The sequence below is a fragment of the Oncorhynchus gorbuscha genome, linkage group LG05 (assembly GCF_021184085.1).
Source record: "Oncorhynchus gorbuscha isolate QuinsamMale2020 ecotype Even-year linkage group LG05, OgorEven_v1.0, whole genome shotgun sequence".
NCBI classification, from domain to species: Eukaryota; Metazoa; Chordata; class Actinopteri; order Salmoniformes; family Salmonidae; genus Oncorhynchus; species Oncorhynchus gorbuscha.
Genome location: NC_060177.1, coordinates 16,262,204 through 16,334,292, shown reverse-complemented (window position 1 = coordinate 16,334,292; position 72,089 = coordinate 16,262,204). Strand labels below are relative to the sequence as shown.

Below are 72,089 nucleotides of genomic sequence, written 5' to 3'. Positions count from 1 at the left end.
GTAGGATTGGGAAGAGAGACTTATCAGATTATAATGGAGTTTACCTAACTCTACACCTTGATAGCAAACCAAGAAATACTATAAGCAGACTGAATGATCCAGCATTCATGGAATCAATAAAGACATAATTGAACATCTATCTGGAGAATAATGATAATGGGGAAGTATCTCCTGCTATATTGTGGGATGCAGCTAAGGCGGTTATTAGAGGGAAGATCATAGCCACATCATCTCTCAAGAAAAAGATTAAAGCACAAAACTGCTGAAATTACAGGAAACCCTTTTTTTATTTTACCTTTATTTAACCAGGCAAGTCAGTTAAGAACATATTCCTATTTTCAATGACGGCCTGGGAACAGTGGGTTAACTGCCTGTTCAGGGGCAGAACGACAGATTTGTACCTTGTCAGCTCGGGGGTTTGAACTCGCAACCTTCCGGTTACTAGTCCAACGCTCTAACTACTAGGCTATGCTGCCGCCCCTAAGAAACTTAGAACTATCTCATAGTCAATACAAAGACCCTCTAATATTATGAGAGATTCAAAAGGTAAAACAGGAAATTGACCAGATTTATAGAGAAGAAGTAGAGAAAAAGCTTAGGTTCCTGAAACAACGATATTATGAAGCAGGCTCAAAGGCAACCAAATTACTAGCATGGTGACTCAGGAAACAACAAGCACAGAATACCATTTTCAAAATAAAAGACCCAAAAACAAAAAAGATCACATGCAAATTCTTAACACAGATTATAAACTATATGCATCAATAATAGCCAAAAGAATGGAGAACATAATCCCAGAATTGATTGACGGAGATCAAATGGTTTCATACAAAATAGGCAGACACCGGACAATATAAGGAGAAGACTACATGTCATGGACCACATTACTCAGAATAAGATAATTGCAATATTAATCAGCCTAGATGCAGAAAAAGCATTTGATTCAGTGGGATGGGATTACCTATTCCAAGTTATGGAAAGATTTGGTTTCAACAAAGAAGTGATACAGTGCATAAAAACACTGTATTCATGTCTGACCGCTAGAATAAAGATAAATGGACATTTGACACGAACGATAAAAATTAGAGCGAGGGGCAAGACAAGGCTGTAATCCTTCACCCACGCTCTTCTCCTTGTACCTAGAACCATTAGCACAGGCAATAAGACAGGATCCAACCTTAGAGGGAATAATAATAAGAGGCAGTGATATATGCATGTATGCTGATGACGTTCTGTTATTCCTTAAAGACCCAGGCTCAAGTGTACCTAGATTGATGGATGTTTTACAAACATTTGGAACATATTCAGGGTATGTGCTTATCGTACACAAGACCCAAGCCCTAGTTTATAATTATACCCCACAGGAAGAGCTGAAGAGTAGGTATAACTTCACCTGGACCTCTTCATTCATTAAATATCTGGGAGTAAATTTACCAAAAGATACATCCAAACTTTATTGCATGAATTACGATCACATTAACAAGAAAATATATGATGATCTAGACAAGTGGAATTCACTTCCCTTAGATCTTAGTAGTAGAATTGAAACAATCAAAATGAACATCCTGCCAAGGTTACTGTATTTGTTCCAATCACTGCCTATAGAAATCCCGCCTAAACAGTTTACGGAATGGGATAAACGGATATCAAGGTTCATCTGGAACAGTAAGAGACCAAGAACTAGATATACAACATTACAGTTACCACAACACTGTGGGGGTATGGCCTTACCAAACCTAAAAGATGATTATGTGTCAGCCCAATTGAGACCTCAGGGTGTGTTGGTGCAATTCAGAATACGAATCCAAATGGAAAGACATGGAGACTACTTTGACAGAGATACACATACAGTCAGTATTGGGAAATAAAGACATGGAGACTACTTTGACAGAGGTACCCATACAGTCAGTACTGGGAAATAAAGACATGGAGACTACTTTGACAGAGATACACATACAGTCAGTACTGGGAAATAAAGACATGGAGACTACTTTGACAGAGATACACATACAGTCAGTACTGGGAAATAAAGACATGGAGACTACTTTGACAGAGATACACATACAGTCAGTACTGGGAAATAAAGACATGGAGACTACTTTGACAGAGATACCCATACAGTCAGTACTGGGAAATAAAGACATGGAGACTACTTTGACAGAGATACACATACAGTCAGTTTTGGGAAATAAGGACATGGTAAAATAAATATACAATAGACAAAATCAGTGGATTAATTTCTCTCTGAAGACATAAGCAAAATAATTTAGACAGAGAGATCAAACTGCTGAGTTGGCCCGCATACAGCCCCAGCTTCATCCCTGCAACTCAGGACAGCAGGTTTAAACAATGGACGCAGAAAGGCATCACATCATTCAGTACAATTATAAGGTATGGGAACCTAGATAACTTCCAGGACCTAAGTAAAAAACATGGCTTGGATAAACAAGATTTTTACAGATACCTACAAGTTCGACACTATTTCTTAAGGGAGATAAAAGTGACTGACCCTCGAGCACCTGTATTCACTAACGCATACAACTTGGGGAGTAACAAAAAAACTATTTCAAATCTCTACTTGGGTATTCAATCCTCAAAGAAACATTCTACAAACTATATTAAAAAGAAATGGGAGGAGGACTGATGAAACATGGTTGAACATATTAGAGAATAGAGGATGACCAATTAATCGGATTGGCCGATTAATTAGGGAGGATTTCAGGTTTTCATAACGATCGGAAATTGGTATTTTTGGGCGCCGATTTGCCAATTTTTTTATTTTTATATATACCTTTATTTAACTAGGCAAGTCAGTTAAGAACACATTATTATTTTCAATGATGGCCTAGGAACGGTGGGTTAACTGCCTCGTTCAGATTTACAGATTTTCACCTTGTCAGCTCAGGGGATCCAATCTTGCAACCTTACAGTTAACTAGTCCAACGCAATAATGACCTGCCTCTCTCTCATTGCATTCCACAAGGAGACTGCCTGTTACACGAATACAGTAAGCCAAGGTAAATTGCTAGCGAGCATTAAACTTATCTTATAAAAACAATCAATCATAATCACTAGTTAACTACACATGGTTGATGATATTACTAGATATTATCTAGCGTGTCCTGCATTGCATATAATCTGACTGAGCATACAAACATACAAGTATCTAAGTATCTGACTGAGCGGTGGTAGGCAGAATGAACATTCATTCTTTGCCCGTTAAGCATTGCGCTGTTTATAACTTCAAGCCTATCTTAAGCATTGCGCTGTTTATGACTTCAAGCCTATCAACTCCCGAGGTGAGGCTGGTGTAACCGAAGTGAAATGGCTAGCTAGTTAGCGCGCGCTAATAGCGTTTCAAACATCACTCACTCTGAGCCTTGGGGTGGTTGTTTCCCTTGCTCTGCATGGGTAACGCTGCTTCGATGGTGGCTGTTGTCGTTGTGTTGCTGGTTCGAGCCCAGGGAGGAGCGAGGAGAGGGACGGAAGCTATACTGTTACACTGGCAATACTAAAGTGCCTATAAGAACATCCAATAGTCAAAGGTTAATTAAATACAAATGGCGCCGACTGAGATGGCCGCCTCGCTTTCGCGTTCCTAGGAAACTATGCAGTTTTTTGTTTTTTTACGTGTTATTTCTTACATTAGTACCCCAGGTCATCTTAGGTTTCATTACATACAGTCGAGAAGAACTACTGAATATAAGATCAGCGTCAACTCACCATCAGTACGACCAAGAATATGTTTTCCGCGACGCGGATCCTGTGTTCTGCCTTACAAACAGGACAACGGAATGGATCGCATGCAGCGACCCAATGAAACGACTCCGAAAAAGAGGGAAACGCGGCGTTGTTCTGGTCGAAAAAGGGCACATCGCGCACCACTTCCCAGTATTCTTCTTGCCAATGTCCAGTCTCTCGACAACAAGGTTGATGAAATCCGAGCAAGGGTGGCATTCCAGAGGATATCAGAGACTGCAACGTTCTCTGCTTTACGGAGACATGGCTTACTGGGAAAACGCTATCCAGGGCGGTACAGCCAACGGGTTTCTCCACGCATCGCGCCGACAGAAACAAACATCTCTCTGGTAAGAAGAGTGGAGGGGCGTATGCCTCATGACTAACGGGACATGGTGTGATGAAGGAAACATACAGGAACTCAAATCCTTCTGTTCACCTGATTTAGAATTCCTCACAATCAAATGTAGACCGCATTATCTTCCAAGAGAATTCTCTTCGATTATAATCACAGCCGTATATATCCCCCCCAAGCAGACACATCGATGGCTCTGAACGAACTTTATTTAACTCTTTGCAAACTGGAAAACATTTATCCGGAGGCTGCATTCATTGTAGCTGGGGATTTTAACAAAGCCAATCTGAAAACAAGACTCCCTAAATTTTATCAGCATATCGATTGCGCAACCAGGGGTGGTAAAACCTTGGATCACTGTTACTCTAACTTCCGGACGCATATAAGGCCCTGCCCCGCCCCCTTTCGGAAAAGCTGACCACGACTCCATTTTGCTGATCCCTGCCTACAGGCAGAAATTAAAACAAGAGGCTCCCACGCTGAGGTCTGTCCAACGCTGGTCAGACCAAGCTGACTCTACACTCCAAGACTGCTTCCATCACGTGGACTGGGACATGTTTCGTATTGCGTCAGATGGGAATATTGACGAATACGCTGATTCGGTGTGCGAGTTCATTAGAACGTGCGTCGAAGATGTCGTTCCCATAGCAACGATAAAAACATTCCCTAACCAGAAACCGTGGATTGATGGCAGCATTCGCGTGAAACTGAAAGCGCGAACCACTGCTTTTAATCAGGGCAAGGTGTCTGGCAACATGACTGAATACAAACAGTGCAGCTATTCCCTCCGTAAGGCTATCAAACAAGCTAAGCGTCAGTACAGAGACAAAGTGGAATCTCAATTCAATGGCTCAGACACAAGAAGCATGTGGCAGGGTCTACAGTCAATCACGGACTACAAGATGAAATCCAGCCCAGTCACGGACCAGGATGTCTTGCTCCCAGGCAGACTAAATAACTTTTTTGCCCGCTTTGAGGACAATACAGTGCCACTGACACGGCCTGCAACGGAAACATGCAGTCTCTCCTTCACTGCAGCCGAGGTGATTAAGACATTTAAACGTGTTAACCCTCGCAAGGCTGCAGGCCCAGACGGCATCCCCAGCCGCGCCCTCCGAGCATGCGCAGACCAGCTGGCCGGTGTGTTTACGGACATATTCAATCAATCCCTATACCAGTCTGCTGTTCCCACATGCTTCAAGAGGGCCACCATTGTTCCTGTTCCCAAGAAAGCTAAGGTAACTGAGCTAAACGACTACCGCCCCGTAGCACTCACTTCCGTCATCATGAAGTGCTTTGAGAGACTAGTCAAGGACCATATCACCTCCACCCTACCTGACACCCTAGACCCACTCCAATTTGCTTACCGCCCAAATAGGTCCACAGACGATGCAATCTCAACCACACTGCACACTGCCCTAACCCACCTGGACAAGAGGAATACCTATGTGAGAATGCTGTTCATCGACTACAGCTCGGCATTCAATACCATAGTACCCTCCAATCATCAAGCTCGAGACCCTGGGTCTCGACCCCGCCCTGTGCAACTGGGTACTGGACTTCCTGACGGGCCGCCCCCAGGTGGTGAGGGTAGGCAACAACATCTCCTCCCCGCTGATCCTCAACACGGGGCCCCACAAGGGTGCGTTCTGAGCCCTCTCCTGTACTCCCTGTTCACCCAACTGCGTGGCCACGCACGCCTCCAACTCAATCATCAAGTTTGCGGACGACACAACAGTGGTAGGCTTGATTACCAACAACGACGAGACGGCCTACAGGGAGGAGGTGAGGGCCCTTGGAGTGTGGTGTCAGGAAAATAACCTCACACTCAACGTCAACAAAACTAAGGAGATGATTGTGGACTTCAGGAAACAGCAGAGGGAACACCCCCTATCCACATCGATGGAACAGTAGTGGAGAGGGTAGCTAGTTTTAAGTTCCTTGCATACACATCACAGACAAACTGAATTGGTCCACTCACACTGACAGCGTCGTGAAGAAGCGCAGCAGCGCCTATTCAACCTCAGGAGGCTGAAGAAATTCGGCTTGTCACCAAAAGCACTCACAAACTTCTACAGATGCACAATCGAGAGCATCCTGGCGGGCTGTATCACCGCCTGGTACGGCAACTGCTCCGCCCTCAACCGTAAGGCTCTCCAGAGGGTAGTGAGGACTGCACAACGCATCACCGGGGGCAAACTACCTGCCCTCCAGGACACCTACACCACCCGTTGTTACAGGAAGGCCATAAAGATCATCAAGGACATCAACCACTGAACCACTGCCTGTTCACCCCGCTATCATCCAGAAGGCGAGGTCAGTACAGGTGCATCAAAGCTGGGACCGAGAGACTGAAAAACAGCTTCTATCTCAAGGCCATCAGACTGTTAAATAGCCACCACTAACATTGAGTGGCTGCTGCCAACACACTGTCATTGACACTGACCCAACTCCAGCCATTTTAATAATGGGAATTGATGGGAAATGATGTAAATATATCACTAGCCACTTTAAACAATGCTACCTTATATAATGTTACTTACCCTACATTATTCATCTCATATACATATGTATATACTGTACTCTACAACATCGACTGCATCCTTATGTAACACATGTATCACTAGCCACTTTAACTATGCCACTTTGTTTACTTTGTCTACACACTCATCTCATATGTATATACTGTACTCGATACCATCTACTGTATGCTGCTCTGTACCATCACTCATTCATATATCCTTATGTACATGTTCCTTATCCCCTTACACTGTGTATAAGACTGTAGTTTTGGAATTGTTAGTTAGATTACTTGTTGGTTATCACTGCATTGTCGGAACTAGAAGCACAAGCATTTCGCTACACTCGCATTAACATCTGCTAACCATGTGTATGTGACAAATAAAATTTGATTTGAAATTTGATTTGATTTGATTTAAAGAGGGAAATAGTCCTATAATTCCTAGATTCCAAGAACACAGGATGAGATGTTACTATCCTTTGTGCAAGCACTTTCAAGAGTTAATGAACAGTGAGCGTGGTGAAATTTGGGGAGCGCATCGTCAGCAGTGTACCTTTGGTTCCTAGGGTGTTTCGGCCTTTCACACTATACACCCTTCCCAAAGGCGGCCAGCGACAGGGTGATCAATCCTACGCTTGCGTCCCATTCCCAATTAGTCATAGGAGTTGCTTTGTTGTTGATAGCCAACATCCCATGGGACTATGCATGGCAGGGGCGTCCTCCTCCCTGAGTCAAGCATTGTTGACCGCATACCTCCTGGCTCTCTCACTTCGGGGCCCAGCTGGGGTCTTTCCTCTTCATCCAGAGCCACTGACTGCTGCCTTCTGCTGCCTCCGATACTGCTTTGATTGCTGAACGCTGGCTCTGGCCCTTAATTCCCAGGTCTCTAAGCAGTCTGGTTGTAGATGTTGCCACAAAATCTCTGCAGCCCACCTCTACTGGTCGGACTTCTGTGTTCCAGCCATGATGCCGTGTTTCCGCAGCTAGATCAGCATAACTACAACCTAAAACTTCGTACCTTGGAATTTTGACGACTCATGTTAAAAGGAACCACCAGCTTTCATATGTTCTCATATTCTGAGCAAGGAACTGAAACGTTAGCTTTCTTACATAGCACATATTCCACTTTTACTTTCTTCTCCAACACTTTGTTTTTGCATTATTTAAACCAAATTGAACATGTTTTATTATTTACTTGAGGATAAATTGATTTTATTGATGTATTATATGAAGTTAAAATAAGTGTTCATTCAGTATTGTTGTAATTGTCATTATTACAAATAAATAAATACAAATCGGTATCGGCGTTGAAAAATCATAATCGTTCGACCTCTATTAGAGACTCAACAAAGCTCCACCAACTCAAGGTCATGGAGAGAATTCTGTTGGAAGAATGTTATACGTTTCTTCATAACACCTGAACTGGAATCAAAACAGACTGGCTCACTACACCCTTGTTGGAGAGAATACGGCCTATTGAGGGTGGACCACTCTCATATCTTTTGGACGTGCCCCGCAATCGAAACTTACTGGGGAGAAATAAGACCTAACATTGGAAAAATGATGGGATTTGACATAGAACAAACATTAATTTCTTTCTACATGGGTGAAATACCTGATAACAATAGAGAAAAGTACCTCTTGAAGGCAGCCAGTAAAAAGGCTATCACTAGGAAATGGCTTCAAAAAGACCCCCCCGCAGTGACACAATGGATAGACATTGTAGAAGAAATACACCACATGGAGCGTATGACCTTTGCTTTAAGAACTCAACAAGAGAGAGGTCAAGAATACTGGGAAAAATGGGTTTCGTACGTGGAAAAGGTCTAATTCAAAGATGTCAATGTAACTAATATGATGATATGATGATGAAGGTATGAAGTGCACTGTAACTGACAGATCTTTTTTTGTTGTTCTTTTATTTGACTTTATTTGTACTTTCTTTGTGTTCCTACAATAAAAACAAAGTATAACAACAACAAAAAAGAAGTGTGGGGTGACCGAGGAAGATATCTGCATGGGGTTCCTCATCCGTAGTAAAGACCTCTCCTCCTCCACTAACTGCAACCAATTCGAGTTCCTGCACATTACCATGCAGTGCTTCTTTGCTGCTCTCTACATTGTCCTGAACAATAACTCGGACCGCTCCACCATCCCTAAGCTCTTTCAGCCCCAGGACAGGCAGCAACAGCCTGGCTTTCACAGAGTGTGTTTGGGGCACTGCTTGACCCAACAAGAATGGGCTTTGAAGGAGGCCAATATGGCAGCAGAGACCCCAAACCTCCAAATAACAACTACTTTTGTGTCTGGGCTCTTGTCTCAGCACCACCATAGCCTGCTGCTCATCTCCTGCCCTGGGCCCACTCTGGACAGTCTCTAATCCAAAGACTGTAAATTAGAGTTAAGTGAATAATTGTTTTCTTTCTAGGTTGAGAGGTAATGAGCTCAGCCCAGAAGAGGTGGAGGAGATGACACAGCGGTAACCCAGGCTTACATTCTGATGATGCCAAGTCCGGGCAGCTTGTTTTATCCATTCACAATAAGTAGCAACCTCTGACCTGCTCTGCTACTACAGGCAGCTTGTTTTATCCATTCACAATAAGTAGCAACCTCTGACCTGCTCTGCTACTACAGGCAGCTTGTTTTATCCATTCACAATAAGTAGCAACCTCTGACCTGCTCTGCTACTACAGGCAGCTTGTTTTATCCATTCACAATAAGTAGCAACCTCTGACCTGCTCTGCTACTACAGGCAGCTTGTTTTATCCATTCACAATAAGTAGCAACCTCTGACCTGCTCTGCTACTACAGGCAGCTTGTTTTATCCATTCACAATAAGTAGCAACCTCTGACCTGCTCTGCTACTACAGGCAGCTTGTGTTTGGTAGCATTCTTTTCATATTAGTCATTGTGATAAGTGACACCATGCTGTATGCTAAGGAACTGGTCTGACACTTGTTTTATGTAAGCACCATTGTGTGTGACCCTATTTTTTTTCTGGCTAATTATCAAATAACAGTCAGGTATTTGAACTGGTACATCAGCATTCTTATGTACCCTACCCTATTGTACACTGACTGACTGGAAGTGCCAGTATGTTTGATAACATGGGTTGATTCAGTGGCAAAATGCCTACAGAGAAATGTTAATGTAGTCTATTACATTATAAAGATGCACTATGCAGATATCTCTCTGCCATTTGCTGGTTGCTAAAATTCTAATAGTTTGCTTAATTTCAGTTTATGTGGCAACAAGCAAGTATAATGTAAATAATCCCAAAAAGTTACACATTGCAGCTTTAATTTGAAGTAAAACAGCAATTCAGTGTGCAATTAATTAAATATAATTTCCCCAAAATATAATATGAAGAATTCACATGCTGCTTTTATCAATATATGCACATCCTTCTGCATTCATAACAAGTCATTTGCATGTCAACACACACACATGCCTGGTTTGAATGACATTAATCTGTGTACACTGTACAGGTCACAGTATAGTGGATCCCAGACCTGTCAACAGCACTGTTAATGTGGGAGGCAATCAATTATGAATATAAACCCTGGACTGCTGATGGTTTGTATTGGCCATTGCATTGGCTTTGAAGCCACTGGTCGGCCATATTGGCACTCCCCAGTAGGAGCAGTCCTCCATAGGAATATGGAATTCTACAGTATTTCAATTAAACTTTTCAAGGACAAAATTGCATATATTTAAGTATTTTGTTGTTGTAGTGGTGACAGTATTATTAGTCATCTCTAAGGTGATACTTTAACGAAAATGTTTTTATATTTTTATTTATTTTTGTGTTTAGCTCACAATATAATTTAAACCTATGTATGAAGGTGATTGTAATAGAATACATTTGGCAAAAATGTAGATCCCAATTGCGGGGGAGTACCAAGATGTTTTTTTGTTGTTGCTTGCATATAAACCAGTATACATACAAGAAGCATACAAACAGACAATGATAACATATGCTAGGGGGTACAACAAATGACAGATTATACAAAGACCTTAAAAGATGCACACATATTGATTGTTTTAACAGCTTTTTTATTAGAAGAATGTAGAATGATCTTAATGTACTGCTCGAATTCCTTATAGAAAACATGGAAGAGTGTTTTTTATTGGTGAATTTACATTTATGAATATGACATTTTGCCGTTAGCACAATTAGATATATGAGATAAAATTGTTTTTCATTATCCTTATTATAGTTAAGGAAACTGAGCAGCATATTCTCCCATAAAAAACAACATCATCAAGAATATTAACAGTTATAAAACTATGAATAACTTTCCATCATTTATTTACATATAGACAATGCCAAAATAAATGCAAAACTGTTTCTGGATGCTCAACACAAAAAGTACAGTTAATGTTAATAATGTATTTTTTGAGTCTCTTCAGGTAATGATTCAAAGTGTAATACTTATGGATTATTCTGAAAGAGACCTCTTTGACCTTGTTAACAAGCAGGTATTTGTGTGGTAATAACCAGACTTTTTCCCAACAGATATGATTGACAAATGTATTCCAGTAAATTGTGCCAAGGAATGGATACAATATCCCTTTGAAATAAAGCACGTATAGATCTGTTGTTCCGAGGGAGTAAGCAGAAACAAATGTTTCCTATTGGAGAGTCAACTGGATTAAGTGAGGGTAGGTCAAGAAGGTGAGGTCTGGTTACACCTCTAAACAACATGATAGTTCCAGATGGAATAGCATCAAAGACTATGGCGAACTCTAGGTGTAACAGGGATATTGTAACAAGATAAAAATTGAGTAACAATCCTGCATCAAAAAGTTGACTCACCAGCAGGATATGATTATTAAACCAGTTCTAAAAGAATGAAGACTTGTTTCTATACAAAATATCCTTATCGTTCCAAATTGAATACCTATGAGGGGAAGAAATGTGTTAATATAATAACGACCACGCTAAGAATACTTGTCCATGAAAAGCAGATCATTTTGTAGCAATCTTATCAATGTTCTACTTACAAGGTAACTTCAAATTGAGGCCACCAAAACGGGAAAAGTTATAATGAGGGATGAAATTTCAAATTAAAATTGGATTCTTTAAGAAATGTTTAGCACAATGTATCTTAAAAAGTATTATTCAAAGTAGGAAAATCACCATATTCTTATGTGTTCATAACGACAGATTTCCTAATATAATGTGTATGATTTTTACAGCGGAAGTTGAAAAGCATATGGTCAACAGCTTTAACTATTTTGTTGTCAACATGTAGAGGCTGGGCTGCATAAGTAAGTCTGGAGATACATTCAGCTTTAGAAAGCAATACTCAACCTATCAGGGATAAATCCCTCTGCAACCAATGGTTCAATTTATTTTTGTTTTTTTCAATAATAGGTATGAAATTTAATAAGCATCTTTCCTGTTGATGGTTATATATAGTACTCCCAAGGTATGTTACTTTTTTCTTGACTGGAATATTGCATATTGAGGGTATCACTTTAAAATCAGGCCAAGATGGAGGCACAGTGGCTTCAACACAGCGCCCCCTATCAGTAATCTAGTGTACAGGGTCTGCCAGGGCTATCACTAGTTCCCACAGCCACAACGTCAAATGGGCAATTTCGTAAAAATTCACGAAAACAAAAATGTGCCTTTTGGTTTTACTTTTCGGTTAGGCATACGGTTAGTAGTATGATTAAGGTTATGGCTAGGTTAATATTCACTTTATAAGAAGATACATTGTAGGAATATGTGGGCTTTAAGACTTTGTGGCTGTGGTAACTAGGGAAGACCGTCTGCCAGAGAGACGAGTAGCACGGTTTTGAAAATGCTATAGTAGAGAACCCCTCATTCGCAGATTCTTCAATACCCGTCAACCAAACTCGTGGGAAAACCCCGGGGGGTGGGACTTAATGACTAACCTGAAGCCCAGCCAATTGGCACTTGTGATGGATGCAGATTGACCAATGGGTTTTTTAAATTGACATATTTCAGGCGACAAACATTTCGGTGTCTATTGGTTCTGTAAATAATATTTATTCCTCTCGCTATAAGGCCTGATTTCGTTTTTGTCGGTCAGTATTTAATAGTATAGTCAAAGAGTCGTTCAGAAAAATAGTTATCTACATTAAATGCCGTAGATAACAGGCTCTGTGTTGCATGGGGACAGCTAGCTAGCCAATCTAGCTATTTTGGCTAGCTAATTTCGAGGCTGTCATATCAGTTTTCAGCTGGTTTGCTATCAACAAACTAGCCAGTTAATTGTACAAACGTATCACAACCTCAGCTACGAAAGGACAACATTGGAATGAGCAGGTGACATCTCACTCCAGCACCGAACTGACGTTTGAATAAGGTAAGAAAACGAGCTAGCCAACGACGTTATGTCATAATGATAGCAATATTTCGTCTGCTACCCTCGTCATACGTCAGATTATGATATGGATGCACCTGATCAAATATCGCATGGTTTGCTATACTGGCTAGCTAGCCCTACAGCAAACATGTCCTAGTATATGTGCAGTTTTACACTAATTGACATGTTCCATGGGTGTTTTCTCAATGAGTGTCCTTCCTCAGCCATGATTTAGCAAGGCCTGGCAGTGACACATTCTTCCTTCTTCTCTCACGCGTCATCATCACTCGCTGCTGCTGACTGGCTTTATTCAGTGATGTCACTGATGGAACTGGCAAGACAACTGCAATAATGATACAATTACTCTGCTGTTAATATCTTATTTAATCTGTTGGGGCTTTTGCATGTTGTGATTGAAAATGGAAGCATGATGGTGTGTTTAGATAATCAGTGTTGCATCCCAGTCATTTTATATTCAGGATGTCCGCACAATCAGTACGTGGCTACATTGTACATCACACATTCACACTGTTAATTTAGAAGGCAAAGCTAACGGGACCAGTGGGCTACTTTCAGAAGTAGTTGTCATGTCAGATAATGCCCAAGTAAGCAGTGCTTCTTACTTGAGCATTATCTGACATGCAGTAGGGTTGGTATAATTTGTGGAACGTTCCAACAGGAATCTCTTCCAATAACGTTGTTAAGTACAAGGTTGTCAACAAACAACGCATACAAAGTAGCATGATCACGTAGCTAGCGAACTAGCTGCCGAATAGACATCAACTCACGACGTAGCTTATTCTTAATGTTTGTCCATAAGCTACCAGAGTGAGGAAAGACTTTTTCGGAATAAACGTGGTGAGTGAAAAACCTTATGAAATAGCCCACTCCCTACTCGGTATCTTATTCTGCCGCTATACAACTTTATATGCGTTGTTTGTTGGCAACCTTGAAATTTACGAAGTTTTTGGAACAGATTCCAGTTGGAACGTTGCAGAAATTATACCCACCCTATGCAGTAGTGCATGTTGTTGACCAAGGGTCATTCAATTATGTCTATTTTGAAAGGGCAATAGGCCTTTTGCCCTCACTCCTTCCTTATGGTAGACTGCTAGAATAACATCACAACATAGTAAATGTCTGTCACGTTCTTTTGCTCACCCCATGCTCCTTCCTTAAGCTCAAATAGGGGCATGGTCAACATTGCATGATAAACAACAAGTCCTCTATGTGATAATTGATGTTAAGCACAGATGCACAGCCTAAGAGGAGTTGCAATGCAAACCAAGGCTAACCACGTGGCACCCTGTCATTGATTTTTTAATTTTTAAATGATGTTTTATTTAACCTTTTTAACTAGGCAAGTCAGTTAAGAACTAATTCTTATTTACAATGACTACCCCAGCCAAACTTTAACCTGGAAGACACTGGGCCAATTGTGCGCAGCCCTATGAGACTCCCAATCATGGCTGGTTGTGATACAGCCTGCAATCGAACCAGGGTCTGTAGTCAAGCCTCTAGCACTGAGATGCAGTGCCTTAGACCGCTGCGCCGCTCCGCGCGAGAGCCTCAAGTTGCTTGATTGATGCACAGACATGAGGTGTGAATAGCCTTGATGTGAGAGTGGCCAGAGAACCATAAAGAGGGGTCATGTCAGAGGTGCTTGGATCCCCCCTTCATATTGGGTTGGTCAAACAGGTCGACCCTGTATTACAGTGGTGGTGACTCTATTGTTTGTCAGGAAGAGGCGTTTGACTGCTTTAGTCTGTGAATTCCCCCTCACAGCTCCCTTAACACACAGCTAGGGGAAATCCAAAATGGGTTTTGAGTAATATGTTTATAACAGTGTGTGACTAACGCTTGGCTTAGAATCCATTTGTGTTAATATTGACAGTAGGACCAAGGCCTGTGCGGCATCACCCATTTCTCATTTTAAGAGGAGAGTATCAACAGGTTTTGAGCATATTGTCTGCATGCTTCAAAATTGCCTTCACGGTAAAGCCATTTGAATTCAATCAGTTTTTGGACAGCATCCCTGTCAACTTTCTATGCATGTTTGCCCATGGAAGAAGTGTTAAGAAAGTTACTTTTTGTACCTGAATGCCAAAACATTCAGGAGATTAAACTGCTCAAAGTTGACCCATTTCGCATACCCCACGACACCATGAGACATCTGTGTCATCATCACTGGAAAAGATAAGTGGTTCAGCTTGATATCATTTAAAAGCTTGTCAAACTATTTTATTATTTCTTGAAAAGAAGCGTAATATAATTGCCATTTTCTTTTTCCAAAAACTATTAAATAGTTTGACAACCCTGTTTGTAAGCTTTTAAATTATAACAATCCCAAACTCTTTCTTTTTCAGTGATGAAGACATTGATGTTTCATGGTATGGTGGAGTTGCAAAATAAGTCAACTTTGAGAACCTTTTATCTCCTGAATGTTTTGGAATTCAGCTACAAAGTCACTTCCTGAGCACTTCTACAATGGGCAAATATGTATGGAAGGTTTCGTTCAAATCAGAAGGGAGCTGTCAAAAAGTGATTGAATTCAAATTGATTTGACCCTTATGTCAAAATAGGTACATCAGAATACAGGTAGTATGTTTTATTTTTTTGCCTATTTGGTAGCAAGATACCGGTAGTACACAAGGTTAGGCCTAATCATGTTTGTGCTCAACTGGTTTTCGCTGTCAGTTTTATGAGGTACAGTAGCAGCCTGTAGCTAATGGTGCAATCAGACAGATATTAGGCCTAATGAGACTACATCCTGTTTGTTTAGATACCAATTTTAATCTTTGAATGCCATTTATTCAGAGTTTATCCCAGATTTGTATTGCCTAAATGTTTTGTTGTTTTCCTGAAAAGGCCAATTTCTAGCAAATCTTTAAAAAACAACTCCATGCTTATTTGGGTTAATATAGCCTAGCCATAGGCCAATTTTTTGGGGTGGAGAAATTGCTCTGGGATTTATGATAAGTCAGTGATTTAATAGAATTAACCTGGAGGCATTCCATGACCTTTTAACATTGTCATAATAACACCATGCCTTTCTATTCGTACACAGGTCCTACGACGTACATTGGGGCATGCAGGCTGACAGTTGAGACCGTTATGAGGGCACACCAGGCCAGCAGGAGCCTGTGAACGGCCATAACACCCTCTGTCTACTCTCTAACCAGACAACCTTCCCCTCAGGTGGTAGGCCTAGTTTCTCTCTCACCCTTGCTATGCCCCTGTCACTGCTTTGGGGATAGAGGAACGTCCATAAAGGGAAGAGAGAGGGGCTTCATATTGGGTTAGTTAGACAGGCGGACCCTGTATTTCCCCCTGCTATGCCCCAGTTGCCCCAGCCCCTAAAGCCATGAGCTCTGCCCTGTGGAGCCAGGAGAAGCCCAGTGGCGGCTTCAGGGAGGACTGGCGCTTCTACATGGTGGTCAAGGTAAATATACATATGTTTAAAGAGCCACTGAACATTTCGACTGTCACGTGTGTTTTTCTGTTGCTCATTAGAAAAAAAGACAGATTTCAGTCTTGTAATGTGGTTGCTCCACTAAAAGTTTTGAGATTATCCTTTGTTACTTAGAGTTAATTTGTGTTTAAGTACGGTATCCTGCATCACTACTTCATTGCTCCAGACCAGCGCAAGGGGGAGTTAGACAACTGATTATGTTTTGGGTTCTACTGTGTCACTAACTGACAATGAATGGGTGACATAAACCTAAATAGAAATTGATAATTGTGCACGACTTCAGTATTACTTACTAAAACTGTTATTACACAAGGTTTTCATAATTTTATTTTATTAGGATTATTTTTCTCTTACTGTAGTAGTATAGCCCACTCCTGACCGGGCACATTGCACAGCGTCTGAGTGGTGCAACGGTCTAAGGCAGTGCAAGCTGTGTTGCTACAGGTGCTGGTTCAATACCTGTGCCGGCCTCGACTGGGAGACCCATGTGATGTCTGTATTTTTTTGATTTCTCTCACTCTAATAATAGAAATAAATAATTCTAAATAACAAACTGTCTTTAACAATGTCTCATCCCATGTTCAACAATGGCCTTTTTCAAGCTCATTTTATGTTATTTGGGGCGGCAGGGTAGCCAAGTGGTTAGAGCGTTGGACTAGTAACCGAAAGGTTGCAAGTTCGAATCCCCGAGCTGACAAGGTACAAATCTGTCGTTCTACACCTGGCAGTTAACCCACTGTTCCTAGGCCGTCATTGAAAATAAGAATTTGTTCTTAACTGACTTGCCTAGTAAAATAAATACAAATTTGAAAACAAAATCATCTCCAAAATATATTTTTTTAAACAAAGCGGTTTTATTATTAATTTAGAATGATAAAAAAAACTTGGATATTCTCACCAATACATTGAGGGAAAAAAGTATTTGATCCCCTGCTGATTTTGTATGTTTGCCCACTGACAAAGAAATGATCAGTCTATAATTTTAATGGTAGGTTTATTTGAACAGTGAGACACAGAGGGAACTAAGTATTTGACCCCCTCTCAATCAGAAAGATTTCTGACTCCCATGTGTCTTTTATACAGGTAACGAGCTGAGATTAGGAGCACACTCTTAAAGGGAGTGCTCATAATCTCAGTTTGTTACCTGTATAAAAGACACCTGTCCACAGAAGCAATCAATCAATCAGATTCCAAACTCTCCACTATGGCCAAGACCAAATAGCTCTCCAAGGATGTCAGGATGTCAGGGACAAGATTGTAGACCGACACAAGGCTGGAATGGGCTACAAGACCATCTCCAAACAGCTTGGTGAGAAGGTGACAACAGTTGGTGCGATTATTCGCAAATGAAAGATACACAAAATAACTGTCAATCTCCCTCGGTCTGGGGCTCCATGCAAGATCTCACCTCGTGGAGTTGCAATGATCATGAGGAATCAGCCCAGAACTACACGGGAGGATCTTGTCAATGATCTCAAGGCAGCTGGGATCATAGTTACCAAGAAAACAATTGGTAACACACTACGCCGTGAAGGACTGAAATCCTGCAGCGCCCGCAAGGTCCCCCTGCTCAAGAAAGCACATACAGTGGGGCAAAAAAGTATTTAGTCAGCCACCAATTGTGCAAGTTCTCCCACTTAAAAAAAATAGAGAGGCCTGTAATTTTCATCATAGGTACACTCTAACCATGACAGACAAAATGAGAACAATCCAGAAAATCACATTGTAGGATTTTTTAATGAATTTATTTGCAAATGATGGTGGAAAATAAGTATTTGGTCAATAACAAAAGTTTCTCAATACTTTGTTATATACCCTTTGTTGTCAATGACAGAGGTCAAATGTTTTCTGTAAGTCTTCACAAGGTTTTCACACACTGTTGCTGGTATTTTGTCCCATTCCTCCATGCAGATCTCTCGAGCAGTGATATTTTGGGGCTGTTGCTGGGCAACACGGACTTTCAACTCCCTCCAAAAGATTTTCTATGGGGTTGAGATTTGGAGACTGGCTAGGCCACTCCAGGACCTTGAAATGCTTCTTACGAAGCCACTCCTTCAACAGTTGAGTTTTTACCAAAAATATCTATTTTGGTTTCATCTGACCATATGACATTCCTCCAATCTTATTCTGGATCATCCAAATGCTCTCTAGCAAACTTCAGACGGGCCTGGACATGTACTGGCTTAAGCAGGGAGACAAGTCTGGCACTGCAGGATTTAAGTCCCTGGTGGCGTAGTGTGTTACTGATGGTAGGCTTTTTTACTTTGGTCCCAGCTCTCTGCAGGTCATTCGCTAGGTTCCCCCGTGTGGTTCTGGGATTTTTGCTCACCGCTCTTGTGATCATTTTGACCCCACGGGGTGAGATCTTGCGTGGAACCCCAGATCGAGGGAGATCATCAGTGGTCTTGTATGTCTTCCATTTCCTAATAATTGCTACCACAGTTGATTTTCTTCAAACCAAGCTGCTTACCTATTGCAGATTCAGTCTTCCCAGCCTGGTGCAGGTCTTGGGTATAGTGGAGTTTGGAGTGTGACTGTTTGAGGTTGTGGACAGGTGTCTTTTATACTGATAACAAGTTCAAACAGGTGCCATTAATACAGGTAACGAGTGGAGGACAGAGGAGCCTCTTAAAGAAGTTACAGGTCTGTGAGAGCCAGAAATCTTGCTTGTTTGTAGGTTACCAAATACTTATTTTCCACCATAATTTGCAAATAAATAAATTAAAAATCCTACAATGTGATTTTCTGGATTTTCTTTCTTCTCGTTTTGTCTGTCATAGTTGAAGTGTACCTATGATGAAAATGACAGGACTCTCATCTTTTTAAGTGGGAGAACTTGCACAATTGGTGGCTGACTTTTTTTGCCCCACTGTATACATGCCCGTATGAAGTTTGCCAATGAACATCTGAATGATGATTCAGAGGACAACTGGGTGAAAGTGTTGTGGTCAGATGAGACCAAAAATGGAGCTCTTTGGCATCAACTCAACTCGCCATGTTTGGAGGAGGAGGAATGCTGCCTATGACCCCCAAGAACAACGTCCCCACCGTCAAACATGGAGGTGGAAACATTATGCTTTGGGGGTGTTTTTCTGCTAAGGGGACAGGACAACTTCACCGCATCAAAGGCACAATGGACGGGGCCATGTACCGTCAAATCTTGGGTGAGAACCTCCTTCCCTCAGCCAGGGCATTGAAAATGGGTCGTGGATGGGTATTCCAGCATGACAATGACCCAAAACACACGGCCAAGGCAACAAAGGAGTGGCTCAAGAAGAAGCACATTATGGTCCTGGAGTGGCCTAGCCAGTCTCCAAACCTTAATCCCATAGGAAATCTGTGGAGGGAGCTGAAGGTTCGAGTTGCCAAACATCAGCCTCGAAACCTTAATGACTTGGAGAAGATCTGCAAAGAGGAGTGGGACAAAATTCCTCCGAAGATGCGTGCAAACCTGATTGCCAACTATAAGAAACGTCTGACCTCTATGATTGTCAACAAGGGTTGTGCCACCAAGTACTAAGTCATGTTTTGCAGAGGGGTCAAATACTTATTTCCCTCATTAAAATGCAAATACATTTATAATATATTTGACATGTGTTTTTCTGTATTTGTTTTGTTTATTCTGTCTCTCACTGTTCAAATAAACCTACCATTAAAATTATAGACTGATAATTTCTTTGTCAGTGGGCAAACGTACAAAATCGGCAGGTGATCAAATACTTTTTCCCCTCACTGTATATTATTAACCTTGTTATTAGGACATTACAGTTAAAGTCGGAAGTTTACACACACTTAGGTTGGAGTCATTAAAACTTGTTTTTAAACCACTCCACAAATTTCTTGTTAACTCAATATAGTTTTGGCAAGTCCGTTAGGACATATACTTTGTGCATGACACAAGTAATCTTTGCAACAATTGTTTACAGACAGATTTTTTTTCACTTATATCTTACTGTATCACAATTCCAGTGGGTCAGAAGTTTACATACACTAAGTTGACTGCCTGTAAAAAGCTTGGAAAATTCCAGTAAATGATGTCTTGGCTTTAGAAGCTTCTGATAGGCTAATTGACATCATTTGAGTCAATTGGAGGTGTACCTGTGGATCTATTTCAAGGCCTACCTACAAACTCAGTGCCTCTTTGCTTGGCATCATGGGAAAATCAAAAGAAATCAGCCAAGACCTCAGAAAAAAAGTTGTAGACCTCCACAAGTCTGGTTCATCCTTGGGGGAAAATGGCAAACGCCTGAATGTACCACATTCATCTGTACAAACAATAGTATGCAAGTATAAACACCATGGAACCACGCAGTCGTCATACCGCTCAGGAAGGAGATGCATTCTGTCTCCTACAGATGAATGTACTTGTGCAAATCATTCCCAGAACAACAGCAACGGACCTTGTGAAGATGATGGAGGAAATGGGTACAAAAGTATATATATCCATAGTAAAACGAGTCCTATATCGACATAACCTGAAAAGCCGCTCAGCAAGGAAGAAGCCACTGCTCCAAAACCACCATAAAAAAGCCAGACTAGGGTTGCAACTGCACATGGGGACAAATATCGTACTTTTTGGAGAAATGTCCTCTGGTCTGATGAAACAAAAATAGAACTGTTTGGCCATAATGACCATTGTTATGTTTTGAGGAAAAAGGGGGAGGCTTGCATGTCGAAGAATATCATCCCAACCATAAAGCACAGGGTTGGCAGCATCATGTTGTGGGGGTGCTTTGCTGCAGGAGGGACTGTTGCACTTCACAAAATATATGACATCATGAGGAAGGAAAATTGTGTGGATATATTGAAGCAACATCTCAAGACATCAATCAGGAAGTCAAAGCTTTGTTGCAAATGGGTCTTCCAAATGGACAATGACCCCAAGAATACTTCCAAAGTTGTGGCAAAATGTCTTAAGGGCAACAAAGTCAAGGTATTTGAGTGGCCATCACAAAGCCCTGAGCTCACATTTGTCGAACATTTGTGGGCAGAACTGAAAAAGCGTCTGCGAGCAAGGAGGCCTACAAACCTGCCTCAGTTACACCAGCTCTGTGAGGAGAAAGGGGCCCAAATTCACCCAACTTATTGTGGGAAGCTTGTGGAAGGCTACCCAAAATGTTTGACCCAAGTTAAACAATTTAAAGGCAAAGCTACCAAATACTAATTAAGTGTATGTAAACTTCTGACCCACTGGGAATGAGAGTAATCATTCGCTCTATTACTGTTCTGACATTTCACATTCTTAAAATAAGAGTGGTGATCCTAACTGACCTAAGACAGGGAATTTTTACTATGATTAAATGTCGGGAATTGTGAAAACTGAGTTAAAATGTACTTGGCTAAGGTGTATGTAAACTTCCGACTTCAACTGTATATACTGGTCATGGCCCCAGAGCGGTGCACAATGGGATTGCCTTGCAGTTCTCCATCTATATCCACTGAAAGCGCGTGCGGTTCAAGGCACGAGGGCAGGAGGCATGGGTTTGGGCTGCAGAGCCTCGCACAGAAGAAAGACCTAGCCCATGGGGGAGGGAGGAGGAGGAAGGGTGGTGTTCCCCCACCCCGCCACACTGGGTAGCACAGAACAACACTTTAAGGGGCATTGCACTAATAATGTTGCTGACTAGGGAAACGTTCTCGCTGTTCTTGGTGCCAGTCTGCACGTTCAAACTAAAACAATGTAACTAATAATGACATCTTTATGCTTTCATTTATAAAATAATGATAAAAATACTCTTTCAAAATGCCGATGTTTGTTTATTTAGTTATGCATCCATAACGAATTACTATGGGAATAAATATCACTGAATTACAGAAATATTGGAACAAAGTTGTCTAATAAAGTTAAACAAACTGTTGCTTACTGGAAAATACTCTTTCAAACACACGGTCACGTTGTACAGCGCCATTATGGCTATTAGCAGGTAGCTTATTCAAACAGTCTCACTGTCTATGCTATGGGATAGAGAGTAATCACCGCAGCTCTTCACCCCATGTTAGTGGACTAATGGACATCATCAAATCAAAACCCTATCTTCATTTACCCATTGACGCACAGATGTTCCAAACTCTGTTTTAAACTGACTTTATGAGCAAAAGTATCCTATTTACACTTTGTAGTCTGACACTAGAATACCTTTTTTTCTGGCTTATATGATGCCACATAGGCCATTTTTAAAAAGGATTTGTTGCTTTTTTAAAGCAGTTGCTCTTTAAGAAATTCCTGACTTTTGCTAGGGATTATTCAAGATTTTGTTAATGTTCGTTTGTTTATTTATCAAGGCCTGTGTATCGAAAGGGTTTATTTTTTGTGTTTCATATTTTGTTGTTTCAGCTATTGTGTGTTTGAGAATTAACTCAGGAAGATAAGTCCTGATGTACTAATGGGTATCTTTTGATTATGTTTGAATTGGCTCTTTATTCCCTATATAATGCACTACATCAGCCCAATGGGACCTGGTCAAAACCAGTGTGCTAAATAGGGAATAGGGTGCCATTTCTAACACAGCCTGAGTCCCTTAATAAGTCAACACAATTCTACTAAGGAGTGTACAGTGGAGAAGCCCCCCCAGAAGACCCTGAGGATCCCCCGGGGCAGCCTGGGACAGGCCTGCCAGGAGAGGAACAGCCTGGGGCGCACGCTGCCCCCCAGCAAGGGCAAGAGGAGCATACGCATCCTGGACCAGACCAACGTGGTGCTGAGCCTGGATGAGCGGTTGGTCTAATTAATGGATAGTGACACTCATGCTATATTGCAAATCTTAAAAAGACAAAGTTCGAAAAACAACAATATTCACCTTTGACATACTGTCGTGACCAAAAGTTTTGAGAATGACACAAATATTAATTTTTTTACAAAGCCTGCTGCCTCAGTTTGTATGATGGCAATTTGCATATACTCCAGAATGTTATGAAGAGTGATCAGATGAATTGCAATTAATTGCGAAGTCCCTCTTTGCCATGCAAATGAACTGAATCCCCCAAAAACATTTCCACTGCATTTCAGCCCTGCCACAAAAGGACCAGCTGACATCATGTCAGTGATTCTCTCGTTAACACAGGTGTGAGTATTGACGAGGACAAGGCTGGAGATCACTCTGTCATCCTGAGTGAATTTGAATAACAGACTGGTAGCTTCAAAAGGAGGGTGGTGCTTGGAATCATTGTTCTTCCATGGTTACCTACAAGGAAACACATGCAGTCATCATTGCTTTGGACAAAAAGGGCTTCACAGACAAGGACATTGCTGCCAGTAAGATTGCACCTAAATCAACCATTTATCGGATCATCAAGAACTTCAAGGAGAGCGGTTCAATTGTTGTGAAGAAGGCTTCAGGGCACCCAAGAAAGTCCAGCATGCGCCAGGACTGTCTCCTAACGTTGATTCAGCTGCGGGATTGGGGCACCACCAGTACAGAGCTTGCTCAGGAATGGCAGCAGGCAGGTGTGAGTGCATCTGCATGCACAGTGAGGCGAAGACTTTTGGAGGATGGCCTGAAGTCAAGAAGGGCAGCAAAGAAGCCTCTTCTCTCCAGGAAAAACATCAGGGACAGACTGATATTCTGGATTTGGACTGCTGAGGACTGGGGTAAAGTCATTTTCTCTGATGAATCCCCTTTCCGATTGTTTAGGGCATCCTGAAAAAACTTGTCCGAAGAGAAGGTGAGTGCTACCATTAGTCCTGTGTCATGCCAACAGTAAAGCATCCTGAGTCCTGGGAGTGGGCTCACTCACAAGTTTGCCTAAGAACACAGCCATGACTAAAGAATGGTACCAACACATCCTCCAAGAGCAACTTCTCCCAACCATCCAGGAACAGTTTGGTGATGAACAATGCCTTTTCCAGCATGATGGAGTACCTTGCCATAAGGCAAAAGTGGTAACTGAGTGGCTCAGGGAACCAAACATCGATATTTTGGGTCCATGGCCAGGAAACTCCCCAGACCTTAATCCCATTGAGAACTTGTGGTCAATCCTCAAGAGGCGGGTGGACAAACAAAACCCCACAAATTCTGACAAACTCCAAGCATTGATTATGCAAGAATGGGCTGCCATCAGTTAGGATGTGGTCCAGAAGTTAATTTACAGCATGCCAGGGTGGATTGCAGAGGTCTTGAAAAAGAAGGGTCAAATGCACTGCAAATATTGACTCTTTGCATCAACTTCATGTAATTGTCAATAAAAGCCTTTGACACTTATGAAATGCTTGTAATTATACTTCAGTATTCCATAGTAACATCTGACAAAAATATCTAAAGACACTGAAGAAGCAAAGTTTGTGGAAATTAATATTTGTGTCATTCTCAAAACTTTTGGCCACGACTGTACACTACATGACTAAAAGTATGTGGACACCTGCTCATCAAACATCTCATTCTAAAATCATGGGCATTAATATGGAGTTGTACCCCCCTTTTGCTTCTATAAAAGCCTCCACTCTTTTGGGAAGAATTTCCACTTGATGTTGGAACATTGCTGGGGGGACTTGCTTCCATTCAGGCACAAAAGCATTAGTGAGGTCGGGCACTGATGTTGGCCAATTAGGCCTGGCTTGCAGTCGACGTTCCAAATCATCCCAAAGGTGTTTGATGGCGTTGAGGTCAGGACTCTGTACAGGCCAGTCAAGATCTTCCACTCAGAGCTTGACAATCCATTTCTGTAAGGACCTCGCTTTGTGCACTGGGACATTGTCATGTTGAAACAGGAAAGGGCCTTCCCTAAACTGTTGCCACAAAGTTGGAAGCACAGAATAATCTAAAATGTAATTGTATGCTGTCACGTTAAGATTTCCCTTCACTGGGACAAAGAGGCCTAGTCAGAACCATGAAAAACAGCCCCAGACCGTTATTCCTCCTCCACCAAACTTTACAGTTGGCACTATGCATTGGGGCAGGTAGCGTTCTCCTGGAATCTGCCAAACCCAGATTTGTCTGTCGGACTGCCAGATGGTGAAGCGTGATTCATCACTCCAGAGAACACTGCTCCAGAATTCAATGGCAGTGAGCTTTACACCACTCAAGCCGACCCTTGGCATTGTGCATGGTAATCTTAGGCTTGTGTGCGGCTGCTCAGCCATGGAAACCAATTTCATGACACTCCCGACGAACAGTTCCTGTGCTGACGTTGCTTCCAGAGGCAGTTTGGAACTTGTTAGTGAGTGTTGCAACCGAGAACCAACAATTGTTACGCCCTTCAGTACTCGTGGTCCCATTATGTGAGCTTGTGGCCTACCACTTCGCAGCTGAGCTGTTGTTGCTCCTAGACATTTCCACTTCACAATAACAGCACTTTAAAGTTGATTGGGGCAGGTCAGAAATTTGACTAATTGATATGTTGGAAAGGTGGCATCCTTTGACGGTGCCACATCGAAAGTCACTGAGCTCTTCAGTAAGGTCATTCTACTGCCAATGTTTGTCTATGAGAAGTATATGGCTCTGTGCTTGATTTTATACACCTGTCAGCAACCGGTTTAGCTGAAATAGCTGCACCCACTAATTTGAAGGGGTGTCCACATACTCTTGTACCTAGTGTATGATATTGACATGTTTTTGAAACTTTCATATTTTCTGGTGATTTTCTCCTTAGATTCAAATCTTTTTGTTGTGTGTTTGATTTGCAACCAAATCAGGGACGTCCTGGAGCTGGATGAGAAGCTAGCTGAGCTGCTGTTCCCCATCACCAACTGTGAGGAGCGCTATGCCCTGCTGTGCAACAAGCCCAGGCTGGAGCGGGCCAGAGACATCGACTGTGGCTCCAAGGTGCGCGTGCAGCTGCGTTCGGGGGATGAACCGTTGCCCGGGGTAGTCCGATTTAAAGGATCTCTCCTCCCAGACAGGGCTCTCTCCGGGGTCTGGTTTGGAGTGGAGCTGCTGGTGAGAAATCTCATCTTTACTGTTTTTTAAAAATGCGCTTTGTAAGCAATTGCCCCTCCGTTACGTATATAGAATAACTTTATTTGTCCCAGAGGGAACTTCAGTTATGTGTGATATTGTCTGTAATTTGTTCTTTGTGAAATGTTCCCTGAGGATTTCATAACAGTTAAGCTAGTAAATGGACTCTCTCTCATGCTGTAGCCTACGTTCTGTAAAGATGCAGTAAAATAGTGGGCTACAAAGGCTTGTTTATTGGAGCACAATGTTGTGTGAGTGGGTGAAGGAGCCGGACGAGAGGCTACCCCTTTGCTCACTATAAAGGGTTTAGCACATTATTGGGTTTCAGATCAGCATCTTGATTGAATGCCAGACTTGTATCACGATTGAGAATACTTACCACACATTTACAGACAACAATGTTTACTTCTGATCTTGATCATACAAACATAAATTGAACGATGCCAATGCTGAAAAGCCCTACATGGCACTCAAGAAGAAGTGCAGTGTATAGGATCATGTAACTACACCCTCTAACTGTCCATTATCCCTGTGTAAGAGCAAAGATTATTCAGTTCGGCGCCTGCCGGCTACTTTCTGCAATGAAACATTTTGAGTATGCTGTTATGCCCTCCGCAGTATCGATCTGAAACCCTCATCATCCCAGATGTATGATGTTCACTTCCCTGTTCCCTCCCCTGCAGAATGCTGAATAGGCAGGTTACTGTAGCTGAGCTCACCTCACTGTAATGACAGCTCATGCCTCTTGTATCAGCTCAGCCCAGTGCTAGGCTTTTCCAGTTATGGTAAGGGTTAGGGAAGAGGTCATGGGTCAGGGAAATTATTTGGCATTACTGTGTGAAGGATTAGGGGAAGGGTTAGCGTGTCTGAGTAAGCCACATGCGACTGGCACTCACAGGTTATCCCACGTTTAACATACTGTATGTAACCTATGCCTCTACCTAGGAGGAGGGCAGAGGCCAGGGCTTCACAGAGGGCTCCTACCAAGGCCGGCAGCTGTTCCGCTGTGAGGATGAGTGCGGGGTGTTCGTGGCCCTGGACAAGCTGGAGCTGTGGGATGACGAGGAAGAGGAGCTGGGAGAGCTAGAGGTGGATCACGTCACCCTGGTGGAGGAGGAGATGGATTTCCATCAGCTGGAGATCAACTCCAGGGTCCTTGTCCAGACCAGAGAGGGGCCGGAGAGAGGAACCATAATCTTCTGTGACCTGCTGCCTGGGAACGAGAGCCTGGGGTATTATGTGGGAGTAGACATGGTAAGGCTTGAGACGCTGGTCCCATACTGGGGCCTTTCTGAGTGGGACCTCTTCAACCTGCTCCTGTCTGCTGTAGAATGCCAGACTGGCAATGTAAATACTGTCAGAGTGGAGGTTACCTTCTCCTCTGCTGTTAACACTAGGGAAAATGTCCTCCCTACATATATAATAATGCTGTATTTATAGAACATGGCTAACAATTTGTAAATGACATCTCAAGTTAGGTAAAAGGCTAGTTCAAGTAGCCCCTGTAATGTTGTTTGTATGATTTGATTGTCTATCCAGAAAAGCAAAGATGATTCATAATGTTTATTTAGCCAGCTGCTGGTGTCGATGTTGCCATTGTAATCAGATGGCATAGCAGTTAAGAAAAGGGAACATGCATAATGATAGAGGCATTTGACTGCCGGTTGTTAGTAGTAGCAGCAGCAGTGAGCCCACTCAGTCTACTCTGGCCTGGGACACACACAAAGGGCAGTAGTCATGCGGGGAGCTGGGGAGTGAGGTAAAGTTGCAGCATGCGTTCCCAATGGCACCCTATTCCCTATGTAGTGAACTACTTTTGACTAGAGCCCAATGGGCCCAAATGTAGTGCACTAAATAGGCAATAGGGTGCCATTGGGGACGCAGATACAGCACTGGGCTGTATGACCAGTAGCATGGCACGTGGCCAGCGGGTTGGCCGGGCAGCCGAGGAAAGGAGAGGAGAGTCCACTGCTCCGTTCACTCTGCTCCAGCCTCGCCCAGCATACAGGGAACATCAACAACCCTCTGACACGCCATATACAAAACAGCTTAGTGTTAGGTGATATTTGTATAACGTTTTTGTTTATTTGGATCAATTTTTGCCAACAATGGGGCCAACCTTCCAATAGTACATAGATTAGTGTGGTGGAGTGGAGCAACCAGTACTGGAGAACTTTGACCCTGCTTCCTGGGAATTGGAATAAGCACCTCTCTGTTTTGAGACGCGGGGAGGTACATTTGAGAAATGTAGAGAGGGAAGATTAAGAGGGGAGTTCAAGTGCAGACAGAAGACCATTACTGGGTAGAGGAGGTAGTTGACTGGAGAGAGAAGAGCAGACAGAGGACCATTACTGGGTAGAGGAGGTAGTTGACTGGAGAGAGAAGAGCAGACAGAGGACCATTACTGGGTAGAGGAGGTAGTTGACTGGAGAGAGAAGAGCAGACAGAGGACCATTACTGGGTAGAGCGGGTAGTTGACTGGAGAGAGAAGCGCTGTCATAGTGATGACAGGACTGCTGCTGAGACTGGGACTGTAAGTACAGGTTTTAGGAGATGAGGAACGCCCGCAGCAGTAATCGGTTGCTGTCTCCGGCTCTTCCAGGACAATCCTATTGGGGACTGGGATGGTGTTATCGATGGGAAGCTGCTGTGTAATTTCGCCAGTTTGGAACACACCCGTCTAGTCCCCATCTGTGACGTAATGCCAGGTGAGTCCAGAGGTCCGGTAGTCTATTCTCTCCTTTTTTCCCTCACATCAAATGTATATAGTTTTTTCAATTTATTACAATTTCATCAAGTGCAAATCTATATATATATATATATATTTTTATATTCTCTCCCTTATTTGGATCCTCTAAATGATAACCGAAGAAGCTTCAGGTATTGCCTATTAGCCATATAGTCAGTCAGGCAGTTATGAGTGTAGTATTTGTGGCGGGTGTGAGTGAACACTGGAGTGTTGTGTGTTAGTGTTTTACTGGCAGCAGTAACAGCAGCAGCAACAGAGGCTCTTTTGTTTGATGGTTCTGCTTGTTTTTGAAAGTCAAGTGAGATGCTGCTCCTCTCAGCCTCTTGTTCTAGCCATTGTTTTTATTGATTTGTTTGTATGTGTTGTCTGACTCTGAACCCCAACAATGTTTCAGATGCTTTGAGGTTCTTGGTCTTCTTGGACATACTTGAAGCGTGTGTGTGTGTTGTGGGGGGAAGGGGGCGTATATTTCGTTAATGCATTTTCTCTTTGAAAAGCTTTTTGCTCTCTGAAACCTAAGACTGATTATGTTCACTTGTACTTAAAGTCTATGGTATTGAGTGAAAGTATGCTTTTCACTTTGCATCAGTCTTTGTGATTAACTGAGTAAATATCGGTATTTTGCACAATTATAAAGCCCTTCCCACTGCTTTTACCAGGCTCCACAGCCACCAATCATTATTAGGCCTATACTTTGTAATGGTGTTATGATGGGGGATATACACACACACACACACACACACACACACACACACACACACACACACACACACACACACACACACACACACACACACACACACACACACACACACACACACACACACACACACACACACACACACACACACACACACACACACACACACACACACAGGCTTTTGATACTGTTAACCATGAGATTCTCATCACAGAATTGTCTAAGTTCAACTTTTCCCCTGATGCCTTGAGATGGATGAAATCATACCTTGAAGGCAGAACTCAGTGTGTCAGAGTGAGCAATGAGCTGTCGCCCACTCATAGCTATGATGTGGGCGTGCCCCAAGGGTCAATACTGGGGCCCCTCCTGTTCAGCCTGTACATTAATGATCTGCCTTCTGTCTGTACTGGGTCTGAAGTTCAAATGTATGCAGATGATACAGTGATATATGTGCATGCAAAGAGCAAACAACAAGCTGCACAAGAACTCACTACTGTAATGGTCCAGGTTACAAAGTGGCTCAGTGACTCGTGTTTGCATTTCAATGTGAAAAAAACTGTTTGCATGTTCTTCACAAAGAGGGCAACAGATGTTACTGAGCCAGATGTCTATGTGTCAGGGGAGAAGCTCCAGGTGGTATCCGATTTTAAGTACCTTGGCATCATACTTGATTCCAACCTCTCTTTTAAAAAGCATGTGAAAAAGGTAATTCAAATAACCAAATTCAACCTAGCTAATTTCCGATTTATACGAAATTGTTTGACTACAGAGGTAGCAAAACTGTACTTCAATTCTATGATACTCCCCCACTTAACATACTGCTTGACTAGTTGGGCCCAAGCTTGCTGTACAACATTAAAACCTATTCAGTCTGTCTACAAACAGGCTCTCAAAGTGCTTGATAGGAAGCCCAATAGCCATCATCATTGTCACATCCTTAGAAAGCATGAGCTCTTGAGTTGGGAAAATCTTGTGCAATACACCGACGCATGTCTTGTATTCAAGATCCTTAATGGCCTGGCTCCCCCTCCACTCAATATTTTTGTTAAACAGAAAACCCAGACATATGGCAGCAGATCCACAAGGTCTGCCATGAGAGGTGACTGTATAGTTCCCCTAAGGAAAAGCACCTTTAGTAAATCTGCATTCTCTGTGAGAGCTTCCCATGTCTGGAATACACTGCCATCAGACACACATAACTGCACCACATATCACACTTTCACAAAATGCTTGAAGACCTGGCTAAAGGTCAATCAGATTTGTGAACATGCTCCCTAGCTGTGTGTTGCCGCTTTCCATGTTGTCTGTTGTCTGTAGCTTGTGAGGTGTGGAAACACTTTGTTGCTTTTATGAATTTTGTTTTGCTGCTTTTTGTTCTATGTTGCTCTGTCTGTATGTTATGTCTTGCTTGTCCTATGTTGCTATGTCTTGCTTGTTCTATGGTGCTATTGTCTATATTGTAATTGTTTTTAATAACCTGCCCAGGGACTGCGGTTGAAAATTAGCCGGCTGGCTAAAACCGGCACTTTTACTGAAACGTTGATTAATGTGCACTGTCCCTGTAAAAATAAAATAAACTAAACTAAACTAAACTAAACACACACACACACACACACACACACACACACACACACACACACACACACACACACACACACACACACACACACACACACACACACACACACACACACACACACACACACACACACAGTGGGGCAAAAAAGTATTTAGTCAGCCACCAATTGTGCAAGTTCTCCCACTTAAAAAGATGAGAGAGGCCTGTAATTTTCATCATGGGTACACTTCAACTATGACGGACAAAATGAGAAACAAAATCCAGAAAATCACATTGTAGGATTTCTTATAAATTTATTTGCAAATTTTGGTGGAAAATAAGTATTTGGTCACCTACAAACAAGCAAGATTTCTGGCTCTCACAGATGTGTAACTTCTTCTTTAAGAGGCTCCTCTGTCCTCCACTCGTTACCTGTATTAATGGCACCTGTTTGAACTTGTTATCAGTATAAAAGACACCTGTCCACAACCTCAAATAGTCACACTCCAAACTCCACTATGGCCAAGGCCAAAGAGCTGTCAAAGGACACCAGAAACAAAATTGTAGACCTGCACCAGGCTGGGAAGACTGAATCTGCAATAGGTAAGCAGCTTGGTTTGAAGAAATCAACGGTGGGAGCAATTATTAGGAAATGGAAGACATACAAGACCACTGATAATCTCCCTCGATCTGGGGCTCCATGCAAGATCTCACCCAGTGGGGTCAAAATGATCACAAGAGCAGTGAGCAAAAATCCCAGAACCACACGGGGGGACCTAGTGAATGACCTGCAGAGAGCTGGGACCAAAGTAACAAAGCCTACCACCAGTAACACACTACGCCGCCAGGGACTCAAATCTTGCAGTGCCAGACGTGTCCCCCTGCTTAAGCCAGTACATGTCCAGGCCCGTCTGAAGTTTGCTAGAGAGCATTTGGATGATCCAGAAGAAGATTGGGAGAATGATCACTTTTTGTTAAAACTCAACTCGTCGTGTTTGGAGGACAAAGAATGCTGAGTTGCATCCAAAGAACACCATACCTACTGTGAAGCATGGGGGTGGAAACATCATTCTTTGAGGCTGTTTTTCTGCAAAGGGACCAGGACGACTGATCCGTGTAAAGGAAAAAATGAATGGGGCCATGTAACCTCCTTCCACCAGCAAGGGCATTGAAGATCAAACGTGGCTGGGTCTTTCAGCATGACAATGATCACAAACACACTGCCCGGGCAACGAAGGAGTGGCTTCGTAAGAAGCATTTCAAGGTCCTGGAGTGGCCTAGCCAGTCTCCAGATCTCAACCCCATAGAAAATCTTTGGAGGGAGTTCAAAGTCCGTGTTGCCCAGCAACAGCCCCAAAACATCACTGCTCTAGAGGAGATCTGCATGGAGGAATGGGACAAAATACCAGCAACAGTGTGTGAAAACCTTGTGAAGACGTACAGAAAACGTTTGACCTCTGTCATTGCCAACAAAGGGTATATAAAAGTATTGAGAAACTTTTGTTATTGACCAAATACATATTTTCCACCATAATTTGCAAATAAATTCATTAAAAATCCTACAATGTGATTTTCTGGATTTTTTTTCCTTCTCATTTTGTCTGTCATAGTTGAAGTGTACCTATGATGAAAATTACAGGCCTCCCTCATCTTTTTAAGAGAGAGAACTTGCACAATTTGTGGCTGACTAAATACTTTTTTGCCCCACATATATATATATACATATACATACATACATACATACATACATACATACATACATACATACATACATACATACATACATACATACATACATACATACATACATACATACATACATACATACATACATACATACATACATACATACATACATACATACATACATACATACATACATACATACATACATACATACATACATACATACATACATACATACATACATACATACATACATACATACATACATACATACATACATACATACATACATACATACATACATACATACATACATACATACATACATACATACTTTTTTCCACTGTATGTATGTATGTATTTGATCCCCTGCTGATTTTGTACGTTTGCCCACTGACAAAGATATGATCAATCTATAATTTTAATGGTAGGTTTATTTGAACAGTGAGAGACAGAATAGCAACAAAAACATCTAGAAAAACGCATGTCAAAAATGTTATAAATTGATTTGCATTTTAATGAGGGAAATAAGTATTTTACCCCTCTGCAAAACATGACTTAGTACTTGGTGGCACAACCCTTGGTGGCACAACCCTTATTGGCAATCACAGAGGGCAGACGTTTCTTGTAGTTGGCCACCAGGTTTGCACACATCTCAGGAGGGATTTTGTCTCACTCCTCTTTGCAGATCTTCTCTAAATCATTAATGTTTCAAGGCTGACGTTTGGCAAATCGAACCTTCAGCTCCCTCCACAGATTTTCTATGGGATTAAGGTCTGGAGACTGGCTAGGCCACTCCAGGACCTTAATGTGCTTCTTCTTGAGCCACTCCTTTGTTGCCTTGGCCGTGTGTTTTGGGTCATTGTCATGCTGGAATAACCATCCACGACCCATTTCCAATGCCCTGGCTGAGGGAAGGAGGTTCTCACCCAAGATTTGACGGTACATGGCCTCGTCCATCGTCCCTTTGATGCGGTGAAGTTGTCCTGTCCCCTTAGCAGAAAAAAACACCCCCAAAGCATAATGTTTCCACCTCCATATTTGACGGTGGGGACAGTGTTCTTGGGGTCATATGCAGCATTCCTCCTCCTCCAAACACGGCAAGTTGAGTTGATGCCAAAGAGCTTCATTTTGGTCTCATCTGACCACAACACTTTCACCCAGTTGCCCTCTGAATCATTCAGATGTTCATTGGCAAACTTCATACGGGCATGTATATGTGCTTTCTTAAGCAGGGGGACCTTGCAGGCGCTGCAGGATTTCAGTCCTTCACGGCGTAGTGTTACCAATTGTTTTCTAGGTGACTATCATCCCAGCTGCCTTGAGATCATTGACAAGATCCTCCCATGTAGTTCTGGGCTGATTCCTCATGATCATTGCAACTCCACGAGGTGAGACCTTGCATCGCGCCCCAGTCCGAGGGAGATTGACAGTTCTTTTGTGTTTCTTCCATTTGCGAATAATCGCACCAACTGTTGTCACCTTCTCACCAAGCTGTTTGGAGATGGTCTTGTAGCCCATTCCATCCTTGTGTCGGTCTACAATCTTGTCCCTGACATGCTTGGGGAGCTCTTTGGTCTTGGCCATAGTGGAGAGTTTGGAATCTGATTGATTGATTGCTTCTGTGGACAGGTATCTTTTATACAGGTAACAAGCTGAGATTATGAGCACTCTCTTTAAGAGTGTGCTCCTAATCTCAGCTCATTACCTGTAATTAAAGACACCTGGAAGCCAGAAATCTTTCTGATTGAGAGGGGGTCAAATACTTATTTCCCTCATTAAAATGCAAATCAATTTATAACATATTTCATGTTTTGTCTGGATTTTTGTTTGTTGTTATAGACTGATCATTTCTTTGTCAGTGGGCAAACGTACAAAATCAGCAGGGGATCAAATACTTTTTTCCCCTCACTGTGTGTGTGTATATATATATATATATATATACACACACACACACACACAGTGCCTTGCGAAAGTATTCGGCCCCCTTGAACTTTGCGACCTTTTGCCACATTTCAGGCTTCAAACATAAAGATATAAAACTGTATTTTTTGTGAAGAATCAACAACAAGTGAGACACAATCATGAAGTGGAACGACATTTATTGGATATTTCAAACTTTTTTAACAAATCAAAAACTGAAAAATTGGGCATGCAAAATTATTCAGCCCCTTTACTTTCAGTGCAGCAAACTCTCTCCAGAAGTTCAGTGAGGATCTCTGAATGATCCAATGTTGACCTAAATGACTAATGATGATAAATACAATCCACCTGTGTGTAATCAAGTCTCCGTATAAATGCACCTGCACTGTGATAGTCTCAGAGGTCCGGTAAAAGCGCAGAGAGCATCATGAAGAACAAGGAACGCACCAGGCAGGTCCGAGATACTGTTGTGAAGAAGTTTAAAGCCGGATTTGGATACAAAAAGATTTCCCAAGCTTTAAACATCCCAAGGAGCACTGTGCAAGCGATAGAACTGAAAACTGCTGTTCACAAATGCTCTCCATCCAACCTCGCTGAGCTCGAGCTGTTTTGCAAGGAGGAATGGGAAAACATTTCAGTCTCAGTTTCAGTCAATTTTGCACGCCCAATCTTTCAGTTTTTTATTTGTTAAAAAAGTTTGAAATATCCAATAAATGTCGTTCCACTTCATGATTGTGTCCCAGTTGTTGTTTATTCTTCACAAAATACAGTTTTATATCTTTATGTTTGGAAGCCTGAAATGTGGCAACAGGTCGCAAAGTTCAAGGGGGCCGAATACTTTTGCAAAGGCACTGCATATCTCTCTCTATATATATCTCTATATCTCTGCCAGCACCTGCAACAAGACACACAGCTGTGCACTGTAGGGTTTTAGCACAGGGGGATGGGTATATCAGTGTTGTTCCACACTGTTGTTATACTGAACTGTTTTGTTTGCAGAGTACTCCATGCAGGACCAGAGGCTGCAGAAGCACAGTTTTACCCCCAGAGGCAGCAGCAGTGACAAGTCCTCTGGCCAAAGCAAACCAAAGAGCAAAGGTACTGCTGCTGGCTTCAAGTGCATGTACTAGTTAACACTATAACACTTTAACATGGTGTTAGTGTGCTAATGTGATATTGGTTGAGGTTTCTGTCAATGGAAAGTTGTGAGGGAAATCATATCTGGAATGTTGAGGGAAATCATATCAATGAGGCATGATGACTCAATTTTGGAAAATTGAAGTTTTGCCAGATTCCATTTGCGTGAATGGTCCATTTGGATTCCAAATCAAATCAAATGTATTTATATAGCCCTTCGTACATCAGCTGATATCTCAAAGTGCTGTACAGAAACCCAGCCTAAAACCCTAAACAGCAAGCAATGCAGGTGTAGAAGCACGGTGGCTAGGAAGAACTCCCTAGAAAGGCCAAAACCTAGGAAGAAACCTAGAGAGGAACCAGGCTATGTGGGGTGGCCAGTCCTCTTCTGGCTGTGCCGGGTGGAGATTATAACAGAACATGGCCAAGATGTTCAAATGTTCATAAATGACCAGCATGGTCGAATAATAGTAAGGCAGAACAGTTGAAACTGGAGCGGCAGCAGCATGGCCAGGTGGACTGGAAACAGCAAGGAGTCATCATGTCAGGTAGTCCTGGGGCATGGTCCTAGGGCTCAGGTCCTCCGAGAGAGAGAAAGAAAGAAGGAGAGAATTAGAGAACGCACACTTAGATTCACACAGGACACCGAATAGGACAGGAGAAGTACTCTAGATATAACAAACTGACCCTAGCCCCCCGACACAAACTACTGCAGCATAAATACTGGAGGCTGAGACCGGAGGGGTCAGGAGACACTGTGGCCCCATCCGAGGACACCCCCGGACAGGGCCAAACAGGAAGGATATAACCCCACCCACTGCCAAAACACAGCCCCCACACCACTAGAGGGATATCTTCAACCACTAACCTACCATCCTGAGACAAGGCTGAGTATAGCCCACAAAGATCTCCGCCACGGCACAACCCAAGGGGGTGGCACCAACCCAGACAGGATGACCACAACAGTGTATCAACCCACTCAGGTGACGCACCCCCTCCAGGGATGGCATGGGAGAGCCCCAGTAAGCCAGTGACTCAGCCCCTGTGATAGGGTTAGAGGCAGAGAATCCCAGTGGAAAGAGGGGAACCGGCCAGGCAGAGACAGCAAGGGCGGTTCGTTGCTCCAGAGCCTTTCCGTTCACCTTCCCACTCCTGGGCCAGACTACACTCAATCATATGACCCACTGAAGAGATGAGTCTTCAGTAAAGACTTAAAGGTTGAGACCGAGTTTGCGTCTCTGACATGGGTAGGCAGACCGTTCCATAAAAATGGAGCTCTATAGGAGAAAGCCCTGCCTCCAGCTGTTTGCTTAGAAATTCTAGGGACAAATAGGAGGCCTGCGTCTTGTGACCGTAGCGTACGTGTAGGTATGTACGGCAGGATCAAATCAGAGAGATAGGTAGGAGCAAGCCCATGTAATGCTTTGTAGGTTAGCAGTAAAACCTTGAAATCAGCCCTTGCTTTGACAGGAAGCCAGTGTAGAGAGGCTAGCACTGGAGTAATATGATAATTTTTTTTAGTTCCAGAGCTGATGTGAATGGTTTGGAGTGGTGAGAGTTACTGAACCATTGTGTTCCTTGCATGGCTACTGACCTGCTCAGTGTGCTGACGATCTGCCTCCGTTCCCTCTCTCTATACCTTTCTCTCTCCCTCCTCTCCCCACCTATCCCCACCTATCCTGCTGTCATTAAAGAACGCCTCATAATAATGGCTGCAATGGAGCAAATGGAATGGTATTGAAAAACATGGTTTTCATGGGTTTGATACCATTCCATTTACTCCATTCCAGCCGCTATTATGAGCCGTTCTCCCCCCAGCAGCCTCCACTGCAGCAAACACACACCTGCTTTCTGTTTCTCTGTTGACTTGTGTTATCTCCAGGCTTAGGTCTTCAGTGTGGGAGTAGAAGCAAGTCAGAGTTGTATTATACTTTAAATGGCAGCTCTGTTGACCACCCAGTCCAGGCCAAATCCAAAAGCACATGGTACATTGATGAAGGTAAAGCCCCAGCAAGATACAGTAGTGAGACTCCCATCTGTCTTGATAGCAGGGTCTTGTTAATGCATGGTTGTTCTACAGTATTCATTTACCAATCAGTGAACAAATAAAGAATGCGTTTGATCTTTAACTTGATTAAAAAAGCTTGCTATCAAGACTAGGGCTGTGACGATACCAGTATCTAGATCTTTTTTTCCATGGCAAAAATAAAAACATGAAGCAGATCAAACTCTTTTTGGTCCTTTTTAAAATACCTGCTGTATGGAAAATAAATACAAGTGACTGGATGACAACATAATGACTATTGTTTTTCTTAAGAAGTTAAAGTGTATCGTGATACTGGTATTGTCCTGGCCCTGATCAACACCTTTCACTGAGAGTCCTCTATCTACTCATTCCCATTAACTGTGCGGTCCAACTGCATGGTGTAATTGTTGTGGCATGGTCTTTATCAAATCACAAAAAGGCTTTTAATAATGTCTTGCATTTTTTTTCTCCCTCAGAATAGTTAAATTAGGTAAAGTACTGTACTTTATTCTTGATAGTTTCCTGTAAGCCTTCAGTACTTGGTTTAAGTGAGGTCATGTGGATATGGTTCATTGGCGATAGTGTGGGGTAGTTTAGGTAGGTAGTTTACATGGGGTCAAAGATCATGTTCCTTGATGAATGGATAATTACACAAGTGAAACCAATGGATTGAAAATGATTGAGTGATGTAAAGCCTGTGTGTGAAGTTATGGAGCTATCAGTGGACTCTAGGGTGAGGAAGACCCAGTGGAGATGACTCCTCTGTCGCAGGAATGAGAGAAGTCCTGTCCAGCTGTTTCATCACCTCTGTTTTGTTTTTCATCACTGCCTTCTTACCCATATGTTCAGGTCCATCATATTCATATTTGATGGTGTATTGTACTTTCCATTGGTGACGTGATGATCTTATGACTCATCTCTTCTGGATTATTCTGTGGCTGTCTCCATGTGGAGGCATTGAGATTTTCTCGACACATTCTCACTGTGACACAAATATTTACATTTTTCAACTCCCATGGGAGGTAAATAAAGTCCTTGTCACACAAGGTACATTTTGTGGTTGTGTTTACAGTGAATGTAAAAATGTATATCCACTTTATAGTGAAAGTGTTTATAAGCCAACGTTACATTTGGTTTGCTAATGCTGATATGAAGCTGTGACCCCACCTGCACACTCCCTATTCACAACGTTGGCAAAAAAGTCAAATTAATATCTGATGAGTCCACAATGCTTGATGCTCTCTGTCAGTGTAAAGTGAAAATTGATTGTTGTTTTCCTCTGCAGTCGGGGAGGACCCTGCCAAGTCCCTCACAGACACGCCCCCTGACTTCAATGAAGCCACACCTCCTACCAGGGCCCCGCCCTCTGCTTCCTTGTCCAATGACAACAAGTTCCATTCCCTGCCCTTCAGCCTGAGCCGTAAGACGGGGCCCAATGGCAGCATGAGCCATGGACCCCTCTCCCTCTCCGTGCAGTCAGTGATGGGAGAGCAGATGCAGATGCCAGAGCCCCCATCCCCTACCCCTCCCTCTCCGCAGCCCCCCTCACCTCCCAGCTCTCGCGGGGGTGGGGGAGTGCCTGGTCTGGAGGTGGGGTCCCTGGTGGAGGTGAAGGAGAACCCGCCCCTGTGTGGGGTCATCCGCTGGGTGGGCCTGCCCCCAGGACTACCAGAGCCACTGGCTGGCCTGGAGCTGGTGAGAGATCATTACCCTGACTGGAAGGATTGTCTCTTTGTCGTCTCTGAGACCTGGCTATTTTGTCTTATGTTTTTCCCAATAACATTGTCACAACAAATGAACTAAGAATTTCAGGAAAACTTCAGAGAAACCAACATTTTGTTAATTGAATGGTAGAATCATCCAAATCCAGTATCATTACTAGCTATATGTTTGGTTTAATAGCATACAGGTAACTGCACTCAACATCATGATGGCCTTGTCTGCTTCTGCTCTCTCAGGAGGAAGAGTGTGTTGGCTGTACAGACGGCACCTTTCAAGGTACCCGCTACTTCAGCTGCGCGCCCAAGAAGGCCCTGTTTGTGAAGCTGAAATGCTGCCGTCCGGACTCCCGTTTCCCCTCCCTACACCACTCCTCCAACCCCATCGAGAGATGCAACTCTATCGGTGAGTCACTGGTGTCACCTGTCAGTCCTGCACTGAATTACAAATTGACCCCTAGGTACTCCCTAGGATTGGACAGGTAAAGGCTATACAGGGACATTTCCACCCAGCTAAGCAGTCCGGCCCAGGATTGTCAACTTAAACTTCTCTGTTTGTGTCTGTCCAGCTTTCGGGGGTTATCTGAGTGAGGTGGTGCATGAGAACACTCCTCCACGCACTGAGAATGACGGTCTAGACATCATGGTGGGCAAGAAGAAAGGTATCCAGGGACACTACAACTCCTGCTACCTGGACTCCACACTCTTCTGGTGAGGACATAGAAGAGAGAGCTCTGAGTTTTCACTTCTTCCTCGCGTGTATTATTATAGAGTTCTTAACCTCCTCTTTCCTATGTCACTGTACTTAAAGGCCCAGTGTAGTCAAAAATGTGAAACATTAGTTTTTTAGTCTCAACAGGGAAAATAAATGTATATTTTTGGCATCATGTTTTTTTCCTCTTTCCCTCCTTTCCCCTCTTTAGCCTGTTTTCCTTCAGCTCAGTCCTGGACACAGTTCTGCTGAGGCCGAGGTCCAAGACTGACGTAGAGTATTACCGAGAGACACAGGAGCTGCTACGCACAGAGATAGTCAACCCCCTGCGCATGTAAGTAGGAAACTGCTCTTCGTGTTTAGTTCAGACACATTCATTCAGTGTAATGTCATGTGGCAAACCAATGCTTAACATGTCATCTATAAGCACTTTAATTTGTTTTCTAGACCCAGCCAATTATCATAACTGAGATTTGTCTTGTCTATTTTATTTTTCTTGTAGACATGGCTATGTGTGTGCCACTAAAGTGATGAAGCTCAGAAGGATACTGGAGAAGGTAGAAGCTGCCTCAGGGTTCACGTCTGAAGAAAAAGGTGTCTAATGCCTTTATCAAAATATTAAAGTGCTGGGGTTTTGTTATACATATCATGAACTTGTTCGAAGTGTTAAACTCAATGTTCACCTCACAGATCCTGAGGAGTTCCTCAATATTCTGTTCCATCACATATTGAGGGTGGACCCCTTACTCAAGCTGAGGTCAGTCTACATTAAACCTACTCCTAAACATATCCTCTTGATATTGCTTATCTAAACTATTTCTGCTAATAGTATACACATTTAAGAATATTTAGACATCTAATCTGAGCTCAAATGAGTATGATTTCTAATGTATTACACATGATATCCTGTTTGTGTCTGTCGGGTCTAGGTCGGCAGGTCAGAAGGTTCAGGACTGCTACTTCTACCAGATCTTCATGGATAAGAAGGACAAAGTGGGCGTGCCAACCAGCCAGCAGCTCTTAGAGTGGTCCTTCATCAACAGTGACCTCAAGTTTGCTGAGGTGACCTGTCTGTCTGTATGTCTTTCTGGCTGGCTGACTGTCTGTCAGTGGTTGTGTTGCTCAGGGGTGAATCATTTGCTGATTGCAATCAAGGAGCAATTCATTCTAGGCGCATGAAGGGAGAGTCAACTTGACTATCAATTCTAATGATTAGCTGAGTTAATCAATGAAAGACTGAGCTACTATGGGAAATTGGCAGGATTAGTAGCTTGTAGAAAACACGCAGTTCTCTTTTGTGGAATTTAAGTTGGATGTTTTCTCTGCTGTCACCAATCAAGTGCTTTATATTCAGGATTTGTTTGTTATGTAACGGCTGTTCCTCAGTAAGGTAAGATGGTGCTGACAGATATGACAGCTCTGCTCCTAGCTCCAAATCTACTTTGCAGTATTTTGTTTTTTTTTGTCTGTTATTTATTACATTATTATCCCAGAACGGTGGTAACTCGCCAGCATTATGGCCAGGAATACAACTTTCCCGAATTGGATATTTTGTTCATACCCCCCAGGGCAATTTAACTTATTCCAGAGCCTGTTCCAAATCACCGCCGGCGGAGAAGAGGTATTCAGAGTGGAATTCTAGTCCGACTCAGGAGGCGTGCACACCATCCACTGCTTATATTACTCGCTAATGTTCAGTCTCTGGATAATCAAGTAGATGAGCTCAGGGCAAAAATGAAAGCGCGAACCACCGCATCTAACCAGGGTAAAGTGACTTGGAATATGGCCGAATACATACAGTGTAGTTATTCCCTCCATAAGGCAATCAAACAGGCAAAATGTCAGTACAGAGACAGTGGAGTCGCAATTCAACGGCTCAGACACGAGATGTATGTGGCAGGGTCTACAGATAATAACAGACTACTCTGTCTTGCTTCCGGACAAGCTAAACACCTTCTTCGCCTGCTTTGAGGATAACACAGTGCCACCGACGTGGCCCGCTACCAAGGACTGTGGGCTCTCGTTCTTCGTGGCCGACATGAATAAGACATTTAAGCGTGTTAACCCTCGCAAGTCTGCCCAGACGGCATCCCAAGCCGCGTCCTCAGAGCATGCGCAGGCCAGTTTGCTGGAGTGTTTACGGACATTCAATCTCTTCCTATCCCAGTCTGCTGTCCCCACATGCTTGAAGATGTCCACCATTGTTCATGTACACAAGAAAGCAAAGGTAACTGAACTAAATGCCTGTCATCATGAAGTGCCTGCGAGAGGCTAGTTAAGGATCATATCACCTCTACCCTACCTGTCACCCTGGACCCACTTCAATTTGCTTACCGCCCCAATAGATCCACAGAAAATGCAATCGCCGTCACACTGCACACTGCCCTATCCCATCGAGACAAGCGGAATACCTACGTAAGAATGCTGTTCATTGACTATAGCTCAGCATTCAAAACCATAGTACCATCCAAGCTCATCATTTCGCCCGGGGCCCTGGGTCTGAACCCCACCCTGTGCAAATGGGTCCTGGACTTCCTGACGCACTGCCCCAGGTGGTGAAGGTAGGAAACAGCACCTTCACTTCGCTGATCCTCAACACAGAGGCCCCAAAGGGTGCATGCTAAGCCCCTTCCTTTACTCCCTGTTCACCTACTCAATCATCAAGTTTTCAGACCACACAACAGTAGGCCTGATTACCAACAATGACGAGACGGCTTACAGGGAGGAGGTGAGGGCCCTGAGAGAGTGGTGCCAGGAAAATAGCCTCACCTCAACAAAAAAAAAGAGCTGATCGTGGACTTCAGGAAACCGCAGAGGGCGCACACTCCTATCCACATCGGGAGAAGAAGGTGGAAAGCTTCAAGTTCCTCGGCGTACACATCACCGACGATCTGAAATGGTCCTCCACAGACCGTGTTAAGAAGGCGCAACAGCTCCTCTTCAACCTCAGGAGGCTGAAGAAATTTGGCTTGGACCCTAAAATCCTCACAAAATCATCGCCTGGTACTGCAACTGCACCGCCCTCAACCGCAAGGCTCTCCAAAGGGTGGTGCGGTCTGCCCAACTTCTCACAGGGGCAAACTACCTGCCCTCCAGGACACCTACAACACCCGATATTACAGGAAGTCCAAAAATATCATCAAGGACATCAACCACCTGTTCACACGGCTATCATCCGGAAGGCGAGGTCCGTACAGGTGCATCAATGCTGGGACCGAGAGACTGAAAAACAACTTCTATCTCAAGGCCATCAGTCTTACACCTGGTTACTCAACCCTGCACCTTAGAGGCTCCTAAGTGGCACAGTGGTCTAAGGCATCTCAGTGCTAGAAGTTTCCCTTTGATCCTGGTTCGATTCCAGGCTGTATCACAACCGGCCGTGATTGGCAGTCCCATAGGGCGGCGCACAATTGGCCCAGCGCGTTAGGGTTTGACCGGGGTGGGCCGTCATTGTAAATAAGAATTTCTTAACTGACTTGCCGAGTTAAATAAATTCAAATGAAAGAGGCTGCTGCCCTATAATGCCTTCAATAATGGAACACTAGTCAATTTAATAATGTTTACATACTGCTTTACTCATCTCATATGTAAATACTGTATTCTATTCTGCTGTATTTTAGTCAATGCCACTCCGACATTGCTCGATCTGATATTTCTTAATTCCATGATTTGACTTTTGTTTGTTAGATACTACCGCACTGTTGGAGCACACAAGCATTTTGCTACACCCGCAATAACATCTGCTAAATATATGTGACCAATAAAATTTGATTTGGTGACTTCCTGCGTCTTCTCTCTGTTCAGGCTCCTTCCTGCCTTATCATCCAGATGCCTCGCTTTGGGAAGGACTTCAAGATGTTCAACAAGATCTTCCCCTCACTGGAGTTAGACATCACAGACTTACTTGAAGACAGTGCGTAAAAAGTTATTTTATTTGAATATGGTTGTAGTTGGATTATCATTATTGAATGTGATAACTGTTTTCCATATCATAAATCTACTGTTCTCCATCGACATATGGTTGTGTGTGGGTGTGTATAGTCAACCCTCAACCCTGTGCTTCTCTCTCAGCTCCCAGGGAGTGTCGAATCTGCGGGGGTCTGGCTCTGTATGAATGCAGGGAGTGCTACGAGGACGGTGACATCACTGCCGGGAAGATAAAACAGTTCTGTGAAAAGTGCAATACACAGGTAACCGACAGAGGGTGCCATTTCCCCAACATATAAACTAAGGGGATCTCATCAGGGACTTGCAGTAGTTGTAAAGCAGTGTAGTTCCAGTACAATCCACTTGGGGGAGACGAGTCCTAAGGAATGATGAGTTTCATGTAAGGAATGACTGAGTTAATAAGTTGTATTATATACTGGGTGGTTTGAGCCCTGAATGCTGATTGGCTGACAGCCGTGGTATATCAGACCGTATACCACAAAACATTTATTTTTGATGCTCTAATTACGTTGGTAATCAGTTTATAATAGCAATAAGGCACCTCATGGTTTGTGATATATGACCAAAATACCATGGGCTGTATCTAGCCACTCCGCGTTGCATCGTGCATAAGAACAGCCATTAGCCGTGGTATATAGGCCATATACAACAACCTCTCGTGCCTTATTGCTTAAATAATTTATAGATGGAGACAAAATATTCACCTTGAACTTTGAGGCACATTTGTGAATATTTTTGCCAAACTCTCAGTGAATATACGTGTAATTGATTTTTTTAAACGAATGAATTGTGAAACTTGTCATTCTCCAGTTTATTCTTTACTCTGTAGTTGCCATCGATCTGTGAGAACTGTTATTAGACCGATTTTATAACTAGTGCTTAGAAATACTGAAAAAATCCCCAAGAAATAGGTAAATACTTATCTCCAACCATTATATGTCATACGTGCATGTGTTCCCTCAGGTTCACCTCCACCCGAGGAGGAAGGCCCATCGCCACGGCAAGTTGTCCGTCCCCAAGGAACTGCAGGAGGGTGTGTGGCGGCAGGGTAGCTACCCTCGTCAGCGGATGGAGCTGTTCGCCGTGCTCTGCATAGAGACCAGTCACTACGTAGCGTTCGTCAAGTACGGCCACCAAGACTCCGCATGGCTCTTCTTCGACAGTATGGCCGACCGCGACGGTATGGAGAGAAAAAGTTATTGGATACTTTTTTGTTGTTGTGGGGGAAGCAATATTTTGAATCATTTACAAAGTTATTATGAACTGTCAAAGCAACTTTTTTTCTGAAATTGGCCGTTTGTCTCATTGTTCATAATTATGAATAGATATTCAGCTCCATAGTAAATATTTTGGATTAATTCACACACAGAAATTATATTACATAAAAATATAACTAGAACACTTGCCATTGCTTTAATACCACAGATCTGAGTGCTCTGTCTGTGTTTGTTTTTCCACAAGGAGGGCAGAATGGCTTCAACATCCCCCAGGTGTCTCCATGTCCGGAGGTGGGGGCCTATCTGAAGATGACCCCAGAGGAGCTGCACGCCCTGGACCCCAAGAGCATCCAGGGCCAGGCCCGCCGTCTGCTGTGTGACGCCTACATGTGCATGTACCAGAGCCCCACCATGAGCCTGTACAAGTAGAGCCCCTGGAGCAGGAGACTCTGACAGACAGACGGGAGAGCTGCAGTCCAGGGCTCCCTCCCTGTGTCCCCACCTCCTCCTCAATGCCTGCCCCTGTCTCCTCAGTCTACTCTGCCCAAAGTGAAGAGAATATAAAAGAAAAAAGAAAAAAGCTTATTTGCACTGTGCATTTGTTGAAGTGTTGTTGTTCTTGTTTTCCCTCTGTGGTGAACAACAAAACAAGCTGATCTTGACGTCAGTAGCTTCCCTGTGCCTCGTAGCTGAGTGGTGGGGGACGGTGGTCGATGGAGACACGAGAAGTCCGCTGAATATTATTCTCTTCCTGTGGAGAGGAAGAGGAGAGAGAGAGAGAGAGAGGGGGACAGCATGCTCGCCTCGGCTGACCAAACATGCGAAACAAAAACAAGCCATGTTGATGGAAGGACAGAGGCCACCTCATTTACCTAAAGCAGGGGGAGTCCTGCTTTTCTTAATCAGTGTAAGAGATGGGAGCGCTCCATAATTCAACTCATAGTGGAAATAATGCCATGTTCAAAACCCTCAACCAACTATGTATACGGTTTAAACAGCTTGTCTTAAGACCTCCTTAGTACCATGATACATTATGTCAGATGTGTACCACCACCAACAGTATATTTGTGTCAACCGAATATAGCATTAGGCTCAACCAGAATACTTTGGGTGGCATAGATTTCATGAAAGTGTGTGTGTTCCAAATGGATATATGGTAAAGGCGGCTGTATGACAGTTCTCCATGCAGTCAGAGGACAGGTCAGGTAATCTAAAGCCTGGCAGGTGTTTTTGAATTAACAGTTTGTGGAAAAAATGTATGTTTTGTAAGTCTCAAGGCGTTGTGTGTCAGAAAACAAAATTATTTCATGTCTAAACTTTTAACTGCACTCAAGACATAGCAAACCCCTGCTTGGCATTTGTCATTCTCAATACTTATCTATCTGATGAGACAAACAGTATATGCCTTTTGTGTCTTTTTCATACATTTGTGACAGTCAACTCCCCAACCGTGGCTCAAAATCAAGTAACTTTAAAATACAGTATATTCCTAATTATATTTTAATCTGAATATATTTACATTCTCGTATTTAAATTTTTTGAAGAAAATTAAAAAATATATATTAAATATAAGCTATCTGGAACTCCTCCTCCCATCTCTCACCAGATATTGAAGTGAGTTCTTGTGATTCATGCCGTCCCATTAATACTACTGAATGTTACCACCAGTGGCATGCTGGGTAGTGTAGTTTAATGTCATGATATAGGCCTGATTGGGAGGTTTGAATGCTGGTTTCCAGATGATTACAACCTCCACAAAGCCCCATTGTGATTGTTTTCCCAGGGACCCTCAAAGGGGACATTATTACTGTGTGTGCTTGTTTCTGCACTGCTGAAGTTTAATGCTCGTCACAGACAGACAGGAGGACTTTCTTTACTCCACGGGAGCCTGTGAGTCTCTGATATGGATATCTATGAATATTGACTTGTGCATCTATCTGTAAAGTATAAAACGTATATAACGGATGGAAATGAATGTCAGTGCTGTTCTCGTAAATGTTAACTAAATTAAAACCCCTGTTTTGAAAAGTATGAAAAGTGTTTGTTTGTGTGTTGGAGATGTTTGCCTGGCAGTTTGCTTTGTTTTATGCATCTTAGTGTGAGTGCATTGGGGTATGCTTGTCGTGTAGCTTAATGACGACTCTGGTGTGTGTCCGTGTCCTCACCTGTCACAGAGGTGCAGGTCTCATTAGCATGGTGTCTCTCTGCAGGGGCTCAGCACAGCGGGGATTCTGCTCTGGTCGATGCGTTTGTCAGAGAGACTGGGTGCAGATGGGACTAACCTCCCCGTGGGCAGAGACACAGCAGCTGGACACTGGTCCGACAGGGAGCTCGAAGCCCAGACAGCACATTAACACAAGGTTCTATTTTCTTCTCTTTATCACCTCAAACTACAGTCTACTGGAAAAGGCAGAAATACTTGACATGTTTTAAACATATCTCTGATCAATCATTGTTAAAATGGGGAAAAGGGTATGCTTTTTGAGTTAGTCATAACTCACTGGGCACAGACATCAATTCAATGTTTATTCCATGCGGTCAAATGGTATTTTATTGAAAGGGTGTGGAAACAACGTTGATTCAACCAGTGTGTGCCCAGCGGGTGCATGGCTACATTTCCAGCTTAGTGAGTGACTTGCAGTGCCTGTCTGTGAGGGCTGCAGCATTTCAAGCTCTTGAGAAAAGTCTCTCATTGGTGTTTGAGCAGTTGACAATGTGTGAGCAAGTGGGTTTATGTCTTTAGTCATAGGATTATTACAATATGGGCCCCAGTCTAGGCCTCTTCAAAACCACAGTCAATCATCTGCTGTCCAGGAAATAAATACAAATTGGGTGCAATATTCTTAACAATAAAGAATGACAGATCAGTTTTAAGATGGCAGTTTGTTTGACTACTTGTGTGACTGGCTTTTCATTGTTATTATCCCTGTGGCCTCTATGTTGGGATTAAGTTCCATATACCCTATGACCCAATTCCCCAGACACTTCGCAACAAAGAGAAATCTGCCTGTATTATACATGCATTTCCCCCACAGGAACCCTCTTACACACCTTACACCCATTTAGTTTTTAGTCAAACTTGAAACCAGCTTAGCAAGCTGACTTCAGAAGTGCCAGATAAGTATTTGTCAACACAACAGCTGGCGCCACAATGCCCTCTTGTATCTTAATGCCACAGCATATGCCAGCCGCTCGTAGCGTGTGATAATTTAGCCGGGACTGGTACTTCAGGAGCAGATGGGCTCAAGTATTGTTATTCTCACTCCAGCTCAGAGGCCCTGGGGGAGAATGCTAAATAAAATCAAAGCAGATGGACCTTGCTGGGCTGTTTATGATAAACAGCCAATGGCCCTCCAACACCGCTGGGTTGGGGCTGCTGGGAAAGGGGCAGGGTCTACCGCCTATAGTCTCCACTGGACAGGAGCAAATATTACACTGGTGGATTGGGCCTCTGGAAAGACCTCAAACTTACTTAGCCTGAAAAACACACAGAATATGGCTTTTACTACTGTCCTGTTTTAGTGAAGTGAAACAAAGCGATATTCATTGCGTATCCCAGGCTATATTCTTCTCCAACCCTTGTCTACTTATGGTACAGTCACACACAACAGAAGCCCAGACAGACACACTCAGAATCACTTTCTCACTTTTATTTTGGTGTTGTGTTTGAAGTATTTCCTGTTCTTTCTCACTCATAATAGTCAGTTAAAATATGGGACTATTTTGTTAGAAAAACAAAAATAAAAACTTTCTAAAGACTGCCTGATGTTGTTCTTGGTATTCACACATCTACTCCATGCACGGGACCTTGAAAAAGACATGGGCGGTATGGTTTTTATTGTAAACAGCCTCCCATCACATCAGGTAGTGATTCTGCTGCCTGTCTACTATACACAGGAATGCAGAATGGTTGGTTCACACTCAGCATTGCACTTGAAATCCAGTCTCATTCCCATGGGAAAGACAGCCAGTAAACAAAGAAATCCTATCAGAGCCTGGAGAGAGAAGGTAAATGTAAAAGCCCATTCAGACAACAGGAAAACAGTGATTTCCGACACTAAAGATGAAAAGGGAGCTGAGAGAGAACAATTTCAAGCCAATCAGTCCTAACTCAATATACCACTTAGGTGCTGTTTTAACTCTATTGTGATAAGGGGTTTTATTTAGTGGCTTTAAAGGTCACAGTCTGATGAAGTCAAAGCAGTGCAATCAAACTAATGTTTAGAACTGAAACTATTATCTCTGCTGTTCTTCAATCACTTTGAGACATTTTAAATATGTGTTGTAAGGTAGTTTCCATTCATTCGCAATCCTGTTCAAATGGGCAGCTGCAGAAGCAGTTATTTTTCATACTTAAATTAAATGACATGTTTTTGTCACGGAGAAACTACTCCAACTCTAATCTGATTCAAATACTATTCCCTGCAAATGAGTTTGTAATCATACCTCAACGTTTTGATGTAGGAATGACGCATGCATCTTGTAACGGAAAACATTGTTCTATTTGATGCAACATGAGGGTCAATTACTACACCTCCCTTCTGCTCTCCACATATGAACTCGCTTACGTATGTATCTCTTCACATACCTGTGTTGCTTACACAACATCTCCCCCCTCTGAAATGATGTTCAGTAGGAGGATGCTAGTGACGGATGAAGAATGAATTGCCTCTAAAGCAACCGTTGCCAGATGTTGTTCCTCCTAACAGCCAGGTGTGGGCAAATTGCATATGCAGGATGTGCATAAAATATTTAAAGTCGTATCTTTCGCTTAAGGTGTGAAGTGTTTTTATTGCCCATCACTGCTCTGTAGTGTGTGTGTGTGTGTGTGTGTGTGTGTGTGTGTGTGTGTGTGTGTGTGTGTGTGTGTGTGTGTGTGTGTGTGTGTGTGTGTGTGTGTGTGTGTGTGTGTGTACGGGAGGGCTGGCTGGGCCCCCCGCCGGGGTCTGTGTGGCGCTGGGCCGTTGGCCCCCACTGGGGGTCTGTATGGGGCCTGTAATGATAAGAGGGCTGGGAGTGACGGCAAGGCATGGCAGCGGGATGGGACGTGGTGTGTGTGTGCGTGCGTGCGTGCGTGCGTGCGTGCGTGCGTGTAGGCCCACACACCTGTGTACTGCCTATTCCCCTCCTGCTGCTACCTTTAACACTGCGTTGTTTACAGGTGCTGACTGGATTGGCACGCAAGCTGCTTTCCAGATTAAATATGAGTGAGTGTTTCAAGTTTTAATGTCACATGCACAAGTACAGTGAAAGGCCTTTCTTCCAAGCTCTAACTCCAACAGTGCTTTAATCAATAACAATGTAATAGTAAAAATAACAAGGTAGAACAAAAACACACAAGATAAGAAATAAGAAGAACAGGATAAAGTAAGTAATCATACTATATACCGGGTCGGTTCCAGTAGCATGTTTACAATGTGAAGGGATACTGGATCATTAGGGGTAGATATGTATATGGGTAAGGTGACTAGGCATCAGGATATAGAGTCGGTGTAAAAGTATGCATATGATGGGAGTGAGTGTTTTGTGTGTTGGGAGTATCAGTGTGCATAGAGTGTAGGGCCCTGTGAGTGCACAGAGACGGTGCAAAAAACAAGAATAAAATACAAAGGTCAGCTCCGATAGTCCTTATAGCCACACCATTATGTGTGTGTGTTTTAGCCCTCAGCCACCCACTTTCTCAGTCTTGTCTTACTGTTCCTGGAAGACGTTTGCACCAATACCATCTGTCTGCTGTATGGGGTATAATACATGTTGGATAGGACAAACTCAGTTTCTATACCATTTCTAATATAGCACAGGTGCCCTGAATAGTGCCTCCTCATGTCAAATTCACTTTCCTTTCCAAATAACATTGGTCATGATCAATCATTATAAACTGGGTGGTTCGAGCGCCGAACGCTGATTGGCTGAAAGCCGTGGTATATCAGACCGTAGACCATGGGTATGAAAAAAACATTTACTGCTCTAATTATGTTGGTAACCAGTTTATAATAGCAATTTGGCATCTCGGGGGTTTGTGATATATGGCCAATATACCACGGCTAAGGGCTGTGTCCTAGCACTCAGTATTGCGTTGTGCATAACAACAGGTCTTAGCTGTGGTATATTGGCCAAATACCACACCTGCTTGGGCCTCATTGCTTAAATATACTGAGGGTCATGCAAAGGTTAATAATTAAAAACCAAACAATGATCAGATTGTTTGGAATTCATTCCAGAACTATTTTCAATGGTATCAATAACATTAGAGCTCTGATTGAAACCTATGACTGGATTTTTTTATTTTTTTTATTTAACAGAGCTTTTAAATGTGCTATTTAAAGTTGACCCTCTGCAAATACCAAGAGCCAAGACATCCGACATCACAACATCAGCAAAGCACATGCTGAGTGATTGGCCTTTGGTCTTAACTGAGGCAATATGGACACAAAATACCTGTTGTTTGGGTTGTATGGTGGCCTCTGACTATACACATTCCAGGATTATACTTCTAAGAAGTACATGTCATGTGGGGGGTGCGGAGGAGGGCAGGTTAGAACTACTCTGTTTACAACAGATCTCTGAGAGAGCATCTGCCTGTCTGGATGTTTACGAATAACAGTCTCTGAGAACCCAGGAGAACTCAGCCCTGCTCTCAGAGAGGTGTAAAGAAGAGAAATGAGTGTGATCATTTCAGAAAAGAGAAAAGCCCTTTTTTCAGTATTAAGATCAGTGTCCCCTCCACGGGACAGTGGAGCTAACATGCGCTAATGTGATTAGCATGATGTTGTAAGTAACAAGAACATTTCCCAGGACATAGACATGTCTTAAATGGGCAGAAAGCTTAAATTATTGTTAATCTAACTGCACTGTCCAATTGTCAGTAGATATTACAGTAAAAGAATACCATGCTATTGTTTGAGGAGAGTGCACAGTTATGTACTTGAAAATGTATCAATAAACCAATTAGGCACATTTGGGCAGACTTGATACAACATTTTGAACAGTAATGCAATAGTTAATTGAATCAGTCTAAAACTTTGCACGTATACTGCTGTCATCTCTTGGCCAAAATAAAAATTGTGCCTAGACTCCTAAATCATATAATGGCATTTCTCTTGCATTTCAAAGATGATGGGACAGAAAAATAGAAAACGCATGTTTTTTCTTTGTATTATCCTTTGCCAGATCTGATGTGTTATATTCTCCTACAGGCTTGATTACCAACAACGACGAGACGGCCTACAGGGAGGAGGTGAGGGCCGGAGTGTGGTGTCAGGAAAATAACCTCACACTCAACGTCAACAAAACCTCAGAAACAGCACACTCCACATCGATGGAACAGTAGGAGAGGGTAGCTAGTTTTAAGTTCCTCGGCAAACATGAATTTCACATTTCCACAACCTTCAAAGTGTTTCCTATGCATATCTTTGCTTCAGGTTGATTTCCACAACCTTCAAAGTGTTTCCTATGCATATCTTTGCTTCAGGTCCTGAGCTACAGGCAGTTAGATGTGGGTATGTCATTTTAGGTGAACTTTTTTTTTTTTAAATGGGTCCGATCCTTAATTAAAAAAGGGGGATGGGGACAGACAAAGTATGCAATGTTGTCTCAGGGCAATTTGTATTATTCTGTACATAAATCTATGGTGACCTTTCATATGATATGTTACTTTACGTTATGAATGGAATAGCGGGCGTACAACATATAATAGAGTTATTATAGAATGTAGAACGAATTAGAGAATGTATAGTATCATACGTCTTACCCGGTCGTAGCATACGAATTATGGAGGGCATTTAGTATTGCACGTCTTTATCTGAAACTAGGTTGTTTGTTGCGTGATAACAACAAAGGAGAATTATGGGGAGAATTTACGTTGCAGGTTAGGGGAACAAACTACAAAGGTTAGGAGAACTAAAAAAAACAAAAGTTAGGGGAATTGGCTTAAGGGCAGTTGCAACATTATAGGCCTGGGGTTCTGGGCTTCAACCCCGGATGTTTATGGTCTAGCCCCGAACATTTTGATGGTACATTTCTTTTTTAAATATTTTTTTTACATTCAGTTTGAGTTTCCAAAACCACACATCATGCTAGCGCTAGAGTTCAGCATCCTTAATCTATTGGGTGGCAGTCCGTTATTTAACAGTATATTCAGTGAATGGGCAAGCTAAGGAGAGTTGACATAAGTAAAAAAGTGAGGAAAAGTGTTTATTTCTAGCGAGTGTATTCAATGGGTTTTGTTTCTGTAGCTAGATTCTACAACTTGATTGGAGTCCTCCTGTGGTAAATTCAATTGATTGGGCATTTATTTGAAAAGGCACACACCTGTCTAGGTAAGGTCCCACAGTTGAAAGTGCTTGTCAGTGGAAAACCCAAGCCATGAGGTCAAAGAAATTGTTCGTAGTACTCCGAGATAGGATTGTTTCGAGGCACAGATCTGGGGAGGGTACCAAAAAATGTATGCAGCATTGAAGGTCCCCAAGAACACAGTGGCCTCCGTCATTATTCAATGTAAGAAGTTTGGAATTGAGGGAATTGAGCAATTGGGGGAATAGGGACATGGTCAGGGAGGTAACTAAGAACCCGATGGTCACTCTGACAGAGCTCTAGAGTTCTTCTGTGGAGATGGGAGAAATTTCCAGAAGGACAACCATCTCTGCAGCACTCCACCAACAGGCCTTTATGGTAGAGTGGCCAGTCCTCAGTAAAAGGCGCATGACAGCCTGCTTGGAATTGGCCAAAAGGCACCTAAAGACTCTCAGACCATGAGAAACAAGATTCTCTGGTCTAATGAAACCAAGATTGAACTCTTTGGCCTGAAAGCCAAGCCTCACGTCTGGAGGAAACCTGGCACCATCCCTACAGTAAAGCATGGTAGTGGCAGCATCATGCTGTGGAGATGTTTTTCAGCGGCAGGGACTGGGATCTCTCTGCAAAGTATAGAAAAATCCTTGACGAAAACCTGCTCCAGAGCACTCAGGACCTCAGACTGGGGTGACGGTTCACCTTCCAACAGGACAACGACCCCAAGCACACAGCCAAGACAACACAGGAGTGGCTTCGGGACATGTCTTTGAATGTCCCTGAGTGGCCCAGCCAGAGCCCGGACTTGAACCTAATCAAACATCTCTGGAGAGACCTGAAAATAGCTGTGCAGTGACGCTCCCCATACAACCATCCAGCTTTGTCATTATGGGGTATTGTGTGTAGATTGATGAGGGGTAAAAATGATTTAATAGATTTTAAAATAAGGCGTTAACATATCAAAATGTGGAAAAAAATCAAGTGGTCTGAATACTTTCCGAAGGCACTGCATCTTCTGACTGAAGCTGAACTTTACTACAACATTATAGTTAAGGCACTGCATCTTCTGACTGAAGCTGAACTTTACTACAACATTATAGTTAAGGCACTGCATCTCAGTGCTAGGGGCGTCACTAAAAACCCTGGTTTGATCCCGTGCTGTATCACAACCGACCGGGATCGGGAATCCCACATGGTGGCACACAATTGGCCCAGCATCATCCAGGTAGGGGAGGGTGTGGCCGGGGTTTGCCGTCATTTTAAAATAAGAATTTGTTTTTGTCTGACTTGCCTGGTTAAATAAAAATAAATAAATGTATTATTTCCATGTAGGCTATGTAACTATTTATAACAAATGTATTGAATTGGTGAAATTATTCTTTTTTATTTTTTATTACTCCTTCTATTCACTTAGCTATTTACTTTTTCTATTGTTGCATTAATGCGAGGTTAACCTGCAAGTAAGCATTTCATTGCATGGCTCAGTTGGTAGAGCATGGGGCTTGCAACGCCAGGATTGTGGATTCAATCCCGATGTAAAATGGATGCATCTATGACTGTAAATCTCTTTAATAAAAGCATCTGCAAAATGGCATAAATTCTATACTGAAAAAAAATATAAACGCAACAATTTCAACAGTTTTACTGAGTTACAGTTCGTACAAGGAAATCAGTCAATTTAATTAAATTCATTAGGCCCTAATCTATGGGTTTCACATGACTGGTCAGGAGCACAGCCATGGGCCTTAATCTACGGATTTCACATGACTGGGCAGGGGCGCAGTCTGTCTTGTCCAAAACTGAGTTTTGTAAGAGTTGTGGTTGTGACTGCATCACAACTTAAATTAAGGTTGGGTTTGTTTCAGTCCTGTCCACAGCTGGCAGCACACAAGTAATCATCAATTAGGAGTGCAGCTGCACAGGACATGATCATAATGCCTGTAATATATTTGGGTTGACTTTGGATATCCCTATGGGGCTAATTAGGGACCATAGGTAAATTACACAATGTACATGGGACAATATGTTAAGATTCCAATAGCTCCAAATTTCAATGACTGAAAAACCTAAAACTAACTATAAATTGTAGACAATAATATACAAATATAAAAAGATTTTAGCGATTACACTAAAAGGTGTGCAACATGAAAATATTGTTTCATTTAATTGTGTAATTTATTGACGGCCCCTAACTAGCCCTAGGCTATCCAAAGTCGAGACACACCAGACAAGATACAGAGAATGCAACATAAGTGTAGGATATGATGGAGAGAGACACCAGACAAGACAGAGACAGCAACAGAAGAGTAGGATATGATGGAGAGAGACACCAGACAAGACAGAGACAGCAACAGAAGAGTAGGATATGATGGAGAGAGACACCAGACAAGACAGAGAGACAGCAACAGAAGAGTAGGATATGATGGAGAGAGACAGCAGAAGAACAGAACAGGCCATAACAGAAGAAGATGGACAAAGGAGATGGTAACAAACAAGAACCCGAGACAGCAACAGACAATACACAGACAAAGTGACAGAAGAGGGCAGATGGAGAGAGAACGTAGGTGGGTTGAGCACACAGTAGACTGTATCACGCCAAGCTGCTCTATAGAGAGAACAGAGGTGGGTTGAGCACACTGTAGACTGTATCACGCCAAGCTGCTCTATAGAGAGAACAGAGGTGGGTTGAGCACACAGTAGACTGTATCACGTCAAGCTGCTCTATAGAGAGAACGGAGGTGGGTTGAGCACACAGTAGACTGTATCACGTCAAGCTGCTCTATAGAGAGAACGGAGGTGGGTTGAGCACACAGTAGACTGTATCACGTCAAGCTGCTCTATAGAGAGAACGGAGGTGGGTTGAGCACACAGTAGACTGTATCATGTCAAGCTGCTCTATAGAGAGAACAGAGGTGGGTTGAGCACACAGTAGACTGTATCACGTCAAGCTGCTCTATAGAGAGAACAGAGGTGGGTTGAGCACACAGTAGACTGTATCACTTCAAGCTGCTCTATAGATTGTAATTAGTGGTATTTATTTGCACAAATTATAACAAGTGAAATACAGACAGTGAAGAAGTAAAACATTGTTTACAAAGAATTTCAATTGAGGTGAAAAAGCCTGTGAAATTACTATTAAAACAAATGTTTCCTTTTAAACTTTTTACAACCAGGACCAGTGGGGTAGACAAGAGACAGCAACATCGAATACTAAGAGACAGCAACTGAAAAGGGCAGACAAGCGACAGCAACAGACAACACAGAGAAAGTGATTGAGAGATGCAGACAGTAGACTTTCTCTCTCTCTAGCAGCTTGAGAGAGAGAGAGAGAGAGAGAGAGAGAGAGAGAGAGTGTTTGGCTGCTGTGGGATTCTTTAATCAGTTTGGCTCATTGGACAGGTCAGAGTCAAAACTATGAAATAACACATATGGAATCATGTAGTGACCAAAAAAAGTGTTAAGCAAATCAAAATATATTTTCTACAAAGTAACAGTTCCTTTGCCTTGATGACAGTGTTGCACACTCTTGGCATTCTCTCAACCAGCTTCACCTGGAATGCTTTTCCAACAGTCTTGAAGGAGTTCCCACATATGCGGAGCACTTGTTGGCTGCTTTTCCTTCACTTTGCGGTCCAACTCATTCCAAACCAACTCAATTGGGTTGAGGTTGGGTGATTGTGGAGGACAGGTCATCTGATGCAGCACTCCATCACTCTCCTCCTTGGTCAAATAGCCCTTACACAGTCTGGAGGTGTTTTGAGTCATTGCCCTCTTGAAAGACAAATGATAGTCCCACTAAGCACAAAACAGATGGGATGGCATATCGCTGCAGAATGCTGTTAAGTGTGCCTGGAATTCTCAATAAATCACAGACAGTGTCACCAACAAAGCACCATCACACCTCCTCCTCCATGCTTCACGGTGGGAACCACACATGCGTAGATCATCCGTTCACCTCCTCTGAGTCTCACGAAGACACTGCGGTTCGACCCCAAAATCTCAAATTTGGATTAATCAGACCAAAGGACAGATTTCCAATGGTCTAATGTCCATTTCTTGGCCCAAGCAAGTCTCTTCTTATTGGTGTCATTTAGTAGTGGTTTCTTTTGCGGAAATTCTACCACGAAGGCCTGATTCACGCAGTCTCCTCTGAACAGTTGATGTTGAGATGTGTCTTTTACTTGAACTCTGTGAAACATTTATTTGGGCTGCAATTTTTGAGGCTGGTAACTCAAATTAATTTATCCTCTGTGGCAGAGGAAACTCTGGGTTTTCCTTTCCTGTGGCGGTCCCCATGAGAGGTCGTTTCATCATAGCGGTTGATGTTTTTTTGCGAGAGCACTTGAAGAAACATTCAAAGGTCTTGAAATTTCCAGAATTGACTGACCTTCATGTCTTAAAGTAACGATGGACTGTCATTTCTCTCTGTTTATTTGAGCTGTTCTTGCCATAATATGGACTTGGTCTTTTACCAAATAGGGCTGTCTCCTGTATACCACCCCTACCTTGTTACAACACAACTGATTGGCTCAAACACATTCATTTCACAAATTCACTTTTTACAAGGCACACGTGTTATTGGAAATGTATTCCTGGTTGAGAGAATGCCACGAGTGTGCAAAGCTGTCATCAAAGGGTGGCTACTTTGAAGAATCTCAAATAAACAAATCAAAGTGTATTTTATAACACTTTATTTCATAGTTTTGATGCCTTCACTATTTGTCTACAATGTAGAAAATAGTAAAAAATAAAGAAAAACCCTGGAATGAGTAGGTGTTTCCAAACTTTTGACTGGTACTGTATGTGTTCCAGAGTAGAGAGTGTTCCAGAGTAGAGAGTGTTCCAGAGTAGAGAGTACCCACAGTAGCCACTGTAATTGAGTAGTGGATTGTCTGCTGTGGTAAAGTGAAGTTACATGAAAAAGATCTAATCTCTCAATATTCTTTTCTCTCAATGTTAATCTCAAAGTGCACTAAATTCATGCATTTAGCTGTTTAAATAATGATATATTTTTTTGCGTAAAGCTGAAGCATTACAGATTCTGCGATTTAAAAGTGTCAAGGTAATTTCCAGCGTTTACCTTGAATGCAGTCTCCTTTAAAGCGGGAACATTGCCTTTAAATTTCAATCACACTTAATTCTGCAATGAGGATTGAATAGAGAGAAATAGTAATGGTGTCTTTTTGTAGGCACTAACTCCACCATGGTTTGTTGGACAAAGCTCACGAGGAAAACTTATAAGCTAACATCGCTTTTTGTGAATTTTGCAGAATTTATGTAGTAATAAAAAACATAAATCACACAAAGGCTTCATAATTCATAAAGGTCATGTTAACTGACTGCTATTATCTCATAGAACAAAACATATATAAATCTCCTAAGTCTCGGACCTTATTTTTAGCGTTAATTTCAAAACCCTATTCTTCCCCATTCAGTCCCATATGGATGGCTGAACGAACAAGAGGTGACTTATTTCAGGGTTCTAGGCTACAAGCTGTCAAGCTCTATAGAGCCTTAACTTTGGAATAAGAGTTGGGGAAGGGTTAGCTTTGACACCTTTAGATTGCTAGACTGTCACGAATTACGCCAACCCTTCCTGCCTGACTAACCTACCTACTTTTGTTTCTGTCTGAAGTAACTAGGTCATTAGTAGGTATCATACGTCTTGGAGGTGCTCAGAAATACGTGACGTATATTTCGTAAGGCTCTGAGGCCAGGCTGAAGGTCTACACCACCCAAACGCACAGCCATTGCATATGCACTGCTTGTACCCACACAAAAGCATCAAGCAGGCATTTCATCAGGCCATTGTGTGATATGGCAGGCCGGCTACTGTGAATGTATTTATTAGTTTGCGATACATCCCTTTTCCTGTTGTTCCCGGGTCAGTGGATAATGCTGGTTTTGTTCGACGCCCAGTACGTGCAGTGCTCCGCCTGCCAGCTGTCAGAGCTGATACCGTCTCATTTGGATTCCCAGCGCTGCCTGTCTGAATGGATAATTACGTTGCCATTTCCCATCCGCTGATTGCCATACATAATAGGACAAAGGAGCTGACAGCGTGTAGCGTTCAACTATAACTGTAACAATTAATAATGGTATTAATTAACATGTGTCTTTGGCACCATTGATTATGACATTACCTGCCTAATGGATGACCTGCCCAGTCCATTTCATTAAGGAGCACAGATATAGATTGATATTAATAAACTGCTTTGTCCCGGTCGAAACAGGGTTATTAATTACACAAATTAGCGGGTGCAAAGGGGTAATCAAGTTAAACCTGTTCAGTTTGCAATAATTGATCAAATTTTTACTGACAATTCCTGTTGGGTCTTGTCTGACGCACTTCCAGGAAGAGAAATCACCTCATTAGCTGAAAGTTTAATCCTAATCATAGTTCTTAGATCGCCTCGTTTTAAGGTCATATCTGAATGTCAGAACCATTTCAAATTGATTGGTGTTAAATTGAATCAATGTAATGTTTAGGGAAAACAATAACAGTAATGGATGAGGTTGAGCCAGACCCAAAACAAACATGTTTATTGAGGGGTGTGAGGAAGGAGGATGAGATGGGGACGATGACGACTGCTCAGTCACTTTCATAATTCATTATGTCCATAATAAGAGACATGTCAGTGTCTGGTCTGGGCAATTAGCTGCAGCAGGGACCTGTTGGCTCAAGGGCCCAGGGGGAGAGCTGGGTGCCAGATAGACAGAGAGGCAGGGCAAAGGCTGGGAGCAGAGCAGAGCAGAGAGAGAGGCAAGGGATAGAGCTGTGTACCATAGAGACCAAGAGAGGCAGAGCAGAGACAGACAGAAAGAAAGAAAGAAAGACAGAGGCAGGGCAGGGGAAGGCGGGACAGGGGGAGAGCTGTGTGCCAGAGAGACAAAGAGAGGTAGGGCAGGGGAAGGCGGGGCAGGGGGAGAGCTGTGTGCCAGAGAGACAAAGAGAGGTAGGGCAGGGGAAGGCGGGACAGGGGGAGAGCTGTGTGCCAGAGAGACAAAGAGAGGCAGGCAGCAACATACCACCCTGCATCCCACTGCTGGCTTACTCCTGAAGCTGAGCAGGGTTGCTCCTGTTTGGTCCCTAGATGGGGGACCAGATGCTGCTGGAAGTGATGTTGGAGGTCCAGTAGGAGGAACGTCTTTCAGATGGGATGTTAAACAGGGGTCCTGACTTTCTGTGTACACTAAAGATCTCATAGCACTTATCGTAAGAGTAGGGGTGTTAATTTGGCCCTCATACCATCACTGTCACTTAATCATCCCCAGCTTTCAATTTGCTCATTCAACCCCCTCCTCCCCCCTGTAACTATTCCCCAGGTTGTTGATATAAATGAGAACTTACCTGGTAAAATAAGGGTTAAATAGAAATAAATAAAAAGCCTAGCAGAGACAGAAAGAAAGACAGAGGCAGGGACGAGAGCTGTGTGCCAGAGAGACAGAGAAAGAAAGAGATAGAGATAGGCAGGGTGGGGACAACAGAACAGACAGCTCCAACAGGGTTAGGGTTGTGGCTGAGGGTTAGGGTTGTGGCTGAGGGTTAGGGTTGTGGCTGAGGGTTAGGGTTGTGGCTGAGGGTTAGGGTTAGGGTTGTGGCTGAGGCTTAGGATTGTGGCTGAGGGTTAGGGTTGTGGCTGAGGATTAGGGTTGTGGCTGAGGGTTAGAGTTGTGGCTGAGGGTTAGGGTTAGGGTTGTGGCTGAGGGTTAGGGTTAGGGTTGTTGCTGAGGGTTAGGGTTAGGGTTAGGGTTGTGGCTGAGGGTTAGGGTTGTGGCTGAGGGTTAGGGTTGTGGCTGAGGGTTAGGGTTAGGCTTGTGGCTGAGGGTTAGGGTTGTGGCTGAGGCTTAGTGTTAGGGTTGTGGCTGAGGGTTAGGGTTAGTGTTGTAGTTGAGGGCCAAGGTTAGGGTTGTGGTTGAGGGTTCGGGTTGTGGTTGAGGGCCAGGGTTAGGGTTGTGGCTGAGGGTTAGGGTTGTGGTTGAGGGTTAGGGTTAGGGTTCGGGTTGTGGTTGAGGGTTAGGGTTCGGGTTGTGGTTGAGGGCCAGGGTTAGGGTTGTGGCTGAGGGTTAGGGTTAGGGGTAGGGTTGTAGTTGAGGGTTAGGGTTGTGGTTGAGGGCCAGGGTTAGGGTTGTGGTTGAGGGCCAGGGTTAGGGTTGTGGCTGAGGGTTAGAGTTGAACCGGGATGTGGACATGAAGGTAGGGTTGGGGTTAGTTTTACACTTTCACACCTTAAAGTGACTACAAGGAACTGTCTTTTAGTGGGATTTGTATTGGTTAGGGGACAGTTTAAGAGCATTTCTGAAATCCAAAGGTCCCTTTCCCTCCCATTTTCTCCTTTGTCTCAGGTGACTGGAAGGTTGCCAGCGGAAACAAATCCTCTTGATCCTTACAAATCTGTGAAACACAGAGAAAAAGGCTAGTCTTTATCATTCTGATGACCCACTGTGGAGCCTACTCAATGAATGAGCATCTGGAGGGGCTCTTCTCTCGCTCTCTTGCTCTCTCTCCCTCCCTCCCCCTATAGAGTAGACTATAGAACACACTGCATTTCCTCTCTCTCTAAACCTGTGTACATACAGTACATGCGTTAGATTTCCACTGCTCCATCTAAACCCACCTGGAAAAACAGCCGCCATTTTCATCCGGTCTAGGGAGTGTGTGAAATTTCACACTTGTTTTTCACAACACATTTTTTTTATATGCACGGTGCCTTTTTCTTCCTCCCCGCTTCATTCCTGTCTGCCAACAACCAAACTCACCAAACACACCAAACACACTGCCAATCATCCCAGAGTGACGGCAGTTACAATTTTCCTTAGAACAATTTGCTCCCTTAAGAGGAAAATTGCTTTCGATATAACCTCTCTTCTGAAAGACAGCAACAATAATAATAAAAAAAGAGCTACACCTGTCGTCATACCATTCCCTCTGTCAGCACTTAGCCAGGACAGGCGTATATACTAGGAGAAATGTGTGACTGTGAGATCAAGTGTTTTTTTAACAAAGTCGCTCCTCTGTAATATCAACACCTGTGAGAGAATGAGACAGGCCCGGCAAATGAACCCCACTCTGAACATAACAGGCTGGCATTGTGTTGAAAATGACTGCTATGAGCAGTAGGTGTCAGATATGCTCTGGCCATTGTGATGGTGAATTGTCATTTATTATATGTTGTGCCTTCATCTGTCAAGGTGTTGTTGACTGTGTGTGTAGTGATTGGCGAAGCGTGGAGAACAGGGACAAAGGTCACTTTGATCAACACTCTGCGACACGGGGGGGGGGGGAGAGTTGACATTTCATTACTAGAGAAAACAGGCCTCAAAATAAAGTGGAATATGTTAAGGGACAGAAGACTTCAATAGGGCGATATGACTATAATTAACAGAAGAGACGACTGGCTGCTGATGTTGAACAGAATGGATTCTTTCTGCCTTTCTGCTCCAAGGGACTATTGTTCACCTGATGTAACCCTGATATTATTCTTTCTGCTCCAAGGGACTATTGTTCACCTGATGTAACCCTGATATTATTCTTTCTGCTCCAAGGGACTATTGTTCACCTGATGTTCCCCTGATATTATTCTTTCTGCTCCAAGGGACTATTGTTCACCTGATGTTCCCCTGATATTATTCTTTCTGCTCCAATAGACTATTGTTCACCTGACGTTCCCCTGATTGTCCACCTGTAGCACGCGCTCTAGTAGGAATATTTCACAAATTCCTTGTTTGGCCGCCTTTCCTTCCAGTTTTCTGCTGCCAATGACTGGAACAAACTGCAAAAATCACTGAAGCTGGAGACTCATATTTCTCTCACTAACTTTAAGCACCAGCTGTCAGAGCAGCTCACAGATAATTTACATTTACATACATTTACATTTAAGTCATTTAGCAGACGCTCTTATCCAGAGCGACTTACAAATTGGATTTCACCTGTACATAGCCCATCTGTAAATAGCCCATCCAACTACCTCATCCCCTTACTGTTATTTCTTTCTTTCTTTTTCTCGTTTGCACCCCAGTATCTCTACTTGCGCATTCATCATCTGCACATGTATCACTCCAGTATTTAATTGCTATATTGTAATTACTTTGCCACTATGGCCTATTTATTGCCTTACCTCCCTTATCTTACCTCATTTGCACAAACTGTATATAGACTTTTTTCTATTGTATTATTGACTGTATGTTTATTCCATGTGTAACTTCTTAGTTGTTGTTTGTGTTGCACTGCTTTGCTTTATCTTGGCCAGGTTGCAGTTGTAAATGAGAACGTGTTCTCAGCTGGTCTACCTGGTTAAATAAAGGTGAAAAAAAACAAAAACATTATTTCTGCTCCAGGGGACTATTGTTCCCCTGATATTATTATGTCTGACTTTCTGCTCCAGGGGACTATTGTTCCCCTGATATTATTATGTCTGCCTTTCTGCCCCAGGGGACTTTTGTTCCCCTGATATTATTATGTCTGCCTTTCTGCTCCAGGGGACTATTGTTCCCCTGATATTATTATGTCTGCCTTTCTGCTCCAGGGGACTATTGTTCCCCTGATATTATTATGTCTGCCTTTCTGCCCCAGGGGACTATTGTTCCCCTGATATTATTATGTCTGCCTTTCTGCTCCAGGGGACTATTGTTCCCCTGATATTATTATGTCTGCCTTTCTGCTCCAGGGGACTATTGTTCCCCTGATATTATTATGTCTGCCTTTCTGCTCCAGGGGACTATTGTTCCCCTGATATTATTATGTCTGCCTTTCTGCCCCAGGGGACTATTGTTCCCCTGATATTATTATGTCTGCCTTTCTGCCCCAGGGGACTATTGTTCCCCTGATATTATTATGTCTGCCTTTCTGCTCCAGGGGACTATTGTTCCCCTGATATTATTATGGCTGCCTTTCTGCTCCAGGGGACTATTGTTCCCCTGATATTATTATGTCTGCCTTTCTGCCCCAGGGGACTATTGTTCCCCTGATATTATTATGTCTGACTTTCTGCTCCAGGGGACTATTGTTCCCCTGATATTATTATGTCTGACTTTCTGCTCCAGGGGACTATTGTTCCCCTGATATTATTATGTCTGCCTTTCTTCTCCAGGGGACTATTGTTCCCCTGATATTATTATGTCTGCCTTTCTGCTCCAGGGGACTATTGTTCCCCTGATATTATTATGTCTGCCTTTCTGCTCCAGGGGACTATTGTTCCCCTGATATTATTATGCCCCAGGGGACTATTGTTCCCCTGATATTATTATGTCTGCCTTTCTGCCCCAGGGGACTATTGTTCCCCTGATATTATTATGTCTGCCTTTCTGCTCCAGGGGACTATTGTTCCCCTGATATTATTATGGCTGCCTTTCTGCTCCAGGGGACTATTGTTCCCCTGATATTATTATGTCTGCCTTTCTGCCCCAGGGGACTATTGTTCCCCTGATATTATTATGTTATCCAGGGGACTATTGTTCCCCTGATATTATTATGTCCTTTCTGCTCCAGGGGACTACTGATATTATTATGTCTGCCTTTCTGCTCCAGAGGACTATTGTTCCCCTGATATTATTATGTCTGCCTTTCTGCTCCAGGGGACTATTGTTCCCCTGATATTATTATGTCTGCCTTTCTGCTCCAGGGGACTATTGTTCCCCTGATATTATTATGTCTGCCTTTCTGCCCCAGGGGACTATTGTTCCCCTGATATTATTATGTCTGCCTTTCTGCTCCAGGGGACTATTGTTCCCCTGATATTATTATGTCTGCCTTTCTGCCCCAGGGGACTATTGTTCCCCTGATATTATTATGTCTGCCTTTTCTGCTCCAGGGGACTATTGTTCCCCTGATATTATTATGTCTGCCTTTCTGCTCCAGGGGACTATTGTTCCCCTGATATTATTATGTCTGCCTTTCTTCTCCAGGGGACTATTGTTCCCCTGATATTATTATGTCTGCCTTTCTGCTCCAGGGGACTATTGTTCCCCTGATATTATTATGTCTGCCTTTCTGCTCCAGGGGACTATTGTTCCCCTGATATTATTATGTCTGCCTTTCTTCTCCAGGGGACTATTGTTCCCCTGATATTATTATGTCTGCCTTTCTTCTCCAGGGGACTATTGTTCCCTGATATTATTATGTCTGCCTTTCTGCTCCAGGGGACTATTGTTCTGATATTATTATGTCTGCCTTTTCTTCTCCAGGGGACTATTGTTCCCCTGATATTATTATGTCTGCCTTTCTTCTCCAGGGGACTATTGTTCCCCTGATATTATTATGTCTGCCTTTCTGCTCCAGGGGACTATTGTTCCCCTGATATTATTATGTCTGCCTTTCTTCTCCAGGGGACTATTGTTCCCCTGATATTATTATGTCTGCCTTTCTTCTCCAGGGGACTATTGTTCCCCTGATATTATTATGTCTGCCTTTCTGCTCCAGGGGACTATTGTTCCCCTGATATTATTATGTCTGCCTTTCTTCTCCAGGGGACTATTGTTCCCCTGATATTATTATGTCTGCCTTTCTGCCCCAGGGGACTATTGTTCCCCTGATATTATTATGTCTGCCTTTCTGCTCCAGGGGACTATTGTTCCCCTGCTATTACATGCTTGATCTTTTTGCTTTCCCACTCTCCTTGCTTGTCACATTTTCACCACTTCTTGAAAAATCTAATACTGTCCTTTCCAGTGCTTAAAAGTCACCAGCAGTCCTAGGCTGTGATTGGATGCATAGGTCCAAATACACCTGTTTTCATGAATGATTTATACAGTACGTACCTCATCGTGAGGATGCCTAGAAAATTATCTATGAACCCAGAGAAACAGTAACAATGTTTCAAAATGTAAGGCTAAATCAGCTCAAAACAAGTTGCAGAGCAAAATATATTTATATTTTTAAGGTGAACATGTTCATTGATGATACGTCTTAATATTAATGTATGTTATAGATTTAGAGCATTTTAAAGTATGTCGAAATTCTGTTTGTGATTTCAGAAAAGAGTGTCACTACTCTTTTGTGAAACATGAGCTTATTGATAAAAAACAAGTGTCTGCTGGTAATTGCGAGCATTACCAGAGGTGGTGTTTGCTTTGATCATGCTGTCACAGTGAAAACCACAGCGTGTGTTATTGCATGGGCCGGCTCGGCGCTGTCTGTCATGCCTGTCAAAGTCATGAGAGGATCACTTTATCATCGTTTGTCTGTGGATGACACTTTAGTGACACTTTGTAGTGTGGGGGTGGCTTCTGTATTTGCTGTGTATGTACCTCTTTTAATTGAGTGTTTTCATCAGGATTCCGCCTCCATGTAGTTTGCCAATTGTTCTGTGAGCAAAAACTGTTGTTTTGTCACACTCCTCAGAAACGGGTGCCTGGCCTGATGTGGCATGACGCGCTGCAATGTATTCAGTGCGACGAATACAAGGGGGCTCTGTGTGGACGAGTGCCATGCCTGAGAGAGTGTGATATCCCAGGAGGCTGAGACACAGATGGACACACACGGATGGAATCCATCTCACCACTTATAACAAACCTTAATGAGGCCATGGCCTGTCTGAGTCATGCTGCGTACCACTGCATGGTGTGTGTGTGTGTTTGCAGTAACTCTGCTAGCAAACATGGCACAATGTTTAAGCTCATTAGTATTCTCTTATAATGCTGTGTTGGACAGTAAACGGCATTAAGGCATAAGCACGATTCAGATAAAGGAGATCTCATTAAACATAGCAGTATAGTAGTATTTTATTCAGCTATGTAATGTATGAATAGGCAATTTCCTGTAACTTAATAATGATGTTGCAGTCCAGTGGACAAGTTGTGACTGGTGTTAGCAAACTGTAACAGAATAACGAAATCTGTTGAAACAGTCTGCCAACTGGGCAGAAACTGGTTGAATCGACGTTTTTTTCCACGTCATTTCAACAAAAACATTCAATGTGATGACGTTGAATCAACGTGGAAAACTGACTGGCTTTGCAAAAAGTCATCAACGTAAGAGATTTTAGTATTTTTTTCATCCAACTTTTAACCTAAATCCAATCAGTTGGTAATGTTTTGTTGTTGAATTCACGTTAGTTGATAACTCAACCAAATGTAAATCAAAACTAAACGTTGAACTGACGTCTGTGCCCAGTGGGTGGTATGACTCAGGCCAGTTTGTATTACTGTAAAGTCGTAAATACTGTATGAATCGAACAGGTCTGAAAAGGCATTGACTGAAATTCTATATCGAGTCACTGTGAGTAAACACACACTGCCAGTAAACTACCAACATGCCAGCTGGCTTTTCAACTCATCCATGAAGAAGTCATAATCCCAGTTGCTATGATGAATTTATTTTATGATTATTACTCTACAATATCTCCATAATGAGCAATAGGACTGAGTGAGTCTACTTCCTATGACTGATCATAGAATAAGAGAGAGAAGCATGAAGTCCTAGCCGTTAGCCCCAGATCAGAGCAGGACAACTGTGTTCTCACGTGATAAGGAGGCTTACGCCTTCGTCTGCTCCTGATGAATGTTTATCCACTCCTTAATTATCTTCATAAGTTTGAACAGAGAAGTACGTGAAGATCCATCCAGACAGAGAAACAGTCACACTATCGCCCATTACGCACAGCTTGGGGGCAATTCACGACACAAAATTGATTAATATTTGCTTTCAAAATGACACGGCATGATGCATGGGCACTCTCCAGATGCAAATGAACACTTAAAAAGAGATGAATGGCCTCAACTGAAAGATTGTAAAGTTCAAGCAGGGAGATTTGCATATATTACAAGTTACTGATAATAAGCAAGGCAACGAGGAGTAAATGCAATCCGTTTGTCAATGTAAGCCTCCTACATTACAAAAGTATACCTTATTAACTTCTGTGAACTGATATGTTCAATTATTTGCCACAATAGCAGCTTTGAAGATGTATTGTGCTGCATTTTGACTGTAAAGCACAAGAGAGAACGAGGAGAAGATATGGTTCAATTGATGATACACCTAGAAGGATCCAAGAGCTGTATTATGAAGGGAAATACCTCAGAGCAAAACACTCCATTATTTCAGCCTGACAATGTCGTTAAAGGAAATAGGCATTGGTGGAATATTCAAACAATAAAGACCATAGCTTTCTATCAGAAGCATACAATTGTCATTATACCTTCATTTTTTTAAACATTTGGGATTTATACAATTTATGCTTTACTAAACCATTATTGTATACCAGTGTTGCCTCATTTGGCACAAGTTCCCTCTGTCTAACATCACTATGTTTGTGAAGGATGTCGTCGACTCTACCCATATTGAACTTCTTGGTCCTGAGGAGGGGTTTAAAGGCTGACCATTGTTGAGTGGAAACCACAGTCATGCTCAAGCAGACCCAGGAGGACAGGAAAGGGAATGGGACCAGTAGTAGTATCCTATCCACACGAGACATTGCAGCAGTATGTCTCTGGAGGAGAATGTTGTCATTTCCCCTTTCTCTTTCACTTCACTTCATTGGCTCAGAGCTCTCTGTATTCTTCAACGCTGCTGTTGTCACAGCTTTACACAACTGCAGCAAACAGCGGAGTGCAGCAATGCACAAAAGGCCTTATTTTGAGCAAACGCAGTGATAGCAGAGGACTCATTGTAAGAGGCAGAAAACAGTTAAGTTAAGATCAGTGCTTATTCCAAGCCTTGTCTCTAAAATACTTCAAGGATATACTACCCTATAATGCATGCTATCAAATATCTCACAAGTTTACCACCAATACGTGATATGAGAAATTGGAAAACATATGTGGCATGCACTCTATGAGAAAGATGATACACAAAACAATCTTATGCCACGTATGAGTAATGCTTAGACCACATGTTATACAAGGTATAGGTCCTCTTCTCAATTGCTTACATTTACAAATAAAGCAGGTATCATAACAAACATATGACTGAGAGCCCATTGTATTACTGGTTATAGCTTAACTGCACAATAACCCTAACCAGGGCCTCTTCTAAATGGCCCATTTTTGTGTTCGCCGACACTCGATATCTCTTTTTTTTATCAGGTGAATTGCCCCTATTGAGCCCCCTTTAACAATTCATTATGCTGCAGCACTCAGAGACAGCCCAGCCAGGACTCCAGGTGTTAAAACGCATTTGGCAGCAGGGGACCAGGACCAGGCCATCCAACCCTCCCTTCCCTCCCCAGCCCGCCCCTCTCCTCCTTGGGCCTATGTGAGAGAGAGATGGTCTAGGTCTACCCCCCCACCATCAACACTGTACCAACCAGCTCACTGCTGAATCTGTGTCGCCCTCTGGGACAGGGGGACCAAAAACTTGTTGAAAGGGTTTGCTAAAGAACAACATTCCATTTTGTGAGGGTATAAATTGTGGTCTGTGCTCAATACGAAACACACTATTTTCTGATAATTATCATATTTTTGCTAGTGATCTAACAATGAATGGAACAGTAAGCTCTCATAGATGATAGACAGTTTGATTTACTGTAGTTTAATATCTGTGAAAACAACGGTTACATGAAAACATGGATAGTTTATTTAGGAAGCTGAAGAACTGAGGAGACAAGCGACGAGACTCGGGCCTTGTGGTTTCTCAGTCATAAATCTAGATCACTTTAACAAGAAGAGACAGGAACCAATTTGTGGGATTAATGTTTGTTCTCTGAAATATGAATGAAGAACAGACATATCTGTGCTACAGTGATGATAACACTAAATCTAATCAAAGAGTGGAAAATTGATTTTAAAGGGCTTGTCTACAATTGAAAGCTTCTAAGAAGCTATTTCTGCTGGACACGTTAATTTAATTCTCCATAGACATGATCCCTGGAGACCGCAGAAAGAAAATCTAACTTCTGAAACATAAAGAGGTCCTTTTAAGGGCTATGGCATTTTAACATCCTATGTTTGACAAGGAGAGTTATATACTGTGAGGGTATAATAAACAATGCTTCAATTGCATTATGCTTATCCAGAGTAATTGGATTATAGAAAAAATGCAGGCCACATCATAATAACACATACAGAAATGGATTGAGAGCGGGATGCTGGTCATTGACCGGGGACAGGAAGAGCTGTGTTGAAAAGTGGTTCAACTCTCTGGCTGTCCCACTCTCTCCGCGCTGCCTCACACACAATGGTGGTCTCACGCTTAAGAAAGCTCATGCACACAGAAATGTACACGAACACGCAGAAGTACACATGGAGAGAAGCACACACACACATGGACACACACACACAAGGACACGATGCATGCCCTCAAATGAAGTGCATCACGAAAAGACCTTCTACAAACACAGACATGCACACAAATAAACTGTGCATGCTGAAACTAAGCTACCCTCACATTTTCTGGGTCAAGATAAAAGCGTAGAACAAAATGTGGTTAGCATAATCCACAGAATATTCTGGTTCTTTGATGGCGGTGTCTGAAAATGGTATTACAGATGAAAGAGAAGGCTGTGAACTTTGAGGAGGATGAACATGTATCTCTCATGTAGAAGAGAAGAAGAAACAACACAGAGATGTGGGGGAAGGGTAACTGGTGGCCAGATTCAATCTCTTTCAATTCATTATGGGGAAATTAAACAATATCTTATCTTGAGTGAACAACAGCGGAGGCTGCTGAGTGGAACGGCTCATAATAATGGCCGGAACGGTGCAAATGGAATGGCAGCAAACACATAGAAACCATGTCTTTGATGTATTTGATAACATTCCACTGATTCTGCTCCAGCCATTACCACGAGCCCATCCTCCCCAATTAAGGTGCCACCATTGCAGTGTGAATGCATTGAGCTGGCTCTAAATATGAACTGCAGTGTGAATGCATTGAGCTGGCTCTAAATATGAACTGCAGTGTGAATGCATTGAGCTGGCTCTAAATATGAACTGCAGTGTGAATGCATTGAGCTGGCTCTAAATATGAACTGCAGTGTGAATGCATTGAGCTGGCTCTAAATATGAACTGCAGTGTGAATGCATTGAGCTGGCTCTAAATATGAACTGCAGTGTGAAAGCATTAAGCTGGCTCTAAATATGAACTGCAGTGTGAATGCATTGAGCTGGCTCTAAATATGAACTGCAGTGTGAATGCATTGAGCTGGCTCTAAATATGAACTGCAGTGTGAAAGCA

General features: G+C 42.8%; 1 protein-coding gene across 4 annotated transcripts; it reads left to right on the top strand.

Annotated features, from left to right (window-relative positions):
* The first annotated feature begins 12,494 nt into the window (after positions 1 to 12,494).
* LOC124035564 (ubiquitin carboxyl-terminal hydrolase CYLD-like) lies at positions 12,495 to 46,257 on the top strand. 4 transcript variants are annotated; one of them, XM_046349046.1, is made up of 19 exons: positions 12,500 to 12,955; positions 16,023 to 16,397; positions 22,973 to 23,142; positions 26,056 to 26,299; positions 27,263 to 27,571; positions 28,920 to 29,025; positions 35,933 to 36,031; positions 37,953 to 38,069; positions 39,382 to 39,791; positions 40,055 to 40,220; positions 40,384 to 40,525; positions 40,738 to 40,860; positions 41,029 to 41,120; positions 41,217 to 41,283; positions 41,456 to 41,588; positions 44,331 to 44,439; positions 44,598 to 44,716; positions 45,438 to 45,654; positions 45,936 to 46,257. In XM_046349046.1, exons 2-19 carry the CDS (start codon positions 16,320 to 16,322, stop codon positions 46,118 to 46,120), a joined length of 2,886 nt encoding a protein of 961 aa, XP_046205002.1. In that variant the 5' UTR covers positions 12,500 to 12,955; positions 16,023 to 16,319; the 3' UTR covers positions 46,121 to 46,257. The 4 variants fall into 4 exon arrangements, with proteins under 4 accessions (XP_046205005.1, XP_046205002.1, XP_046205004.1 ...); XM_046349047.1 differs by lacking the exon at positions 37,953 to 38,069 and having other exon boundaries at positions 12,503 to 12,955; XM_046349049.1 differs by lacking the exons at positions 45,438 to 45,654; positions 45,936 to 46,257 and having other exon boundaries at positions 12,495 to 12,955; positions 44,331 to 44,450; positions 44,598 to 44,684.
* The last annotated feature ends 25,832 nt before the right edge of the window (positions 46,258 to 72,089 follow it).

What these genes read in the sequence shown, in the direction of transcription:
- LOC124035564 (XM_046349046.1), top strand. Translation starts at nt 16,320, where the DNA reads ATGAGCTCTGCCCTGTGGAGCCAGGAGAAGCCCAGTGGCGGCTTCAGG. An exon ending in GTTCACGTCTGAAGAAAAAG is followed by an intron (nt 41,121 to 41,216) that starts GTGTCTAATGCC and finishes TTCACCTCACAG; the next exon opens with ATCCTGAGGAGTTCCTCAAT. An exon ending in CAGTATGGCCGACCGCGACG is followed by an intron (nt 45,655 to 45,935) that starts GTATGGAGAGAA and finishes TTTTTCCACAAG; the next exon opens with GAGGGCAGAATGGCTTCAAC.